General features: G+C 40.1%; 6 protein-coding genes and 2 pseudogenes across 6 annotated transcripts; 1 reads left to right on the top strand and 7 right to left on the bottom strand.

Moving 5' to 3' along the window:
* Nucleotides 1-12548: 12548 nt before the first annotated feature.
* On the bottom strand, nt 12549-13475 carry LOC116327793 (olfactory receptor 4D1-like). The gene has a single exon (XM_031749455.2). It carries the CDS (start codon nt 13473-13475, stop codon nt 12549-12551), a length of 927 nt encoding a protein of 308 aa, XP_031605315.1.
* Nucleotides 13476-17185: 3710 nt separating this feature from the next.
* LOC116327800 (putative gustatory receptor clone PTE01) lies at nt 17186-18112 on the bottom strand. Its single transcript, XM_039600344.1, has one exon. The coding sequence runs from the start codon at nt 18110-18112 to the stop codon at nt 17186-17188; it is 927 nt and encodes a 308-aa protein (XP_039456278.1).
* Nucleotides 18113-20934: 2822 nt separating this feature from the next.
* On the bottom strand, nt 20935-25561 carry LOC120433666 (annotated as a pseudogene).
* Nucleotides 25562-34304: 8743 nt separating this feature from the next.
* LOC116327792 (putative gustatory receptor clone PTE01) lies at nt 34305-35231 on the bottom strand. Its single transcript, XM_031749454.2, has one exon. The coding sequence runs from the start codon at nt 35229-35231 to the stop codon at nt 34305-34307; it is 927 nt and encodes a 308-aa protein (XP_031605314.2).
* An 8719-nt stretch (nt 35232-43950) lies between these two features.
* On the top strand, nt 43951-47834 carry LOC116327799 (annotated as a pseudogene).
* A 1047-nt stretch (nt 47835-48881) lies between these two features.
* Nucleotides 48882-49808, bottom strand: LOC116327790 (putative gustatory receptor clone PTE01). The gene has a single exon (XM_031749452.1). It carries the CDS (start codon nt 49806-49808, stop codon nt 48882-48884), a length of 927 nt encoding a protein of 308 aa, XP_031605312.1.
* Nucleotides 49809-64588: 14780 nt separating this feature from the next.
* On the bottom strand, nt 64589-65545 carry LOC116327798 (olfactory receptor 4D1-like). Its single transcript, XM_031749458.2, has one exon. The coding sequence runs from the start codon at nt 65543-65545 to the stop codon at nt 64589-64591; it is 957 nt and encodes a 318-aa protein (XP_031605318.1).
* A 2507-nt stretch (nt 65546-68052) lies between these two features.
* LOC116327797 (putative gustatory receptor clone PTE01) lies at nt 68053-69009 on the bottom strand. Its single transcript, XM_031749457.1, has one exon. The coding sequence runs from the start codon at nt 69007-69009 to the stop codon at nt 68053-68055; it is 957 nt and encodes a 318-aa protein (XP_031605317.1).
* Between the last annotated feature and the right edge of the window lie 3080 nt (nt 69010-72089).

Here is a 72089-nt window from a genome sequence, read left to right as displayed (position 1 = left end):
GGAGGATGGACTGGGTGATGGCCTGTTGCCTGGGTGAATTCGAGGAAAATAAATGGATGCTTGGAGCAAACAATGATAATTGAGGTTGTGTGGGATTGACCGCTATCACTGATGTTGCAGATCCTGCTTTGTATTCCAAGTACCTACAAAACAGGGAAATAGTAATCCGTAAGACAGTTTCTATTCAACCACAACAAACTACTGTATCTTACAAGCACAGTAATTTTAAATCTATCAATGAGGGCTAAGAGCCGTGCTTAGAGAGTGCTTTGTAGTGAATCGCTCACACCGAACGTGATAGATGCAAACATGTTTACATGTAAAACAAGAGCGTCAGGTTTACATGTAAAGTCAATGGGAAAGCGTGATGACACGCGATTGCGGGTCCCGCGAACATTCGGAAGGAGATTTGCATCGCGAAAACGCGTGAAATGCGCGTCAGTGTACCGCGTCTGGCGCGTTTGATTCGCGAATAAAACCACGCACGTCAGTTTTTGTGTTGCATTTTGTGCATACACGCGTATCGCGTCAACCGCTCGAGGTGGAAAAATCTGAACTCCAGCGTCAATTTGCGCTGTGACAACCAATCAGGAGCCTGGTGAAGGGGCAGATCCAGCCAAAGCCCTTCATTCTTCATTCAGCATGGAGGAAAGGCTTATCAGTGCGATGGCTAACCATCCAGAGCTGTATGATGCTAGCTGCTACTTCTACCGAGACAGGAATAAAAAGGACCTAGCTTGGAGGCACATAAGTGAGGAAATCAGGCAACCTGGTAAGTTCATTCATTCTTCTTTTGAATTTTCAGACTCGCCCAATGAAGCCGCACAAAAGCTAGCAAGCCCGCCTACTGTCCCGCTATTTTCCCACTGATGTACAAATACCTTTCCGCTAACAAGATAATGTGTTTATTCAGAGGACATCTGCAGGAGAAAGTGGAAGAGCCTCAGGGACACGTATAATAAGGAGAAGAGGACAGAGAAGGAGAAGAGGAGTGGGTCTGCAGCAGGATCAGGGAAGAGATGGAAGTTCTTTGCGGTCATGGGGTTTCTGGACCCCTTCCTCACCCCGCGGGAGACAACTGGCAATATGGTGCGGACCGTGGAGAACTTCCCCCCCGAGGACCAGGGACAGCCCGGAGAGGCAGCAGGGGAGTGTCAGTCAGAAGGTATGTTTACAATGAATTAATGTAGGCAGTTAATTTATGCGTGTTGTCATATAGGAATATATTTTGTTTATTAATAAACAGTATACAGTGGTCCCGCTGTTCATCCGTCACTACTTCGCCTTTTCGCTGTTTTTTTTATTGCACCGTACAGCTTTCAACAATGCACATTGCATTCTGCAGCCTGATTGACAAATCTCCTCCGTGTCGTGTCTCCTGCGCTTTCCAAACTTATCATGTTTGGTTTTGATAACCATCATGTCCAATAGAAAAAACAGCACAGAAACACTCATAACTATGACCCTCATTCGGAAATACACACCTGCACCGCGAGGGAAAAAGGCGCACAAAAGTGGCGCCGCAGACGGAGAAAAAGCGCGGCATAATAATACTTTTACGTTTTAAAATCGACAAAGGTTTGCACTTTGAGAATCAACTTGTGAGAACTGTGACTACTGTTCATGTGCTGCAATACATGAGGGACCACTGTATATAATTTCTCTATGACTATTGTTTTCAACCTGTTAACATTTAATATTGTCTTGATAGAGCCAACTGATTCTGCAGCAGAGCCATCCCCTGTTGCTTCTCCTGGCTCCCCAGTCCCTGGTCCCTCCACTCCTGCTGCTGCACCCACAGGTATGTACAGCAAGCACTGATAGCTTTTTACTCACTTGGATTCCCTTGTGATTACCTTTACTAAATATCTACAACCAATGTTTATATCCTGTTTTTTTTTTTTTCAATTTTGAAAGTGAAAATCTAGTAGCAGCCTTCTCATTACTTTGTGTTGTTTTGTGCTGTGTTTTACAGGCCCACAGATGAGGACAGTTCAAAGGCGGACGAGGGGCGGGTCCCAGGACGGTCCAACAGCGGTGAAGCTGGCCATCCTGGAGTCCCTGAAGAGGCCACGCCAGTCTCCAACGGAGCATTTCCTCCTCGCCCTTGTTCCTGCTCTGGAGAGCATGCCGCCTCAGACATGAGAATTCGTGAAATTTCAAATGTATGAATTAGTTTTTGAAAACACCACAGCTGTGTTAAATTTGGAAACATTAGACCCTAGCGATCAGTAGTTTTCTGATGAGGCAGCAGGCTCTCCAGGGCAGAAACAATGTTGTTATTTTTCCCCTCCTTCTCCCTGAGGCTCTTCCACTCCAAGCTGGGTCCTTTTTATTCCTTTATCTCTGTAAATAGTTAAATTTTATATATTTATGTTCAATGTTTTTGTTAGTGAATTTTAATATTTTTTCCAATAAACATTTGTAATGACTAATGTCTCTGTTCTACTACACAGCAAATATTGGCACCCAACTTGACACATGTAGAATTGATTTCATATTATACTAATGACAAAATATACTAATACAGTGGGTTGCAAAAGTTTGGGCAACCTTGTTAAAAGTCATTATTTTCCTGTACAAATCGTTGGTTGTTACAATAAAAAATGTCAGTTAAATATATCATATAGGAGACACACACAGTGATATTTGAGAAGTGAAATGAAGTTCACTGGATTTACAGAAAGTGTGCAATAATTGTTTAAACAAAATGAAGCAGGTGCATAAATTGGCAACACACAAAAAAAAGAAATTAAATAAATATTTACTTTATATCAATGTGTGTGTCTCCTATATGATATATGTAACTGACATGTTTTATTGTAACAGCGATTCATACAGGAAAATAATGACTATTAATAAGGTTGCCCAAACTTTTGCATCCCACTGTATATAGGAACATAGTGAAGACAAGTTATTTAAGAGAATAAAGAGAGGTTAGTTTATTTTGGAGTAGAGCTCCATTTATTAAGAAAATTTTAAAAAGGCAGGAACACTCTTTAGAGGTTTGTGGGTGGCTCTTAAAAGAGCCGTTGTGGGGAAGTCACTCGGACTACAAACAAGCTATTCCTTTGGTTGCCAAGACACTGCTCCCTCCGCCAAGAAGTGGGCCATGAACTTCTCCCTCACCAGGGCAGCCTCTCTGGAGGAGTTGTTTGCTGCTACACGACCCAGGCCTTGCAACGGCTCTACCACAGCAGGTGCCACACCCCTCACAGCAGGTGCCCCTCTCTCGTCCAAACAGTGCAGAACATTTTGGAGAACACACGTTGCCTTCACACACTTCTCCGCAATTTCAGGACGGAGCTCCATGGAGCGCCGATACAACTTCCACTGTGAGGAGTGGATACCGAAGGCACCCTCCACTATCAGCCAGACCCTGGAAAGGCGATAGTTAAAGATCCTCTTCTCTAATGGGACGAGGCGTCCAGGGAAAGGCCTCATGAGCTCCCGCCGTAGCGGGAACGCTTCATCAGCCACAAAGACATGGGGCTGGGCTCCACGGTGTTCTCCACCAGGTAGAGGCTGGTCAGGAGGCAGATGGAGAGTCCCAGCCCGAAGAGGCTGACCAAAGGTGGAGTTGGCCAGAATACCACCATCGCTGGTCCTCCCATACCCCCCAACATCAATAACACGGAAGCGATACCTTGCATCCACAACCGCAAGGAGAACAATGGAAAAAGGTCCCTTGTAGTTGTGGAACATGGATCCTGAGTTGGGGGGTGCCTTCGTCTAGACGTGCTTCCCATCCAGAGCTCCACAGCAGAGAGGGAAGTTCCAGCGCTCCTGGAATCCCTCTGCAATGGACCACCAGTCTGCAGTTGAAGGCACAGCCATGAAATCATCCACTAGACAGTCCCAGATGGCCGTTGCTACCTGCGGGATGATCTGGCTCACCGTGGACACACCAACTCGAAAACTGAATGCGATGGTCCTGAAGGAGTCCCCGGTGGCAAGGAACCTGGACAAAATTGTTTAAAATTAGTATTATATGTACTGCAGTTACAAAATACATTATTCAAATTCCAAAACACTTTTGTGATGTCAGATTTAAATTACAAAACATAAATCTTACATAAAACATTTTGTAATTATAAGGATAATTACATAATATATATTAGATATGACAGTCTGCGGGGATTATATACAAATATTCAACTATACCAGAATTAAACCAGGTCTAAATAAAAAAAGGAGTGAGTATCACAACAAAGATTAACCCACATGGTCCTCATACCACAGTTTGATATCAGCAAACACAGAGAGCATACACTGATATGACACCACAGCCATGCTATCATTGCAAACTCTGATAACAGCATAAATCGAATTAAATCGGGACTTGATGAGACCTTTTGAGTATCACTAGAAATATTATAAACAGTCGTCTCCATCCCACAGTTTGCTATCAGTAAACATCGACAGCATTCACTGTTAGCATATCACATACATGTTAGCAGTGTATAAACGGATAGTTTAGCATATATTAGCACAGGTATCAATAAACGACTACCGTATTAAACACTTTTACTAACCTCAGGCAGATGGACAGGCACTCTGCAGGTGGGATTGAGCGCCTGTAGTTGGTGTCCAGGCGGGCGATTCTGGGACCGACGCAGGACAGCAGGTCCTCAAACTGGGCGAGGGAAAGATGGTGGTATCGCTGAAATCGGCCGTCATCCAGCCGCAGCTCCTGGAGCAAATGGTGAAACTCACCAAACTGCTCACGCCTCTGGAGGACCTGATGGACCCAGGTACGGTGAGGACGTCTTTTACGCCGCTGCTCTGCTCTCCACAGTAAATACAGAAGGGAGACTCTCTCTTCAAGTGCTAGCTCGACAGCTGCCATCTTGCAAAGATACCATCTGGCACAACTTCCTCCCACATTTCCGGTTCACGCGCGTCAAAATTGCATATTTTGACGCACGATTGATTTGTGTTGGACACACGTCGAGGTGCGAATGTGCATGCGTCAAATTAGGGGCGTCTGGTGCGTTTTCGTTCACGTCTATCGCGTTCGGTGTGAACACACCGTTAGAGCTAAAGCTTTGGTGCATGACATATTATCGAACGTTACGTTGTGTGTCATGGACACTGTTGACTCCAAATCTCCTGACCACTATGTTGATCTGAGACAGCAAGACCGAGACAACGAGACCAAGACAAGACCAAGACCAAAGTCTGTAGAGACCAAGACAAGACCAAGACCAAAGTCCGTCGAGACCAAGACAAGGCCAAGACCAAGACCGGTCTCGAGACATCCAACTCTACCCTCACTATACATCTGTGCCCCTCTGCACTTCAGTCATCTTTTGAACATCTTTGATTTTATTTTGGCCAAAATGCTGGACAATCCTGTGCTATCGAATACACTGATTTGTGCCAACCCAGGTGTATAATTTTGCAGGATTTCATTGGAAAAAAAAAATCTAGAGACCAGGAGATTATGGATTTGTACCTTGCCAAGGTGGGGTCATTTTTTGCCGGGGAGAGCAAAACATGACTATCATCGAAGTACATTTATACCTAGAGTGGATATTTGATCAAAGTTTCAATTTTGTCATTTTTGATTAAGGTGTTGCTGTGTGTCTGTTTCATGACATTGTCAAAAAAATTATGAGAAATGTTCAAATTGTAATAATGCAAAGGTGAGCCAAAATGTTGTCAACATGTATTCGAAAAACATTTTAATCGAAGGTATCAGTATTCCCTTCCGTTAGCTTTACCATTAATAATGTTAAGTATGGCGATCCTGGCCTGGCTGGGCCTCTCTGGTGGCTGATGAGAGAGGAGGATCGGTTGCTGGATGCCAGTGTGCTGGAGCATTTTTTGGCATTACTTCCTGGTGAGACAGCAGAATGGTTATGCTGCCATCAGGTAGCAATGTAGTGATACTTTAAATTAAGTATAAGGGCAAAACACAGACTAAAAGCTGTGGTTAGTTTCTGTTTGATGCCAACCTTTATTCTAGGGAGACATGCCCAGGTTGAGTAGATTAATGAAGCATGTGTGAGGATGCATTAATGACCAGTGCATGTAGTGTCTGCACTGCATTCAGTGGCCTCACCAGTGTAGGGGGGAGTAACAGAATACATGTACCGCTGTTATGTATTTAAAATACAAAATATGAGTAACTGTATTCCATTGCAGTTACCATTTTAAAAGGTGGTATTCAGAATACAGTTACTTTGTTCAAATAAACGGATCATTCCACGCCGGTGAAACCCCAAACTGTTGTTAGAATTTATTTAATATTACTTTCTACGCCAGGATCCTTTTCTATTTAGCTGACGGCTGGTAACTGTGCTGGGGCGAGTCTAGCAAAGTTATGCCAGGGGGCTAGATAGGGCATTAACAGGGAAAGGGGGGCACAAAGACATACTTTTCTTTCTTAATCTCATTTAAAATGTCTAGCTTTTAATAAATAATTATCTGAATCTTACACCCAAAGTTTTAATCTGATGTAAAATGTATTGAAGTCCGCTACTGTATAGTAACTATTAAGTCTAATATACCCTAGTAAGCAGTGGTCTCTAATAATAACCACTGCAGCCAAAAAGAGTGCCCGACTAGCCCACTTGTGTGTAAGCTATTAATACTCGACTGTACACTGTGTTCGTGTTTTCCTCCAAAGCAATAAGTTCCGTTGAAGCAGCCTTTCAACACCTCTCTCTGTCTCTCGCCAGCAAAGTTGACCCAGACAACAAAGTAAAGCTAGTTTTCGGTTACGAACCCTACATGGAACCTGACGTATTAGCCAGATGTCCCTTTTGTCAGGGTCTTACGGTTCCCCCGACTGGTGTATTGCACTAAGCCTGGTAGTATTTGCGGACCGTTCATGTTGAAAAGTGTTGCCTGCCTCTCTCTCCAACTGTGACAGAATACTCCAGCCAGCCATGGACCCAGCGGACTCAAACTGTGTCCACCGTGCACTCTCAGTTCAGGTGACGGTTTTGGAACGCCACAAAAAGATAATGAGACATTTTGTTAAGGAACAGACGGCATTACGACAGGTGGTATCGGACCTTCAAGGTATGTTACTCACTGCACCCGGTACTTCTGCTAAGGCTCCACCGTCTAATCCGTCGCTAAATGCGGCCGCTGCCTGTGGCCGCTGCCTGCCCGTTACCTCCCTCGCCACCATCACCTAGGCAAGAACACACGTTGCCAGTCCCAGAGAAGTTTGACAGAGATCTGGCTAAGAGCAGAGGGTTTTTGATGCAATGTTCTTTAATTTTCAGGCAGCAGACACAAGCTTATGGCTCTGATTGCTCAAAAATTACTCTTATGTTGGAATTAATGACTGGTCGGGCGCTGCAGTGGACACAAGCAGTTTTGAATGTTCAGCCTAACATCTCTTATCAAGATTTTCTGAGCAAGTTCCAAAGTGTTTTTGACAAGGGGTAAAACATGGACAGTGCGGCTAATTGTTTGTTTACCTTGAAGCAGGGGCGTAAGAGTGAGGCAGATCCGTGAATTTCTGGATCCTGGCCAAGGAGACTGGATGGCCGGAGAACGCGTTCCGGGGAGCCTTTCTGAACTGTTTGAATGAGAACATTAAATGTGAGTTGGCAACAAGAGAGCTCCCCAAGACATTAAATGCTTTGAACAATATGTGTATTCAGCTAGATGACCATATGGGAGAATTTGGGAAATGGTCAGGAGAAGGGAGGCTGCCGATAGGAATGGAATGTCTTCTGCTGAATAGAACGAAGAAGATGAGGAACTAACAGAGGAGAAGGAGCAGCCAATGCAACCGGGACGAGCCTGGTTTAGTGCCACTAATCGGAGAAGAAGACTGCGCACCGGTGAGTATTTTGTGGGACATTTTGACGATACATGCCCAAAGCGGGTAAAAGAGTCTGCCCATCAGTAGCGGTGGGAATACTGGACAGGTGCCACTGCTAACACTACCCCCACCTCAGTTGTCCAGCCAAGGTGATTTTTCGGTCCCTCACTCACCCGTGTAGCGTGCTAAGTGATCCTGGGGCTGAGCAGAGTTTTCTGGATGAATCGCTAGCCCATGCATTGGGTCTACCCATTGTCTCCCTCTCTGAAGCTCTCCAAGTTTCTGCTCTTGATGGCAGCCCTCTAACTACTGTTACTCATCGCACTCAGAAAATTACGCCCACTCGGAGCTATTAAATTCAGTTCTTTGCATTCTTTTGGCGGCGAAGAAAGACACAAGCTCAAAGTGGTCTAACTCAAAAAATGATCTTTATTTTACATTTTCCGGAAAATGGAGACTGAGCACAGAGACACCAGCTCAAGTCTGAAACAGCAGCAGGCAGCCTGATTATTTATATACTTCCTCTAGACATCACGCACACTTTAAGTTTCGATCAAACACTCTACTTAGTTTCACTTTCTGCTTGCACCTCATATGCTCTGCAAAAGCATGCAGTTTCTTGTCAGCCTGCGACCTAGTTTACACTCAAAGCTGGCCCTCTCTTATACATATAACAATATAATCAGCAAATAAGCACTAAGAATATATATTAAATACATGACAGAGCGTATTAAGCTTTTTCTCTTTAAATCACCTGATACACCCTTGGTGCTAGGCTATTCTTGGCTTCAACTACACAACCCCCAGATCGACTGGGCTAGGAAGAGCATTACCAGGTGGAGCAGTCATTGCCATGGACCGCGTTTGCGCTCCGCCACTCCGAGTACGGCTGTCACCAGCATTGCAGAGTCTGTTGCCCCCCCGATTTGTCAGCAATCCTGCCCGAGTATCATGATTTGGCTCAGGTATTCAGCAAAGAGAAAGCCTCCTCTCTCCCGCCCCACCAGCCATACGACTGAGTGATTGATCTGATCCCCAGCGCCCTCCTTACCCACTAATCGGCTTTACAACATTTCCAAGCCTGAGCGGGAATCCATGGAATGTTACATTACTGATTTGCTGGCGGCCGGTATAATTCGACCCTCCACGTTGCCCTTGGGTGTGGGGTTCTTCTTTGTCAAGAGGAAGGAAGGATAAGATGCTTCAGCCTTGCATTGATTTTCAGGGGCTGAATAAGATCACTATAAAGAACAAATATCTCTTACCCTTGCTTGTGTCTGCCTTTGAACTCCTCCAGGGTGCCACGATCTTTTCTAAGCTTGACCTCCATAATGCTTACCACCTGGTGCAGATCCACGAGGGTGAGGAATGGAAGACGGCGTTTAACACCCATCTTGGGCATTTTGAATATCTCGTGACCCTTTGGTCTCACCAATGCCCCTGCCGTTTTCCAAGCCTTGATTAATGATGTATTGTGGGACCTCATTAACCACTGTGCTTTTGTTTACTTAAATGACATCCTCGTTTTCTCACGGAACCGGGCGGAACATGAGAAGCATGTGAGGCTTGTGCTGATGTGCCTGCTGGAGAATCCCCGTTTGTTAAGGTAGAGAAGTGTGAGTTTCATGTACCAACTGTTTCGTTCCTTGGGCTCATTGTCGAGCAGTGCACGGCATCTACAATCACGCCTCACCGGCTTTGGTGTTATTGTTTTTGGTGGTGATGTGTACGGCTGGCAGCAGAAGAGCTGCAGCCATTGAATGTATGTGTTTGAACAAATTATGCTTCGAAGTATGAAAATGCCATCGGGTTCTGCCGTGGTGGTTTAGTTATCAACTTTTTAAAAAATTATTTATTTATATATATATATTTTTTAGAAATATCTTAAAGTTCACGCAAACCAGTAAGCAAATTAAAATGGAACAAGTACTGTTGAGAAACTATAATACAAAAATTACAATTAAAATTCTCAACAACAAAAACAATTAGTGAAAATATAAATAAAATGTTAACAACTTAACAACCCCCAAAACATCTAAATCACGTCATGTGACACAGCGCAACAAGAGGGGGGAGGGGGAGCAAAGTGTGCCTGCTCTGTACTGACACAAGAGTGGCGAGTCCAGCGACCTGGCTGTTTCGTCTTCACCGAAGCACAGCATTGCAGACAAGAGGGGAACATCAAGTAAAGAATCTATCTCACCAGGCTAGTATCAATCTGATACCGATGCTGACTTGGTATCGATACAATGGATATTTGGATCGATCCGCCCACCACTAATAAAAAAACTAAAAGGCAGGAACTAACCAAGACAAAACTGGGAAAACTAAGTACTAAACTAAACACACGAACCCTGGAAACAACAAACATGGAAAAGTGAAGACCTAGAAACATGGCGGCTTGGAAACATGGCATGAACACAACAGATGACCTGACAAAGAGTGAATGACAACAAACCTCACAAGTACACACGAGGGTGATGAGAGAAGGGGGAACATATGGGAAACACAGCTGGTACAATTGAACATGACACCAAAGGGGAAGCAGAACTAAAGACACTGAACATGAAACATGAGACTGTCAAAATGAAACAGGAAGCACAGACGCAGACCTAAGACTCACGGGCAAGACACAACAGCAGGGATAAACAGGGAGGCAAACTGGCAAATGAGATGAACTACAAGAAGAGCAACATGGGAACAGGTAAGGGTACCCACGGGAGGAGAAACACAGAGGACACGATAAACTCACATGGGCATGGAGGGGGAGGGGGGAGGAGGGACCTCAGGGAATAAATCATGACAAAGGGAAACCAAAAAACATTTTAACTGAGAAAATGCTTGTTTTACTCCCTTCATCTAGCTCAAAGTTTCTTGATTATCTGTACTCTTGGATGAAGAGAGTAGCTGAACTGTCACCTGATCACCACCTGGCAGTGATTAGGATCAGGTAAAGGGAGAGGATGCTGGAAAGACCTGGTGCACCTAAACATAGTGAGGTTGTGCTGGGAACACCTGGCAGAAGAACCAGTCCGTGACAGCTTCGACTTCCAACTCCAGCAGAACTTCAACAGTTTTCCAAGGAAAGCTGACGACATTGAGTCACAGTGGACCATATTCTACTCATCCAGTGTTCAAGTAGCTGCACAAAATTGTGGCTGCAAGGTAGTTTCTGCCTGTAGTGGTGTTAATCTCTGAACCAGATGTGGACACTGAATCGAGCATGTTAGACTTCTGAGGCAGCAGAATGTTTCTGGCAGGCCAAGCAGTGTGCAGTTCTAACATGAGCTAAATCAAAAACGTAGGGCTGGGAGGAGTTTGGTGTGGCCATGGAAGAAGACTTTGGTTTCAACTGGGCTCAAATTAGTATTACACACCTCCATTGTTGAAGCTACAGCTTCCATCTGTGGCTGTAAGGTTGTTGCTGGTTGGTGTCTGTTGTGCTATAAACAGGTCATCGTTTGTGTCAGCTCGACACAATCTCACATTTCCTAAAATGGCAAAGAAAGGAATTACCTTCATTATCCCCTACCAGTATAATTTCACTGATCAGGTAACACCACGAATAAAGCATATATGACAAGACATAGTTTTTGACATTTTTTTTCTTTGGGGGATTGTCAGGTTCTATTGTCCAGTTCACTACTTTCTGTGTAAGAGCCACTCGTAAAATTTGGAGATCAAGAAAAGTGTTGGCTGAACAGTCGGTCCACTGTTTGATGATGTGCTGTCTGCAGGTTGGTCAAATCCTCTTCGTATGGCCAGAATTGAGTGACACAGTGGAGCAGATTTGCCCACAAGTCAGTGGATCCATTCCACTGTATCACAGTGTCTGTTGCTATCTTGGTATCTTAATTTAAAGTAAGTGGCACCCGACCAGCACCATACTCTATGTGAGTAGAGAACTGTTTTCTTCTCCTGAGTCAACTTAAGTTTTGCAACAATTACACCCATTAGGCCCTATGTCCTATTCCATGGCCTCCCACACCTGAGTCTTTGCTTTAGCTGATTTTATAACTGCACTATGCTTGTCCTACCAAAACTAATCTAAACATATAGAGAAATTTAGTGTCTACTATCTCATTCAGGGATTACCATTACTACAGGCAGCAACCACTTTGGAACTGGAGTCTCATGCAGCTGCCACATTATAGCTGGTATGGAACTTGCACTAGGCAAAGAAATCCAGTTCTTTGATTTTCTTGTTACAAAATAACTGGGGTTCTGTTTGTGTGTGTGTTCATGCATGAGTTAGTCTATATTATGATTGTAGGCCTATGTGTTCCTGTGTTCTGTGTGGAACTTCATGAAAAGGGGTTGAATATCACATCTCTCTTCTTTGGCCTTTGGAGTAACATTACATCCAGTGAAAAGATCTTGTGTGCATTTGCTGTACATTGGTATAAGTTCATGAGCATGATCTGTCTGCATATATATTCCATCTCTCACTGTTCTGGGGTGACAATGTTAAGGACAGTGTAACAACTAAAAATTTTGTTTCCTGGTTAAGAGCAATACAATACTATAGAGGGTTACATTGTGACCTGAGCCTGGTAGTTTATTTAAAATAAATTCAAAAAAAGACACAATTTTGGATTGTTTAATAAATTGCTTAGTTTAGAATTACATGTTGCAAAGTAGCTTTTGGAATTTTTTTTTAAAGTATTGCATATTTTTTAAAATTCAAATATATCTGCTGAATGTTATTCTCCTACAGAGCAAAGATGCTGTAAAAGAGCCTCATTTTAAACAAAGATATTTATTTTCTCTCAAACAGAAACCTTTGATATGATTGCCTTATCTTTGGCAAATTAAATCCATACATAAATGGGGTGAGCATAGGTTGAAAAATGAGGACATACATAGGCAAAATTATACGAACTTCATCTGGTACCTGAGAAACTAAAAATCTGAAGTCAATAAAGTAACAAATGCACCCGACACACAGGTTTGACACAGAGACGATCTGAGGGGTGCAAGTAGTCACGGCTTTCTGTTTGTTTTCTTTTGATGTTTTTCGACAAACTCTCAAAATCTTCAGGTAAGAAACTAAAATGAGACTGAAGGGTATGAAAACACTCACAATGGCGAAGGATATGTCAGAAATAAAGCTTTGGATTGGAACAGAACATGAAAGTCTAATTATTAATTGGTGGTCACAATATGCGTTGTGAATTATATTTCCACAAAACTTCAAACTGAAGATGAATGAATATGAGAAAATAAAACTAAGAAATGAATACAGCCACACAAGCAGAATCATCAAAAACACTCTCTCTGTGTTCATAATCACATTATAGGTGAATGGATTACATATTGAGATATATCTGTCATAGGCCATGGCTGCTAAACTACAAAGCTCAACAGAAGCACTTGTGTACAAACAACACATCTGCAGAAAACACCACGACACAGTCACCTCATGACTGTCTGAAAACATCTGTGAGAGCAAAAGAGGATACAGTGATGTGCTGCCATTTATTTCACTCAAACATAAATTACAAAGTAGTATATACATTGGCTCATGTAGTCTTCTGTCCACACGTATGATCACAATAAGAACTGTGTTGGCCACACATATAGAGAAATACCAGACCAGTATTATAATAAAATAAAGGTGTTTTAACTCTCCCACATTTCCATAAGCAGCCAGCACAAATGATACAGTCTCACTTGAGTTTCCCATTTTCTCCATAATATGACAGAGTGAATAAGATAGTCAGTAATAATTATATGTTATATTCATTAGATATATAGAATAGAAATACCAGACATCAATATAGCTGAGCAACGTTTCTATGATACTGTTCAAATGCTGTTTTACACAGACACGTTACCTGATTAAGGCACGTTCCTTCTCAGCAGCTGTTGCACCTGTTGTACAATGTCCACATTAGCAATCAAAAACAAACAGCAAGTAGTTTTATACTTTAAAAGATTTAAGATTCAGTTACATAGATTCTTACATATTAGGAACACATAACATTAAACTCAGCTGCTTCCTTCCAGGTTGAACAAGACAAAAATAAGCTTCTGCTAATATTTATAGCTGCAACACAGAGGAGGGGGAGATCCAATTAACGGCATTCTTTTCTTTTGAAAGTTATTTCTCAATCTTTTGTTTTCAATAAGATACATTGTAAAATTATTACATCAAAGAAATGAAGATACCTTTTTCTTGTTCTTAGGGGAAATTTAAAATTTCACCATTAATTCTTTTTGAACAGTCCAACAGTCTAATTTTACAGGGAGTGCAGAATTATTAGGCAAGTTGTATTTTTGAGGAATAATTTTATTATTGAACAACAACCATGTTCTCAATGAACCCAAAAAACTCATTAATATCAAAGCTGAATGTTTTTGGAAGTAGTTTTTAGTTTGTTTTTAGGGGGATATCTGTGTGTGCAGGTGACTATTACTGTGCATAATTATTAGGCAATTTAACAAAAAACAAATATATACCCATTTCAATTATTTATTTTTACCAGTGAAACCAATATAACACCTCCACATTCACAAATATACATTTCTGACATTCAAAACAAAACAAAACAAATCAGCAACCAATATAGCCACCTTTCTTTGCAAGGACACTCAAAAGCCTGCCATCCATGGATTCTGTCAGTGTTTTGATCTGTTCACCATCAACATTGCGTGCAGCAGCAACCACAGCCTCCCAGACACTGTTCAGAGAGGTGTACTGTTTTCCCTCCTTGTAAATCTCACATTTGATGATGGACCACAGGTTCTCAATGGGGTTCAGATCAGGTGAACAAGGAGGCCATGTCATTAGTTTTTCTTCTTTTATACCCTTTCTTGCCAGCCACGCTGTGGAGTACTTGGACGCGTGTGATGGAGCATTGTCCTGCATGAAAATCATGTTTTTCTTGAAGGATGCAGACTTCTTCCTGTACCACTGCTTGAAGAAGGTGTCTTCCAGAAACTGGCAGTAGGACTGGGAGTTGAGCTTGACTCCATCCTCAACCCGAAAAGGCCCCACAAGCTCATCTTTGATGATACCAGCCCAAACCAGTACTCCACCTCCACCTTGCTGGCGTCTGAGTCGGACTGGAGCTCTCTGCCCTTTACCAATCCAGCCACGGGCCCATCCATCTGGCCCATCAAGACTCACTCTCATTTCATCAGTCCATAAAACCTTAGAAAAATCAGTCTTGAGATATTTCTTGGCCCAGTCTTGACGTTTCAGCTTGTGTGTCTTGTTCAGTGGTGGTCGTCTTTCAGCCTTTCTTACCTTGGCCATGTCTCTGAGTATCGCACACCTTGTGCTTTTGGGCACTCCAGTGATGTTGCAGCTCTGAAATATGGCCAAACTGGTGGCAAGTGGCATCTTGGCAGCTGCACGCTTGACTTTTCTCAGTTCATGGGCAGTTATTTTGCGCCTTGGTTTTTCTACACGCTTCTTGCGACCCTGTTGACTATTTTGAATGAAACGCTTGATTGTTCGATGATCATGCTTCAGAAGCTTTGCAATTTTAAGACTGCTGCATCCCTCTGCAAGATATCTCACTATTTTTGACTTTTCTGAGCCTGTCAAGTCCTTCTTTTGACCCATTTTGCCAAAGGAAAGGAAGTTGCCTAATAATTATGCACACCTGATATAGGGTGTTGATGTCATTAGACCACACCCCTTCTGATTACAGAGATGCACATCACCTAATATGCTTAATTGGTAGTAGGCTTTCGAGCCTATACAGCTTGGAGTAAGACAACATGCATGAAGAGGATGATGTGGACAAAATACTCATTTACCTAATAATTCTGCACTCCCTGTACGTTGTACTATGGCCCACTGAACTCAACTGTCAAATATACAAGCCAACAAAACCATATCATTTAAGTTGAGATCCTGACACCATCAAAGTCGAATTGAAGATCTCAAAGGTTGGGGCCTTTACTAGACACTTCCAGTGCACCCTCACTATACAGTACATCTGTGCCCCTCTGCATTCCAGTTGTCTTTAAAACATGTTTGAGTTTAATTTAGGTAAAAATGCTGGACAGTTCTGGAGCTATCAAATACACTTATTTTTGCCAACCCAGGTGTATAATTTTGCATGATTTTATTAGAAAAAGAAAATCCAGAGATTTGTACCTTCTCAAAGTAGAGTCATTCTTTGCCATAGTTGGGGAGAGCAAAACTGACAATCATCACAGTACACCTATGCTTACAGTGTATATTTCATCCAAGTTTCAATTTACTTTGTCATTTTTGATTAAGTTTTTGCTGTGTGTTTAAAAAACACGTTTTATGACATTGTCAAAAAATTATAATAAATGTAGAAATTGTAAATTGCTAAAGCGAGCCAAAATGTTGTCAACATGTAGTAGAAAAACACTTATCAAAAGATAACAGTAGTCCCCTCTGTTAATCACTGGGGGGACCCCTATAAGCACAACATCAAGAGAACAGTTTAACCTGCCCAGGATAGAGTTACCAGGGCCCCTCACTGGAACCTGGCCTGGGGAGGGTGCCTTAGCCTTAGCTCTGTCACCAGGTGTAGCCCGAAGAAGGACATGGGATCACCCTCCTGTAGGCCCACCACCACGATGCACCATAGGTATCAGTTGTTCTGCATGCCAGGTGGCAGCTAAGGATAGCTGGGTTTGTTCCCTGTGCCTTTGAACTGTCATTCAGGTTGGGGACAACCTGTTCCTTGACACAGAGTACCTGGCCTTCTTTGAGTCCCTGGGTGAAGTCCTTGAGTGCGCTTCACCTGGTAAATCTGTTGTCCAACTGGGAGATTTCAATGTTCATATCGGCAAAGACAGTGTGACTTTGGAAGGGTGTGACTGGGAGAAACAGCCTGCCCGACCTGAACCTGAACTGTGTTCTGCTCATGGACTTATGTGCAAACCACCATTTGTCCATAGGGTGTATGTGGCACCAGGACACCCTAGTATACTGTTGAGGAAGTGGGCCCGTGTAGTTAAAGGGGTATAAGTAGACAGTGCTCCTGATTTAGTGGTCCCCTCAAAATTTAGAGAGCTTGTGTTGAGCATGTCACATAGTGGCATTGCTGCCATGTTGTCCATTGCCAAAGAGCAAAGCTGAGAATAATTGCAAGCTGAATGTAATGTGCTACTTACTATATTGCAGCATTTCCCTTGTCCTCAATTAAAACTTAGTGATGAAATCTCTTACCACTTTCACATCACATCTGGTGTTCCAAAGGTAATGTACACTGACCAATGAAATAATTTCATGTCACAGATTTTTGCCAAGTTAGTAAAGCAGCCTGGGGCCGAACATCAGTTGTTAAGTGTGTGTGTGTGTGTGTGTGTGTGTGTGTGTGTGTGTGTGTGAAGACACTGAAATCAGTTGCTTTATGTTTTTGCACCAGACAACAGAGACTGTATTTTACTGAACAAAGACATTTATTTTCTCAGAAACAGAAAACTTTTACATGATTGCCGTATTTTTGGCAAATTAAATCCATACAGAAATGGGGTGAGCATTGGTTGACAAATGAGGAGATATATAGCCAAGATTGTACGGACTTCATCTGGTACCAGAGAAACTAAAAACCTGAAGTCAATAGAGTAACAAATACACCCGACAAACAGGTTTGACAGAGAGACGATCTGAGGGGTGCAAGTAGTCACAGCTTTCTGCTTGTTTTCTTTTGATGTTTTTCGACAAACTCTCAAAATTTTCACATAAGAGACTGAAATGAGACTGAAAGGTATGAAAAAACTCATTATTACAAAGAATATGATAGATACAGAGCCTTGGACTGAAGCTGAACATGAAAGTTTAATTATTAATTTGTGGTCACAATACACATTGTCAACAATATTTCCACAAAACTTCAAACTGAAGATGAATGAAAATGAGAGTATGAAAATCAGAAATGAAAAAACCCACACAAGCAGAATGATCTTAAGCACTCTCTCTGTGTTCATAATGACATTATAATGTAATGGATGACAGATTGAGACATATCTGTCATAGGCCATGGCTGCTAAACTCCAAAACTCAGCAGGTGCACCTGTGTACAAACAACACATCTGCAGAAAACACCACGGCAGGGTCACTTCATGGCTGTCTGAAAACATCTGTGAGAGCAAAAGAGGATACAACGATGTGCTGGCATTTATTTCATTCACGCATAAATTGCTGAGCAGTATATACATTGGCTCATGTAGCCTTCTGTCCACATGTATGACCACAATAAGAACTGTGTTGGCCACACATATAGAGAGGTACCAAAACAATATTATGATAAAATACAGGTATTTAAAAGCTCCAACATTTCCATAAGCAGACAGCACAAATGACACAATCTCACTTGAGTTTCCCATTTTCTGCTTAATTTCAGACAATGAACAAAATAAATAATAATGATATTAGTGGTTCTTTAAGATATAAATCCAAGTATAAGATCCCATTCCTTAAGCAAAGTCTCTATTATATTATTTAACTGCTATTTTACAAACAATTATGTCATTATGACATATTCGTTCTCAGCAGCACCTGTGACAAAATGTGCACATGAGAAGTGAAATGATAAGCAATAAACAGATTTATATAACGTTCAAGACTCAATCCGAGAAATTAATTTGAACTGAAGAACAAATGACATTATAAGATAACATTATACTCATTATACTCCCTCCCAGCTCAATGAGATAAAAGCCTCTGCGAACATTTATAGCACCAGGACAGAGGAGAAGAAATGGAGTGGGTGGGTCAAGGTTGGAGGCAATGGCAGACGTTCCTTTGTTCTTTCTTTGTCTGTTTCTGACATTTTTGTTTGTTTTCAGTATGCTGCGTTATAAAATTACAACATCAACAAATAGTTTTCATCAGTTAACATAGTTTTCCAGAACTGTAGAGGAAAATAACTTTTGTGTGGTTGTGAACGGAAAGTCAAATGTCTCTACATGTCTCTACCCCAAATGTTTGTTATGTGGTTCAAAATGGAATTTGAATCTACAGATACTTACTTCTGGAGTGGTAAAATATATCATATTCATCGTTTGTATAAAAATTAAAATCAATGTTTTTGAAGTTCAAACACATTGCAAAATGTAAAGAAAAAAGCAGAATATAATCATTTGCAAATCTCATGAACTCAAGTTACTTCATTACGTATTCAGGTTGTGTATCATGTTTTTTAAAAAGTTATTTAGTAACTAATTACCCTTGAAAATAAGTAATCAGTAAAGTAACGGGATTACTTTTTTGGAGAAGTAAACAGTAATTTTTCAAGTAACTTGACCGATACTGGTAGCATCCCTTTTTACTTTTAACAACAGTCTCTAAATGTCTGGAAGCTGATGAGACTAACTGCTGGATTTTTGGGAGAGGAATGTTGTCCCATCCTTGTCTGATTTAGGATTTTAGCTGCTCAACATCCCTGGCCTTCCCTGAAAATGACATCATCCTTATGGGACATTTCATTGTTCTAAAAGCTTTATCATTAATAATGTTAATGAAGCAATGTGTGGCGATGCATTAAAAACCAGTGCATGACATGTAGTGTCTGCGCTGCATTCACACTCTGTTCTCCCGTTGAGTTGCTGTTCAACAGGATGCCACTGAGTTGTTGGTCCTAATTAAAGGAAACTGGGAGGAAGATCCAACCCAGAGGAAGAACAAAATTCAATACATTCTGGACCTGAGAGCAAAGCTACACATGTTGGGTGGTTTATCATAAGAGAATTTGCTCCAGACCCAGAAACGTCAGCACTGCATGTTGTCACAATCTGAAATTTCAGATCGTGTGGAGAGAGGAAGAACCAAATGCAGATACTTCAATCATGGGCGAAGTGGAACAGAAGGTGAGCTGTTTATTACAGTCTGATAATCGACATACAAACCAAAAGGCAGGAACTAACTAAGACAAAACTGGGGAAAAACTGGGGGGACAAAACACACATCAGGAACCCCAGGGAATAAATCATGACAAAGGCAGCTGCACAAAATTGTGGATGCAAGGTAGTTTCTGCCTGTAGTGGTGGTAATCTCCAAATCAGATGGTGGACACTGAATTGAGTCTGTTAGACTCCTGAGGCAGCTGACAGTTTCTGGCAGGGGGAATACGCTACACCCAGTGCTCTCACTCTATTGGGGTGAATTTGCCCTCAAGCCAGAGATCCATCCCAAAGTATCACAGATTCTTTTGCTATCTTGGTATCTTAAATTAAAGTAAGTGGCACCTTTTGTGAGTAGAGGACTGCATTTTTCTCCTGAGTAAATGGAAGATTTGCAGTAATTGTACCTAGTTAGATGGAATATTTTGTTCCATGGCCTCACTAAACTTCTTCCACACTAGATTTTTTTGCCTTGCCTGATGTTATAACTGGACTATGCTTGCCCTACCAGAACTAAGCTGAACATATTGTGAAATTTAGTGCCCACCATCTCATTCGGGGATTACCACCACTACATGCAGCAACCCCTTTGAAACTACAGCTTCATGCAGTTGCCTCGTTATATCAGGTGTCCAATTTGGTCCATTTGGCTCAATATCCTCACCCTCTCTTGGAATAATCTCAAACTTCCTCTATTGTACCTTCTGTCAGTGGTGGTCCTCAGGTGCTAAGGCCTGTCAATTAACGGTTCTCCTTCAAGTTTTTTTCTAGAACGGGCACTAGGCAAAGTAAAACGGTTCTGTTTGTGGTGTGTATTCATGCATGAGTTAGTCTGTATTTGTGATTGTAGCCTATGTTTTTCTCTGTCCTGTTAGGAACTTCATGAAAAAGAGTTCAATATCACATCTCTGTTGTTTGGCCTTGGGAGTACCATCCAGTGCGCGTATTTGCTGAATTAAGTTGCTTGGAGCAGAGGAACACTTCAACATATAAAACAATAATTTTTAAGGACAGTGTAACAACCAACAAGTTGGTGTCCTTTGTTAAGACCAATACAATACAGTTGAGTTTTACACTGTGAGATGAGCCTGGTAGTTTATTTTAAATACATTTTGATTAAGACAATTTTGATGTGTTGAAAAAATTGCTTTGTTTAGAGTTCATAGAGGATTAGATGTTGAAAAGTTGCCTTATCAAAAGTATTAAAAAAAAGAAAAAAGAATGGCATGAGTCTTTTGTGAATTCAAACATATCTCTGAAGTGTAATATGAATGCTGAATGTTATTCTCCTACAGAGCAAAGATGCGCTAAGACAGCCTCATTTTGAACAAGGATATTTGTTTTCTCTTAAACAGTAACCTTTGATGTGATTGCCTTATCTTTGGTAAATTAAATCCATATATAAATGGGGTGAGCATAGGTTGACAAATGAGGAGATATATAGGCAAAATTATAGGAACTTCATCTGGTACGTGAGAAACTACTAACCTGAAGCCTTTGTCAAACCTGACAAAAAGGTTTGACAGAGAGATGATCTGAGGGGTGCAAGTAGTCACAGCTTTCTGCTTGTTTTCTTTTGATGTTTTTCGACAAACTCTCAAATTCTTAATGTAAGAAACTGAAATGAGATTGAATGGTATGAAAATACTCATTATTACAAAGAATATGATAGATAGGGAGCCTTAGATCGGAACTGAACATGAATATCTAATTGTTAATTGGTGGTTACAATTAGAGATGGACCGATCCGATATTACGTATCGGTATCGGTCCGATACTGACCTAAATTACTGGATCGGATATCGGCGAAAAATAAAAAATGTAATCCGATCCATTAAATATCAAAAAAGCACCTCACAAAACTTGCAACACAGCGTAACTCGGCTCATAACCGTAGCACGTTGCAGCAGTATGCGTCATGTGATAGAGCGGCTGTGTGTATTTGTAGCCTCACTACCAAACCAGCATTTCATCTCCGAGGAAGTTATCCCAGAGAGAAGTAAAGCAAGTGTGTAAGTTCATCTCTGAATGTTTGTAAAGCGTTCCCATGTTAAGCTTAGCAACCGATATATGGAGCGACTGCCTCTCTCTCTCCCTCTCCTGCCGCTACTTCAATCGTGAAACTGCTTAATGATCAGCTGATCGGCTTTTCTGTCGCGAGTCCGTCTCTCTTCTTTATTTTTGGTCCACTTTGCACCAGAAAGAGGAAACCAGCGGCTGAACAACAGCAGCATGTTTAAGCTTGATAAGCTGTTGTTAGAATGTATTTAATATTACTTTCTACACCAGGATCCTTTTCTACGTAGCTGAAGGCTGGTAACTGTGCAGGGGCGGATCTAGCAAAGTTTAGCCAGGGGGGCCGATAGGGCATGAACAGGGAAAAGGGGGCACAAAGACATACTTTTCTTTCTTATTCTCATTTAAAATATCTAGCTTTTAATAAATAATTATCTGAATCTTAGACCCAAAGTTTTAATCTGATGTAAAATGTATAGAAGTCCATTACTATATATAGTAACTCTTAAGTCTATATACCCTAGTAAGCTATAGTACTTTTTCCTTTGGGAAGGTACCGTCTGTGAATTCTGCAATTCTGTTGAAGAAAGATGTTGAATCTATTTAATTATTCTTGAAAAAATAATTTCTTTCTGTGCATTTTTTTTCACCCTGCATCAAATTAAAGTTGATTACATTGATTAAGCATCATGAGGTGGAGGGTGGGGGGTGGTTCCCTATTTTTTTTTTTTTTTGCTGGGAGTTTGCAACCCTATTAGTTAGGTTGCTTAATATTTCTGCTAAGTACTCTTTAAAATACCAGAATAGGGAGGATGGAGTAGGTTTAAGTTTATTAGATTGATCAGTGTTGCTGAACTATGAAATATTTTTGGTGCAGTGTATTTTTTACACACAGGTATAACAGAATAGCTTTAGTGTTGTTGTTTATTTAAACTTGAGTATGAACTTATACAAAATGCAGCAAGATATTAAAAAAACAGTTTTATTGATTAAAAAACACACAATATCGGATTCATATCGGTATCGGCAGATATCCAAATTTATGATATCGGTATCGGACATAAAAAAGTGGTATCGTGCCATCTCTAGTTACAATATACATTATCAATAATATTTCCACAAAACCTTAAACCAAAGATGAACGAAAATGAGAGTAAAAAACTAATGAATGAAAAAATTCACACAAGCAGAATCAACATACCCACTCTCTCTGTGTTCATAATGACATTATAGCTGACTGGATGACAGATTGAGATATATCTGTCATAGGCCATGGCTGCTAAACTGCAAAATTCGGCAGATACACTTGTGTACAAACTGCCGATAACACCACGGCACAGCCACTTCATGGCTATCTGAAAACATCTGTGAGAGCAAAAGAGGATACAGTGATGTGCTGCCATTTATTTCAGTCACACATAAATTACAAAGCAGTATATACATTGGCTCATGCAGTCTTCTGTCCACACGTATGATCACAATAAGAACTGTGTTGGCCACACATATCAAGAGGTACCAGAGCAATATTATTACAAAATACATGTATTTTAAAGCTCCAACATTTTCCAAGCAGCCAGCACAAATGAAAAAATCTAACTTGATTTTCCCATTTTCTGCTTAATATCATACAGTGAATGAGATGGATCAGTAATACACACACACACACACACACACACATATATATATAAAACACCCAGCACGCGCCTGCGGGCGGTTTGTCCTTCAAGCTCGGGTCCTCTACCAGAGGCCTGGGAGCTTGAGGGTCCTGCGCAGTATCTTAGCTGTTCCCAGGACTGCGCTCTTCTGGACAGAGATGTCCGATGTTGTTCCCGGGATCTGCTGGAGCCACTCACCTAGCTTGGGAGTCACTGCACCTAGTGCTCCGATTACCACGGGGACCACCGTTACCTTCACCCTCCACATCCTCTCGAGCTCTTCTCTGAGCCCTTGGTATTTCCCCAGCTTCTCGTGTTCCTTCTTCCTGATGTTGCTGTCATTCGGAACCGCTACATCGATCACTACGGCCGTCTTCTTCTGTTTGTCTACCACCACTATGTCCGGTTGGTTAGCCACCACCATTTTGTCCGTCTGTATCTGGAAGTCCCACAGGATCTTAGCTCGGTCATTCTCCACCACCCTTGGGGGCATCTCCCATTTTGACCTTGGGACTTCCAGGTTATACTCGGCACAGATGTTCCTGTACACTATGCCGGCCACTTGGTTATGACGTTCCATGTATGCCTTGCCTGCTAGCATCTTGCACCCTGCTGTTATGTGCTGGATTGTCTCAGGGGCATCTTTACACAGCCTGCACCTGGGGTCTTGCCTGGTGTGATAGACCCCAGCCTCTATGGATCTTGTACTCAGAGCTTGTTCTTGTGCTGCCATGATTAGTGCCTCTGTGCTGTCATTCAGTCCAGCTTTGTCCAGCCACTGGTAGGATTTCTGGATATCAGCCACCTCCTCTATCTGCCGGTGGTACATACCGTGCAGGGGCCTGTCCTTCCATGATGGTTCCTCGTCTCCCTCCTCTTTCTTGGGTTTCTGCTGCCTGAGGTATTCACTGAGCACTTGGTCAGTTGGGGCCATCTTCCCAATGTATTCTTGGATGTTTCTTGTCTCATCCTGGACTGTGGTGCTGACACTCACCAGTCCCCGGCCCCCTTCCTTCCGCTTAGCGTACAGCCTCAGGGTGCTGGACTTGGGGTGAAACCCTCCATGCATGGTAAGGAGCTTTCTTGTCTTTATGTCAGTGGCTTCTAGCTCCTCCTTTGGCCAGCCTATTACCCCAGCAGGGTACCTGATCACGGGCAGGGCGTAGGTGTTGATGGCCCGGATCTTGTTCTTACCCTTCAGCTGACTCCTCAGGACTTGCCTGACCCTCTGCAGGTATTTGGTGGTTGCAGCCTTTCTAGCAGCCTCTTCACGATTCCCATTCGCCTGCGGGATCCCCAGGTACTTGTAACTGTCCTCTATGTCTTCTGGTAGTTCAATCCCCTCAGTTCTGACTACCTTCCCTCTCTTTGTTACCATCCGACTACACTTCTCCAGTCCGAACGACATTCCAATGTCATTGCTGTATAGCCTGGTAGTGTGGATCAGTGAATCAATGTCTCGTTCACTCTTGGCATACAGCTTGATGTCATCCATGTACAGGAGGTGGCTGACAACTGCTCCGTTCCGTAGTCGGTATCCGTAGCCAGTCTTGTTAATGATCTCACTGAGGGGGTTCAGGCCTATGCAGAACAGCAGTGGGGACAGAGCATCTCCTTGGTAGATCCCGCACTTGATGGTGACTTGTGCTATGGGGTTGGAGTTGGCCTCTAGTGTTGTGCGCCACATCCCCACTGAGTTCCTGATGAAGGCTCTTAGGGTGCTGTTGATCTTGTACAATTCTAGGCATTCCAGTATCCAGCTGTGGGGCATTGAGTCATAGGCCTTCTTGTAATCAATCCAGGCAGTGCACAGGTTGGTCAGTCTGGTCTTGCAGTCTCGGCTGACTGTTCTGTCTACCAGTGTTTTGCGCCTCTGGTATTCTTGCCAATCCCTTTCTGTGCCCCACTCATGTATTGACCCATGTGCCTGTTCATCTTAGCCGATATGATGCCTGACAGGAGCTTCCATGTAGTACTGAGGCAGGTAATTGGTCGGTAGTTGGATGGGACCGGTCCCTTCTTGGGGTCCTTGGGGATCAGTCTGCCTGAGCCAAACCAATGTGCTACTCAGCTCCAGTCAGAGTCAAACCTGCCAGAGGTCCCCGCACCTGCTGGTTCTGCCTTGTCCCGGCCAGAGGCCTGCGCACCTGCTGGTTCTGTTTTGTCTCCGCCAGAGGCCCGCGCACCTGCTGGTACTGTTCTGTCCCTGCCAGGGGTCCCCTAAACCTGCTGGTTCTGTTTTGTGTCTGCCAGAGGCCTCCATGGCTGCTGGCCCTGTGTCTGCCTTCGCTGGAGGGTCCATGGGGCTCGTTCAGCAGCCTGCTTCTGCTGGAGGGTCCGAGGAGCCCGTCCAGCCATCACCGTTGCCTGCAGTGCCACCAACTGCTCCATCACCTACGGTTTCCTCATCGTCACCTGCAGTTCTTCCGCCAACTGCTACAACACCCTTGCCTTCAGTGCCAACGCCTGCTCCATCGCCTGCAGCTTTCACACCATCACCTGCAGTGTCACCATCCACAGCTGCCACTCCGCCGTCTGGTTCCGTAGCTGCCACGCCGCTGTCTGGTCCAGCACCATCCTCGCCTGGTCCAGCCTCCGCCTCGCCTGGTCCAGCCTCTGCCACCTCTACACCGCTATCCGATCCAGCTTGGCCTGAACCACCAATGACTACTTTTGATTTTCCCTCTACATTTCACCTTTAAAAACTATTTACTTTGCCTAGTTTGGTATCATTCTTTTCAGCACAACCTCACGTGTCTGAATTTACATTTATGTTTTCAGTTTGACATACTGTATTAGCACAACTGATCTAAAATCAGAGAAAAACATAAACTCAGAATAGAAAAAGTTATACTTTTTACTCTAACAACTACAAACATGTTTAATGAATCATATTTCATAACTTTAAATGTAAATATAAACTGTAAATTTTAAAATCCTATGCACAATTTTTGCAAACAAAGTTATTTGCAGCCATTTACCTTTTACCTTTTTAAAAAAAAAAAAATCATTTCAAACTATTTACATAACAATCAGGTGTTCTTCGTTAAATAAGATGCCACACAATATACTATAAAGGAGAACATCCCAAGCCTGATACCTGCAGGTCTCTTGTTAGTAAAGGTAACAGCGTTGTAACGATAGAAATAGTAATTAGTTAGATTACTCATTACTGAAGTAACGAGTAATATTAATGGATTGCATTTATAAAGCACTTTTCTAGGCACCCAAAGCGCTTTACAATTCCACTATTCATTCACTCTCACACACTGGTGCAGGCAAACCATAGTTGTAGCCACAGCTGCCCTGGGGCAGACTGACAGAAGCGAGGCTGCCATTTCGCGCCATCAGCCCCTCTGGCTAATACCAGTAGGCGGTAGGGTAAAGTGTCTTGCCCAAGGGCACAACGACCAGGACAGAGAGAGCTGGGGATCAAACCGGCAACCTTCCGGTTACAGATGAGCTTCCCAACCCCCTGAACCACGGTCACCCCAGTAATGTAATTGTTACATGGGGTGGTGGTTGCCATCTTCAATATAAGGTACCAGAGGGATGGTTCAACTATAAGGGTATTACACTCCTCAGCCTCCCCGGAAAAGTCTACCACAGAGTGCTGGCAAAGAGATTCTGTACAGGAGGAACAATGCAGTTTCCTCCTGATCATGGAACACTGGACCAACTTTTTACTTCTCAACCCTATCTAGGGAAGAATGTTTCAAATGAACTCAGTATTTCATGCTGCACCTGTTTGATAACTAGATGGCCATTTGAATCAAGTCTGTTTTAAACGAGGAGAACACCTAAAACAATTTAAAATACAATATAATAAACAAAATTGTGGAATCATCTCAGGAGTTCAGAGGAAATTAGAGGTTGCAAGTTTCATGTCCAATCTGAAATGTTGCATGTTTAATCCCCTGAGTATTAATAACAATGATAATATCAAGAATAAATGACCACATTTATGTACATTTTTGTCTGTCAGAGCCCTGACTTCAGTTAAAGATGTAAACTAAAGTAAATGTCATGCATGACTGATTTGTGTGTATATGTTGAAATAAAACAAACAACTTTTCTGGAGACCTTTCTTTCACAACAACTCCATGCACATGTGATTAGCATGTTATTTCTAACAGAAGATAAAAATATACTAAAAGATTATCAAGTAAACATGATGATTAAGCCTCAGGGTCATTAGTCCAGGGCACTCCTTTATCCCCAGGACATTAATTGTGTGTGTGATGCTCAGGGAGCAGCAGTCTCCAGGCTGATGTAACTGTGGGCTAAACTCTCTGCTCGAAGTCCACTAACATCAGGCACTAAGGAACAAAGAAAAATATTTTCTGTGGGAATTTGTTATTTTTAAATATATTTGTATTCAAATAAACCTCAGGTTGATGTGTACAACACTCATCTTTACTTAAAATAACAGTCAAAACTAATGTATAATAGAGCTTATTTCATAAATGAAATTATTCCCACCTTGTAAACAGCCAGTAACATTGAAATAGACAAATATTTGTCACTGACTAATTAGAAAACCTTAAGATGCTTACATGTGAGGACCCAAGTGAGAGATAATAGTCTATAATGGAGAAATATCTCCTTACCGGAGATATTTAATGAAAAAAGTTCCCCAATCTTATGTAACTTTTACAGAATAAAGTACACCAAAAAGCAAAGAAATGACTGATAATTGATTGATAAAACAACTACAAAACTAAAGAGCATCATAAAATATAGTTATTATAAGGGTTTTTTGAGTTAATGCAAAATCAACACAAAAAAAGTTCTGACTAGGTGGGTAACCTCTAGTTGTCTACTTGCCACCATCCCAGTCACACAGAATGGACTCAGACTGCACACACAGTCCCATTGTTAAAGAATCATGCACTCAAATGCATAACCTGCTCTTTAGCCCTGAATACAACATAATAAATTAATCTTCTAAATATTAGTTTTAATTTTAAATGAGGTTTTGTGTTTTACTGTTATTAGGGCGACTGTGGTTCAGCGGGTTGAGAAGCTCATCTTGTAACCGGAAGGTTGCCGGTTCAATCCCCAGCTCTGTCTGTCCTGGTCGTTGTGCCCTTGGGCAAGACACTTCACCTACCGCCTACTGGTGATGGCCAGAGGGGCCAATGCCGCGATATGGCAGCCTCACTTCTGTCAGTCTGCAACAGGGCAGCTGTGGCTGCAACTGTACCTTGCCTCCACCAGTGTGTGAATGAATAGTGGAATTGTAAAGTGCTTTGAGTGTCTTGAAAAGCACTATATAAATGCAATCCATTATTATTATATGAGAGAGAGGCCAGCATAGAGTGAAACATCAAATGGGCAACTTTAGCACTACACTTTAGTTTTACCAGCTGTCTTTTTGGAACCACAGACATGGAGAGAGAAGGAGTGGTGGAGAGAGTCAGCTGCTTCAGATTCCTAGGCATCAACATAAGCGAGGTGTTATCACAAAAGCAAGATGTTTTCTACGGCGCCTGAGAAGACTCAGAATGAACTCCAGAATACTCAAACGTCTACTGTTGCACCATTGAAAGTATTCTGAAAGTATTCTGTATCACCACCTGGTATGGCAGCTGTAACGCTCTGGACCGCAAAGCTCTGCAGAGGGTGGTGAGATCAGCTCAGTGGATCGCCAGGACTGAACGACCAGCCATGCAGGATCTCTATAGACAGCAATGCATGAGGAAGATGCAGCAGATTCTCTCTGATCCCAGCCACCCCAGCCCCAGACTTTTCACACTCCTGCCATCCGGCAGTCAGTTCAGGAGCATTCAGACACACACTAGCAGACATAGAGACAGTTTCTACACACAAGCCATCAGGCTTGCTGACATTCTGCACACACCATTACACACTCACTACAACTGCTGGACTCTACACACTGTCACTTCAAACCACTTAAATCCTCACTGCACAGTTTTACACAAACTGTAAATACTAAATTATTTGTTTTAAATTCTCTTAACATTTTAACACTTATAATAGTATTAAAAATGCAATAAAATAATAAAAGTATTATTATTATTGTTAGGGCTGGGCTATATCGTACTGTTCACGGTAATACCGGTGTAATGTTGGGATACGATAGGAAAACGAAATATCGCGATAGAATATGGGTAAAACGCGCATGCGCAGTGCCTTTGTTTACATACGAACATGGCGGCGATGCAGAATGAGAAGAGCGAAAGGGGATCATTAAATGAAATGGATGAACCAGAATTGGTTTGTAAAAATGCTGCAACTTCAGTGGTGTGGAACTGGTTTGGCTTTCGTCCGTCAGATACACAAAACACTATTTTTGGTAGAGCATGCCAGCGGGCCGTCGTTATTACCGGGTTTTTTGGAAAATACGGCACACTTAAAATCAATCCTTTGATGTTTCTGAAAATCGACAGTGCCCCTTATAATCCCGTGCGCCTTATGCATGAATTCTGGTTGTGTTTACTAACCTCGAAACGATTTTATGTGGTAGACGGTGCTCGAAAATCTGTCAAATGTTTCAGTACGACTTTGCTAAGCTACGAACCCGCACCGCTTGATGGATTGTCGGAGCATTACGGCTATCGTGAGGCAGGAGCCTCATGGGATGATACGTACTGTGCTTCAACATAATATTACCGTATTGTGTGTATATAACCTCTTTTTAAGTTTTGTGGATATTATACACAGTTATGCTGAGGATATGTCGGCCAATTTCCACTGGAAATGCCTTTTGGTTAAACTGTCAGCAAGGAATTTGCATTTGCACTGTTAATTTTTTATATAACTTTAATGCACTTAAAAAAGCTGCTTGTTTAAGTGAAAATACATTGATGGGGTTTTTTTTTTGCACTAATAAAGTTGAGAAGTTGTAAAGTATTTTGTCTAGTGTCAGTTATATCGTCAGTTATATCGTTATCGCAGATTTTCAAATGTATATCGTGAGAAATATTTTTGGTCATATCGCCCTGCTCTAATTATTATTATTATTATTATTATTATTATTATTATTATTATTATTATTATTATTGTTGTTGTTGTTGTTGTTGTTGTTGTTGTTGTTTTTAAATATACCTGTAAACTATATGTGGTTGGGGAACACAAGTCTAAGAACTTCATTACGGGTAAATGTTGCTACAATATTTTCTGTATATGACAATAAACCTGACCTTGACCTTGACATCACCTCGGGCCATTTAAAAGAATACAGGTTTAAGGCACTTCGCTTTCAGACCCAGAAGCTGTCCAGCTTTTACATGAAGTCTGTGGGGCAGCAGTGGGGAGGTTGCACAGGGAATGTTTGGCAGCATCTTCATTTTTCAGCAAAACAAGGATCCCAAATACACTGCTAAAGTAGTAAAAGCATTTTATCATTTGAAATAATTTTTCAAAGGGACATTTTTTAAACAAAAATGCAACAAACTCTTGTTATAAAATTAATGTAACATATTTATCAAACTGTTGTCTAATTTCCTCATGTAAGAATCCATCCCTTAATGAACAATTATTAAAATGGCACACTTTTTGCATTTTTAAAAAAGACAGACTTTTTATTCCCGATAAATGTTGTTAATTTTCTTTCTTAGAGAGAAACATTAAGTTGGTCCTTTCAAAAGTATTGTAGGCTAAAGATAGGATAAGATTGCTTTCCTTTGATTGTGGTAGAAAATATAGAAATAGAAATATAGAATTCCTAAACCTAAATATAGAATTTTAAAACCTTTGAACTGTCAGCTAGTGACACGGCAGCAATATACAGGGTGGGCCATTTATATGGATACACCGTAATAAAATGGGAATGGTTGGTGTTATAAGTCCTGTTTGTGGCACATTAGTATATGTGAGGGGGCAAACTCCTCAAGATGGGTGGTGACCGTGGTGGCCATTTAGAAGTCGGCCATCTTGGATACAAATTTTGTTTTTTCAATAGGAAGAGGGCCATGTGACACATCGAACTTATTGGTAATGTCACAAGAAAAACAATGGTGTGGTTGGTTTCAACGTAACTTTATTCTTTCATGAGTTATTTACAAGTTTCTGACCACTTATAAAATGTGTTCAATGTGCTGCCCATTGTGTTGGATTGTCAATGCAACCCTCTTCTCCCACTCTTCACACACTGATAGCAACACCGCAGGAGAAATGCCAGCACAGGCATCCAGTATCCGTAGTTTCAGGCGCTGGACATCTCGTATCTTCACACCATAGACAATTGCCTTCAGATGACCCCAAAGATAAAAGTCTAAAGGAGTCAGATCGGGAGACCTTGGGAGCCATTCAACTGGCCCATGATGACCAATCCACTTTCCAGGAAACTGTTCATCTAGGAATGCTTGGACCTGGCACCCATAATGTGGTGGTGCACCATTTTGCTGGAAAAACTCAGGGAACGTGCCAGCTTCAGTGCATAAAGAGGGAAACACATCATCATGTAGCAATTTCAAATATCCAGTGGCCTTGAGGTTTCCATTGATGAAGAATGGACCCACTATCGTTGTACCCCATATACCACACCAAACCATCACTTTTGTTGGTTCAACAGTCTTGGAGGGATCCATCCAATGTGGGTTAGTGTCAGACCAATAGAGGTGGTTTTGTTTGTTAACTTCACCATTCACATAAAAGTTTGCCTCATCACTGAACAAAATCTTCTGCGTGAACTGAGGGTCCTGTTCCAATTTTCGTTTTGCCCATTCTGCAAATTCTGTGCGCCGATCTGGGTCATCCTCGTTGAGATGCTGCAGTAGCTGGAGTTTGTAAGGGTGCCATTTGTGAGTAGCTAATATCCGCCGAAGGGATGTTCGACTAATGCCACTCTCCAGTGACATGTGGTGAGTGCTACGCAGTGAAGCTAGGACAGCCCATCTCCCATGCTACAGTTAGCAAAGTGCAGCATGAGAGATGGGTGGTCTCGTAGGGTGCCTTGAATTGAAATCTACTGCAATGACCCGGTTACTGCGTTCACCAGATATCAACACAATTTCGATCTGCTCCTCACGTGTTAACCTCTTCGATATGTCAATGGCTGTGAACAAAGAGAAACTTGTACATAACTCATGAAAGAATAAAGTTACGTTGAAACCAACCACACCATTGTTTTTCTTGTGACATTACCAATAGGTTTGATGTGTCACATGGCCCTCTTCCTATTGAAAAAACAAAATTTGTATCCAAGATGGCCGACTTCTAAATGGCCACCATGGTCACCACCCATCTCGAGGAGTTTGCCCCCTCACATATACTAATGTGCCACAAACAGGACTTTAATATCACCAACCATTCCCATTTTATTACGGTATATCCATATAAATGGCCCACCCTGTAGAAGGAGGGGTCTTCTCCAACATCCTGCCTTAAATTTTGCATCTCTCTAAAACAAGTGAACTTACAGTAAAGGTGCCAATAAAATAGTTAATGATGTTTTTACATATGAAGATAGCAAAATGAATACGTCTAGTATAGTTTTCCTTTCTCTGTCTGGCTTCAGTACATCAGTGAACTACAGAGCCAAACTTTTCTCTCTCACATTGCTGTGTTATTACTTCATTTTGATGGTAAACACTCTTATTTTAACTATAAGGTCAAAACCTACATGAACCCATGTATGTATTTTTGTGTTCTTGGTGTATTAACTCTATGCGACTGCTGGGTCACTCTGTGCTGGCTTGTTCCTCACTGCTTTGAGACTCTCATTATAAGCTTAGCATCACTTAAATTATTTGGATCCAACATAAACAAGCTTTACTGTGTGAACTTATCAATTGTCAAACTTGCTTGTGGTTCAACAAAAGTGAATGCATTGCATGTTCATAGCAAGCAGGAAAAAGTTTAGACAGACTTTTGTGTCACATTTATTTTGTCTGCTTAATGTCTCGACGCTTTGCTTTTTGATCTCATGTACTCAAGGTTTGGATCAGCATCTCTGCCACAGCATTTAAAGAACTTCATGGCCATTAAATTCCTCATCATCCCTCCTATTTTAAATCCAGTTTGTTATGGTTTGATCCTGACTAAAGCCTACACAAAAATATCAAAGTCTAATATTTGTAATTTCATTTGACCAATTTTGATGTTTAGTGTTTTACTGTGGTTTCAGAATATATTTTCTTATTTAAGTACTTTACTTTTGAAAGAACTAATTTGACCATTTTTACTATAGTAAATGTAGCCGAAATGTCTACGCAAGTGTATGTTTTGATGAATAAGTGTGCTAACTCCTTTGGTAGTTTGTCAAATTTCATTGTGCATTTCTAAATTGTTCCGGTTCAGTTGTTAGTTCAGTAGGGACAAACGAAATATTAAACAACAGTAAAAAAAATGAATAAAATTAAATAAAAAGTTAAATAAAATAATTTCTTATAACCCTGAATCAGATAAGAGGTGGTCTGTGATGTAAATTGTAAATGTAGTTTCCTGGCCTCTCTCCTCCTCACCAGTGTATTGATTAAATATGTATCAAAGAGCCTAACTGCCATTTTTCTGATGGTGTTGATGACTGTGGCAAAATCTTCTTTGAGGGGAAAGTCATTGTATCTTAGGTCAGTCTGGTTAAATTAACTAATGTCTCGAAGATAGAATTTTTAACTTTTAACTTACTGGAATGGATATGACATGAGCCCAAGAATCTTGCTTTGCAACGAGATCGTACTTGCCACCAATTGTGGATCAGTTGACAGGTTAGGTCAACTGTGGTTTCCAGCTTGAAAATAATGTAGATATAACTTTGTATATTTAATAAATTGCTTTGCTTGCCAGACTAATACTATTAGCACTGAAAGCTAAGACTCTGGAGCCCTGGAGTTTAGAGGAAATTAGATGTTGCAAGGTAGCTTTAGCAAAATAAAGAAAATAATTTGAATAACATAGGTCTTTTGTAAATTCAAATGCATTACTTAAGCAGATTTTATTTTCTTTATATCTCCAAATTATAGGAAAATTGCTGAATGTTACTTTCCTACACGGCAGAGATGCTGTCAACAGAGAGATAGAGTCTCTTACTGAACAAAGATTTATTTTCTCTTAAACAGAAGCATTTTACAGGATTGCCTTATCTTTGGCAAATTAAATCCATACATAAATGGGGTGAGCATTGGTTGACAAATGAGAAGATATATAGGCAAAATTATATGGACTTCATCAGGTACCTGAGAAACTAAAAACCTGAAGTCAATAGAGTAACAAATACACCCGACAAAAAGGTTTGACACAGAGACAATCTGAGGGGTGCAAGTAGTCACAGCTTTCTGCTTGTTTTCTGTGGATGTTTTTCGACAAACTCTCAAAATCTTCACATAAGAGGCTGAAATGAGACTGAAGGGTATGAAAATACTCATTATAACAAAGAATATGATAGATATAGAGCTGTGAATTGAAACTGAACATGAAAGTCGAATTATTAATTGGTGGTCACAATATACATTATCAATAATATTTCCACAAAACCTTAAACCAAAGATGAACGAAAATGAGAGTAAAAAACTAACAAATGAAAAAATCCACACAAGCAGAATCAACATAAACACTCTCTCTGTGTTCATAATGACATTATAGCTAAATGGATGACAGATTGCGATATATCTGTCATAGGCCATGGCTGCTAAACTGCAAAACTCAACAGAAGCAGTTGTGTACATACAACACATCTGCAGAAAACACAACGGCACAGTCACCTCATGGCTGTCTGAGAACATCTGTGAGAGCAAAAGAGGATAGAGTGATGTGCTGCTGTTTATTTCATTCACACATAAATTACAAAGCAGTATATACATTGGCTCATGCAGCCTTCTGTCCACACGTATGACCACAATAAGGATTGTGTTGGCCACACATATAAAGAGGTACCAGAACAATATTGTTACAAAATACATGTATTTTAAAGCTCCAACATTTCCATAAGCAGCCAGCACAAATGACACAATCTCACTGGAGTTTCCCATTTTCTGATTTTAATATCAGAAAATGTACCATTTATATACCATTTATAATCATATGAATGGTCCTTTTAGATATAAGAGTACTAGATCCCAATGGCTGAGCAAAGTTTGTATTATATTGTTCAAATGCTGTTTACATTACCTCATTATGATATGTTCCTTCTCAACAGCTTTTACACCTGTGATACAATGTGCACATTAGCAATCATAAAACAAACACCAAGCAGTTTTACATTGTACTTGATTCAGGAGATTCATCACGTTAGGAACACATAACAATAAGTTCAGCTTCTTCCCTCCCAGCTGAAACAAACCTGCTAACATTTATAACTGCAGCACAGAGAAGGAGAAATAAGGTGGGCGGGGCTGGACTTAAGGTTCAAAGCTAGAGACAATGACATTCTTTTCCTTTAACAGACATTTCTCACATTTCTATTTCTTTTAAGTGCGATACATTGTTAAATTATAACTTAAAAAAAATTGGTTTCCAGTATTGTAGATAAAGAAGATAACCCTTTTTTTGGTCATTCTTAAGGGAAATTCAACTTCCTCTGTTTTTAGGTGATCCAAAGCCTAATTTGAATGTACACATTCAAATTAGTTTGTCTTTTGTCATGTATTTGATTCTATGACCCACTGAAGTCAATTGAAATGTGAAATGTACAAGCCAACAAAACCACCTAATTTGAGATGAGATACTAATATCACCAAAGTGGAACCCTTCTGCACTTGAATCTGGAAAGAAATACTGTCCATAAAAATTATGAACATAAACAATGGCAAAGGAGAGCCCTGGGGAAGTCCCACTAGGAACAAGTCTGACTTCTTGCTAGCAATGTGAACCAAGCTCTCATTGCAGTTTTAAGTGGATCAAATGTTGTTGTACATCACATGGCATAAAGAGGTCTTCCAACATTCCACGACCAGGACAAAAACGGCTTTGTTCCTCCTCAATCTGACATTTGACTTACAGATAGACTCTAGTACCCTTACAGGATGGCTGAGTAGCATAATCCATCTATAGAGCACACTATTCAGCCTGCTTTCTTAAAGATGGGAATCAATCTGTTAATCCAGAGTTACTACCCCATATTTCCATGGAATGTTGCAGAGGCGTATCAACCAAGACGGCCCCAACATCCATGGCCTCGAGAGTCTAGTACTACTCTCACCTCCTGAGTCACCTGCTGGTTTGCCAGAATTGATCCCAGGTGGACAGGAAGTTTTGATCCATGGCCTCAACAAACTACGCACACAACTACATTTTTGCTTTAACACTATCAAAACCACACTCCACTTGGCCTTCTAGAACCTGTAAGCTGACTATGAAGTCCCACAGGCTACTCAAGCCTGATAGGACTACTGCTTCAGCCTGATGGTTCCCTTCACCTCGGGTGTCCACATCTGACTCAGGTACTTCTAACCAGAGGTGGGACCAAGTCATTGTTTTGCAAGTCTCAAGTAAGTCCCAAGTCTTTATCCTCAAGTCACAAGTCAAGTCTCAAGTAAAGTCAAGCAAGTCAGAGTCAAGTCGCAAGTCAAGACAGAAGACTTTCAAGTCAAGTCCCAAGTCCGAAACTTTGAATTTCAAGTCCTTTCAAGTCTTTTTTTTTAACCCTCTGGGGTCCCGGGTATAATTGCCCGTTCTTGACTACTTTTGATTTTACTTCTATATTTCACTTTTAAAATATGTTTTTCTTGCCTTGTTTGGTATCATTATTTACAGCACAACCTCAAATATCTGAAATTTGAGTTATTTTTTCATTTTGGTATACTATATTAGCACAGTTGATCTAAATTCAGACAAAAATTCAGAATCAGAGTAGAAAAAAGTTATATTTTTTACATGTTTAACGAATCATTTTCATAACTTGAAATGCAAATAGAAATTGTACATTTCTAAAAATTATGCACAAGTTTTGCAAACAACAAAGTTATATGGTACTATTTACCTAAAAATGCAGCCAAGGCCTCAGGCGTTTTTATATAACCATTTAAATCTATTTACAGAACAATCAGGTGTGCTTCATCAAATAAGAAGGCACACAAATTATTTGTGCCAGTCCAAAAATGTAGTTTGTGTTCAGTATAAGACAGAGAGAACACCACAGGCCTAAACCCTGCAGGTCTGACAACTGGAGGTGCAACAGTCCAGTTTTCTATGTGGAGACAGCGTTTACACTGGAATCTGCCTTTGACAGCTTTTTAGATCAAATATGAAATTCAGCAGTCTAACCGACACACAATACAAAACAATAACTACACAACAAACTAACTATAGCCTCCAAACACGCTAAACGTCACTAATGTCTCACATATGAAAACTCTCCCTCTCTCTCTTTCTTTCGCCGCCCGCTTTCCGTCGCGGGTGTCACTCCTAAAACTTCCCTTCTCCCTAAACAACCAAATGTCACATGTTGCCTTATCATTTTTTTGATTGGCTGACATGGTAAACTCTAACACCAATAGGGAAGGGGTGTTTTTCTTTTTCACTCGCAAGTGGAGAGCGTATGCTAGGCTGTCTGTAGAAAACGCCGTTTTTGTCTAGCATCCCTGTTGAGAATAACCTTTGCAAATAAACAACAGCTAATAATATAAGATCAAAGTATTTTATTTGATGTATTGACATAAATGACAGAAGAAAAAGGCCATGTATAGCAGGACTACTCAATTACACACTAAGGTGGGCCCGATTTTCTAACCCCCAAAAAATTTTTTCCCTGACTCAGACATGCAAAAGTTAAACACGACCATACACTGATTGCAAATTAAACACAGTGATTTTGAATTGTGATGTGATGGTAAAATAAATATTTGTCAGTCTAAACTGGGTTAAATCTACGGGGTTAATGATGGGGAGGAGACGGAGAGAGACTGAGTACAGCTACAGAACCCACTTTCTGAAATGGACCCTGCTCACCATTCACCGACAATTCTGAGCTAACAAGTTGCATGTTATTCTTGGATGCGCTTGCAGGACCGGATTTAAAATAGCATGACAAACATATCATACCTGTTAAAGCCAAGCAGTATCATCAACGTAGCCCGAAGAACATTTGCTAATAAGATGAAGTTAGCTAAGTCAGCTACTTCATCGGAGCAAAAAAAAAAAAAAAAAAAAAGCACCACCTACCGTTCTTTATGCAACTTCAAATGTCGGACAAAGTTGGAAGTTGTTCCATCTCCGTCTGTGATTCTCTTCTTGCATGTTTTGCATATTGCATTTCGTTTTTTGTTGACTACTTCGTAGTTTATGTACCCGAAAGAAATTACTCTTGGAAGCATTTTTGGCTCCAGCGTTTTTGTTCTTGTTTTTTTCAAATCTGGTTAATTTGATTGGCTGTGCTACAGCCCACGCTCACATACATACGGAGTGTGGTAAGAATGAATGAATGAATAAAGTGAATTAATGGTCCGCACTTTTTATATAATATGTATGTTAAATTTTAGATTTGGGTAAAATATCAAGTCTTTTCAAGTAAACAGGTTCAAATCCAATTCAAGTCCCAAGTCACTGGTGTAAAAGTCCAAGTCAAGTCACAAGTCTTACAACCTTTTTTCAAGTCAAGTCTAAAGTCATAAAATTAATGACTCGAGTCCAAGTCATGTGACTCGAGTCCAGGGGCGGATCTAGAGAAAAAATTTTGGGGTGGCATGAGGGTGGCATGGAGATCAGATAGGGTGGCAAAGTCGAAGCCATTTCTTTACACATTTGCAGGTGCTACATTTTCTAATACATGCCATATATAGTGTCAAAATACATCAATTTTTGTTTAAAATAACGTAGTCTAACATTCTTTTTGGCATTAGCCGAAATAACTAAATATTTCAGTAAATTAAAAAATATTTTGGATTTTATGTACTGTATAGCCTATACAACAAATAAGCATATATCCCAATTAGTACAAAATCCAGAAACCTACACAATACAAGGTGGATTAAGTTGGACTTGTATTTTTAATTAAGTTTCACACTCTTTTTATGTTGGAAATACATTCAAAAGTGTATTACATCCTTACATTTACAGCAAAAGGTCAGAAATCTGCACTTTACAAAAAACACTGAACAAAATAATATGAAAAAAACATTTTTCACCATCAGGATTCACTAGTCAAGTACTTAAAGTTTATTTTTCATTACATTAGGCCACGTTGAAGAATATTGTGTCTACAACAGCTGAATGCGGCGATTTCCATGTTGATGAGCAAACCGTCTGACAAACTCATCCAAATCCAATGCTTTTGTGCGTTTGGACTCAATACTGAGTATAGACAGATTGGACAGTCTTTCCTCTGTCATAGTTGATCGTAAATAGTTTTTAATCATCCTCAAAGCAGAAAAGGTCCTTTCACAAGATGCACTGCTGACAGGCAACACTACAGCTATTTTGCACAGCCGAACAGTTCAAAAACACATCATTATACGACTCCAAGAAACTCACAAATTGTAGGAGAGTGGTAGGAACTGTTTCATCACTCTTTGCAAGTCTTTCTAAGACTCGCCTAATCTGAGGTACTTCATGCTTCAGATCATCAGTATTTGAGTCATAAGCACGGGCAAGAAGTAGTACATCCTCCTCTCTCAAAAATGTGCCACTTGATGGATTTAATGCCTGAACACCTTTCATAATATTACAGTTCAGCCTAGAAAAGCGTCTTTCCACTTCTCCCATCATACAATCTATAACTGGATAGAATACTTGGATTCTGAACATTTGTTTGCTGTCTGGGTCTGCATGCTGTCCAAGGGTAGAAGTAACAAGAGAATCATGAAGTTTTCTTGCTTTCTGTATTGATCGTTTAGGGATGTGTTGGGTTGAAATGCCACTTTTTTTCACATGTTTCTACAATATCAGTCCACAGGTCATCAAAAAGGATTCAGTTCGGTAATAAACCATTGTCTCCTTAAGCGATTCAACTAGGTTTATAGCCTTAGACAGGTCAACAGTTTTGGACTGAAGCATTTCTGATAACATATTAGAATCACTCAATACTTTTCTGAAGAGTGCAAGGCATCCAACAAAATTCAGATCCATTTGAACCAGAATGCCCTTTGCTTCTACAGCTCTTTGTGCATTGTTCTCTGATGAGATCTCTTCTAGTACACACAAAATTGCAGGCAACCTGTCCATGATATTGCGACATGCTATATGTCTAGAAGACCAACGTGTATCACTAAGGCGCTGCAGTTCTCTTGGTACCCCATGAAACATTTCCTGCTGCACTGTCAGCCATTTCTGATGGACGTAAGATCCAGATATGAATGTGTATAATCGTTCTAGCAAAGAAAAGAAATTTCCTGCATCAGGCACACTTTGGACTGCATCTACTATGACAAGGTTTAAGCAGTGGGCACTACAGTGAATGTAGAAAGCATACTTTGCCACCTCCTTTATCCTAGCTTGTACACCAGAATGTGACCCACTCATCACAGATGCTCCATCATACCCTTGGCCAACAAGGTTCTGTCTGTAGTCCAGCCCATGTTTTTCTAAACAGCCAATAATCTTGCTGGTCAGCCCAGCAGCATCCAGTCTGTCTGCCTCTTGAAACCCTAAGAAACTCTCGTGTATTGCACCATTATAGTAGTATCTAACTATAAAAGAAATTTGTTCTGATTTACTGACATCTTTAGTCTCATCTACAATGACTGAAAATTGTGCACTGTCTTTAACTTCTCGCATGATCTCCTCAGCAACCATTGCAGCCAAACATGAAACAATTTCATTCTGGATGGTTTTACTGGTGTACAAAGCATTTTTGGCTTGTTGTTCCAGTCTCCTTTTAACCATAGGATCATGATTGCCTACCATGTTCAACATTTCTAGGAAAATGCCCCTTTTATTTGAGTCTGCAGACTCCCTGTGTCCACGTTGAGCTATATTTTCTGTAGCAGTCAAGATTAGAATTTCTGCTATAGTTTTAATGTAAGTCTGGTTTTCAAGCACTTGTTTCTGGCGATGGTCATCCATTGCAGTCATCAGAGTTTCATTTTTTTTCACTCATTTTTTATTCTCTGCCCAAGCAATCATTGCTGTTTTATGACTCTGAGACTTTGCATGACAACAGAACCCACTGTCTTTAAACATTGCTTTCTTCCAATTACGATATCCAACACCTGAAGTAAACACACTTTTGGGAGCATCAGGAAGAGAGAAATGCCGGCAAGCAAAGCAATAACAAGAGTCTCTACTCTGGGAATATTCCAACCAAGGGTGTATTTTGTACCATTCTGGGTGGAAGCTCCTCCTGCTGCATCCTTGATAAGTCTTAGGAAAACTCAGATGTGGCTGTGTTGGGTTGTCACTTCTGGCTTTGGATATGTCTAAAAATCACATACAAAACACAAAATATTGCATGAGCTTCAACTGTGTTTTGAAAAACCTATTTGCTCAAATAATCTGATATGCACGAATTAATTAATTAGATTTGTATTGCAAAATAGTGCTAATGCATATTTAATATGATTAAACCATTGCTGTAATTTAGTTTTACATGTTAGTTATATATTTTATTTTTCTACATTTATGCAAATTCAGATAGACATCTTACCATGGGGATCGCTTTGAATAAACACAGAGAACTCAGGCTGTCTCTCTTTCCCTCTGCTGTCTGACCCCATCACCTTCTCTGCTTTGGACCATATTTCTTCTTCCTCTGCTGCTGCTTGCCCTGGTTCAGCTTCTTGCCCTGGTTCAGCTTCTTGCCCTGGCTCAGCTTCTTGCCCTGGTTCAGCTTCTTGCCCTGGTTCAGCTTCTTGCCCTGGCTCAGCTTCTTGACCTGGCTCAGCTTCTTGACCTGGCTCAGCTTCTAGCCCTTTGTCTCCCTGATCTCTCCTCTTTGTGTGGAAGAAACTAGTGATGTCACCCTTTCTCTTCATACCTCTCAGTAGTGTCTGAAATTATGCAAATGCAGATTTAATACGAAGGCCCTTTCACAAAATCAATGCGAATATTTAATGCATTAAAATTATTTTTCAGACCCGCCTGCTGGCGAGGCGTTCCGCCCGACCGTGTTATTTCACTGGACCTAATTTGCGCATATAATTCAAACCGATTTTTCAGATGTTTCGGATCCGAATACACAAATCAGACCAATCAGATCAATGCATTTGGCAACAATGCATTAGGAAGCCGTGATACAGCTTCAACACCAGGATCAAACGATAATATTATCCCTGCTGTTGTCTTTTCTGAGAAACGGATGAACCACAATCTTCATTCCCCACTTTTCTCGTTTACAAAGATTAGCACCAGCTCATCAAGGCTTCATATCAACTTCATTTTTCTATTTTTTTAGACAGTTTTATGAGGATAAATTATCCGCAAAAGCGCAACACGTTCGATGTGCATATATAGGTTATACATCAACTTTTCAAGTTGATGATAATCGCACTCAGACTTACTGCCGTTTTTACGCAACGCGTTCGATGTAATGGCCTTTACCGTTAATATTAAAACTAAAATGCACTTGATTACCCAAATTAAAGTTTATCTTACGATTTGTGCACTTTTTTTCATGATAACCGCAGCTTTCATGGTATGCAATAGCACAAAACAACATTAAATAATAAACATTAAGTACAGGAAAACTATCAGTGAATGTACAGAAATATAAACCTTGTTTTTCATGATTAATAACACTTACCTTTTATGACATTCTCTGAGAATGCAAATCAACAGTCTGAGTTGAAATCTGAATGCTGCGCGCGGTGTTCATTCAAAATGTCCCCTTGCACCAATCAGAGCATAGCATTGGTAGCTATTGACAACACGTTGGAGGAGCTGTGGGCTGAACCATTTTCTTAGGAGGCAATGGGGGATTGTGAAATCAGTTCAGTTAGTTTTAAACTTCATGCTCAGTACAAATTGAAGCTAGCTTGATCGAAGCATTAATGCTATCGTATTTTAATAAACAACATTGCCATATGCAAAACTAGGGTGGCAGTTGGGGTGGCAAGGGCTTAGTTTAGGGTGGCAGTTGCCACCCCATGCCACCCTTCTAGATCCGCCCCTGCTCGAGTCCACACCTCTGCTTCTAACACACAGGCCACATCTATCTAGCTACAGATGCATGCCTCAATAGTGAAATACCCCCTGATCCAACTCAACACCAGGTGGTGATCATTTGATAACTCATTCTTCTCGCCACCCTAGAATATACAGCCACAAATCTGATGATACTATTACAAAGTCAATCATCAGCCTGTGCTGCTCTCTGGCAGAGAACACCATGCCCTCCCGTGTTTTAAATACACTTTAGAACAACACACAGCAACACTACTCATGAGCCGGAGGAGGTAGGTATGGGGTCTTTAGACACCCCCGCTCTCTGTTAGCCATTGGGGCGGAGGGGCTGGGCGGAGGTGTTGGCCATCCGATTGGGATCTGGGTTGGGGGGCCTCCCTGCTGTTGCGGGGCCAGAGGTGGTCCGCTTGCCTCCACCCCGGAGGGAAGGGCAACATCTCCTGGGTCTAGGCGCAATTTCCTCCTCTGGGGGCGAGAGTACCTGGACTTGGGGTATAGAGTATGTTTGGGGAGTGTGTTTGTATGTACAATGTCCATTTTTGTCTGTCTTTACTTTGGTTGAGTGCTGAGTATTTGTATATGTGTGCATGAGGGTAGGAATGTACGTTTGTGTCTGCGTGTTTGTCTATGTATATATATCAGGTCGGATCTCAGACTCCACCTCTCTGAGAACATCTCAGGCCCTCCAAAGTGTGGATGCCTATCTCCCCTCACTACACTTCCTGCCGGTGGCTGATGCCCTCAGGTGTCGGTGCGTTGGAGGTTCTTGGTGTTCGGGGCTGGGCACTCAGCCCGAACACAGCGGCTGCATGGCGAGGCCTGCCGCCCGTGGCTCAGTCGGGCCTCTTCCGGGGTGTGGGGGCCCTCAGGCCTCTGACCTCTGGGCCTGTGACTCGGTTCACTCTGGCACAGCTGGCTGCTGGCAGGGACCGCAGGCGGCCCCCTCTGACGTCTGCTCCGTGGCTGCTGGGTGACCCCTCATCTGGGGGTCTCCTCAGCTCTTCCCATGAGGGTGGCACGGATGCCCCTCCGGTGGTCCTCCTTGAGCTCTCGCACTCTGGGGCCTCTGGATATCTGAGGTGTGAATCTCCTCCATGCCTGCTTCATGCCCTGGGGGACGGGGCTATGGCTCTCCATATCCTCTAGCAGATCGTTACGTGGAGAAACCTTGCACTGATCCACACAGGTGTGCACACAGTTGTACACACGGGTGTTCACAGACACTTGTTTGCACTCGTTATCTTAGGGTCTTTAATGCTAGATTGCAAGCAAACAATACATTTCTCCTAAATGACTTCTTTACCTCATGTGAGTTTGATTTTATATTTCTGATGGAAAAATTGAAAGTTTACCTGTTTCTCTGAATTTCATCTCTTTAAAGAAAAGCACACAAAGTATGAGATACCACCAAACAATTTGAAGATGAAAGTTATCATGGTAGATGCAGGAGCAACATCATAAATGACATGTGTCCCACCCACCTGCTCTGTGTTCACTGCTATGTGTAGGTGTAGTCAATAGGGGTGGGATTTGATTATCGATTCATTGATTAAAATCGATTCTAGCTTGGATAACATGATATCGATTCATTAAAATCCTGAATCGATTTTTTAATATAAATTTATTTTGCCCGAAATGCCAGAATCTCAGGTTAAACCTCACAAATTTTCAACAACCACCAAACAGCTAAAACAGTAAATGAGAGCAGGTACACATTCTGCACAAAGACGTAAACACAAAGCGTGGACCCGCCTATGGATCAGAATCAGTGAGATATCACCTTTTTCACCCGATGGCACGGACACAGTCGAGGCTGACTGATTCTGGTGTTTCGGGTCTGCGCTTTGTGTTCACATCCTTTTTGTGCTAGATTCTGAAGCTGCAGGTTTTATCTCTCTCCAAACAATATTGACTGAACCAGCAGCAAAAGAAGATCCAAACTACGCTTCACATAAAAATCATCATGAATTCCGTCTTACTTTTGCTATTTTGCTTCCACCACGATAAAAATCACACTTCATGCACAGCTCTCTCTCTCTCTCTCACTCAGTATACTTCAAGAACATTTTCCCGTCAAAAAATCTGTTTTCTGCATTATTCGCTTGCTTGTTACGCACAAGTCTGCCGCTGCTTACAGCGCTGTCGGCTGCTGTTTTTTTCCTTTTACTTACTTCCGAAAAAGAAAGCCTCGTTTCTGCTGTTCAATACTGAACAAATGTAAACTTTTTAAAATTATGCAAAATTGCAAAACGCTTAGCTGTGTCTCTAATAAAACGTCTGTAACTTTGCTCTGTTTCACTTCAGCAGCATCAGGTAATGTTGATATGTTGATTAATGGTTTTCTTTTGTTTTTGATCTACTGCAGAATATTTTTATAAAATCCCAGGCCAGGAAAATTGCCTTCATGTTTTTCTGTGTTTTATCCTCAGTTACTTTGACACAAAGGCATCTGCTGTGATGCTTACACCTTTGATAAAGTCTTGCAAGCGTCAGTTTTCTTTTTATAGATATAAGAATATGGAAATGTACTGATGCATGATCTGAATTATAATATTTCTGAGTGTCTGAGGCAAAATGTCCCTGATTCGAATCGAATCGAATTGAATCGAATCGTGGATTGAATCGATTTGGGACCTTGTGAATCGGAATCGAATCGATTCTAGAAATCAGTGACGATACTCAAGGACTAGTACTCAAGGGCTGGCAGGAAAAAAAGAGTGCTGTGCTGCAAGATTTGTTCCCTGAGAGACTGAGGTTTTTGAGTTGAAAAAGTATTGGATATAAGTTTGCAACAAACTCTGCTACACTTATTGCAGTAATGCATAGTTTGTATAAGAGAGATGTTTTATTTTTGCAAATTTGAGCATTTTAATTACAAATTGATGTCAAATATGATGTCAACAAAATTCTAAGTTGTGAATTATAGCTAGCACAGCATAATTAATATTTGAATTACTCTTCTGATCCTGTCTGTTGATAGGTCAGGCTTTTTTTGTATGCTGGATTGTTGCTGAGGTGGATTCCTCCAGTGAATTAAATGGCGAGCCTTTCCACCTGGACTTACAGAGACTGAGAATCCCTTTTTTGAGAATCTGATTTCCTCATGTAAGAATCCATCACATAATGAACAATGATTAAAATGGTACACTTTCCCATTTTTTAAAAAGACAGACTTTTTGTTCCCGATAAATGTTGTTAATTTTCTTTCTTAGAGAGAAACATTAAGTTGGTCCCTGCAAAAGTATTGTAGGCTAAAGACAGGATAAGATTGCTTTCCTTTGATTGCGGTAGAAAATATAGTAATAGAAATGAGAGGGGTGTCCAAATTCATAGGCTGCATCCTCCTGAGGCCGCTTTTGTAGGCTGATTACGTCACAGCGACACGACAAAGGCTGTCCAAATTCGTAGACTCCTCCGACAAAATGTGCCCTCCTTTTTCCCGAATTTGAAGGATGGGTTGGGTGTGTCCTTCGTGGCCCACCATATCCCAGAATTCATAGTGCGGCTCAGCCAATTCCAGTTTTCAACAATGGCGGCCGCTACTAAGTTTATAATATTACTCTTATTACTCTTTCTGGGTCACAAAATAAACTTTTAACAAATTTTCAGGCGAGAATGTAGCTGTGTAAACTTCAAATATCTGTTTCGGAGACGTCTGTTATCCACCAGATCAATAGCTAGCCGGGAGCTCGAGGGTCACTAGAGCCGCCGAGAATGGCAAACCCCCGGCACATCATTTTCAGATCACCGCAGTCTTTCGCTACTCAGGTTAAACGTAATATACAAGTCACTTAGATAACCTAAAAATATTATTGTTTGGCTTTTTTCAGTGTTTTATTTGTTCCTAAGTAAATTGGTTTGGCTGAGATTAAAGTTTTTAGATTAGATTAGATAAAGTAAGACTTTATTAATCCCTCGGGTGGTTTTCACACAGCTGAATAAACGTCAAACAGAAAACTGATTAAACAGAAGTGTAAGATGGTTTTTTCCCCCCCAGATTTTGCCTTTGATCTGTTGTCTGACACTCATCTAATTTTATATCATCATCATGTTTGATGCCTTTTTCTAGATTTTTTTTTATATTTAAACACAAAAGCAGACTATTTTAGTCCTAATGTCTTATGAAAGATCTGTGACCATATGTAGACCACTGGAGTATCATTCTGTAATCTCTGTACAAAGGACTGCTGTGTTATTCACTCTGTCCTGGCTTGTTCCTCTCTGCTTTGAGATTCTCATCATAAGCTTTACATGACTTAAATTATTTGGATCCAGCATAAACAAGCTTTACTGTGTGAACTTGTCAATTGTCAAACTTGCTTGTGGTTCAACAAAAGTGAATGCATTGCATGTTCATAGCAAGCAGGAAAAAGTTCAGACAGACTTTTGTGTCACATTTATTTTGTCTGCTTAATATCTATGTCTCGACTGCTTTGCTTTTTGATCTCATGTACTCGAGGTTTGGATCAGCATCTCTGCCACAGCATTTAAAGAACTTCATGGCCATTGAATTCCTCATCATCCCTCCTATCTTAAATCGAGTTTGTTACGGTTTGAGCCTGACTAAAATTCAAAGATGAATGCTTTTTAATATTGCATATGCCACCCTACACAAAAATATCAAAGTCTAATATTTGTAATTTCATTTGACCAATTTTGATGTTTAGTGTTTTACTGTGGTTTCAGAATAAATCTGTCAAGTTACTGTCAAAGAAAGAAAAACACTTTATAAATTTATTAAAAGAGCAATAGAAAAAGGGAACATGACAGAATACTCATTTATCAAGTGCAAATCAAGGGAATAAAAAAATTAACTAAATCACACAGCTTTCTATTAAGAAAGTGCCCCGGTTTTAAAAATAAGTAAAAGCAATTTTTGGATTTGCCATGAAGTTTTTCTAACACTGAGATAAGATTGTTTAAAAAATATTATTTGGGGAAATCACAAAAAAAAGAAAAGAAAACTGAAGGAAACTCGTTAAATGTTAAAGGTCCATTGAAGCAACCACTACATGATGAAGAAGAAAGTGCTTTTATCCCAGATTCACACTGAACTCTCCTCTGAACTCAGACATCCTATACATTAGAAACAAATCTAGTGCCAGACAATTTAGTGCACAAGTTTCACAGTTTTCTTCCTTTTAAAAGTCTTTTTTATTAGACAAAGGTTTCAATGCCATGTTGCTAATGGTGTTGATTGTGATGAAATCTTCTTTGTTGTAAAAGTTATGGTATCTTAGGTCAGTCTGATCAAATTAACTACATTTTTCAAAGATAAAACTTTTAAATTGGTCAGATATGACTGGAACAAAACATGAGGCCAAGAATCCGGCTTTACCACGTGATCGTACTTGCCACCAGGTGTGGATCAGTTGACAGATTAGGTCAACTGTGGTTCTTGCTTGAAAAACATCTTGATGAAAGCTGAGATTCATACCTGGAGTTCAGAGGAAATTAGATGTTGTTGAAGTAGCTTTAGTAAAGAAATACAATTACATAAAATGAATAACAAAGGTGTTTGAAAATTTGAATACATAGCATAAGCAGATTTTATTTGAAATGATTGCCGAATGTTACTTTCCTACATGGAGGAGATGCTCTAAGACAGTTTCTTGCTGAACAAATATTTATTTTCTCTTAAACAGAAGCATTTTACAGGATTGCCTTATCTTTGGCAAATTAAATCCATACATAAATGGGGTGAGTATTGGTTGACAAATGAGGAGATATATAGCCAAAATTATACGGACTTCATCTGGTACCTGAGCAACTAAAAACCTGAAGTCAATAGAGTAACAAATGCACCCAATAAACAGGTTTGACACAGAGACGATCTGAGGGGTGCAAGTAGTCACGGCTTTCTGCTTGTTTTCTGTGGATGTTTTACGGCAAACTGCCAAAATCTTCAGGTAAGAAACTGAAATGAGAGTGAATGGTAATAAAATACTCATTATGACAAAGAATATGATAGATAGAGAGCTTTGGATTGAAACTGAACATGAAAGTCTAATTATTAATTGGTGGTCACAATATACATTATCAATAATATCTCCACAAAACTTCAAACTGTAGATGAATGAATATGAGAGTAAAAAACTAACGAATGAAAAAATCCACACAAGCAGAATCAACAAAAACACTCTCTCTGTGTTCATAATGACATTATAGCTAAATGGATGACAGATTGCAATATATCTGTCATAGGCCATGGCTGCTAAACTGCAAAACTCAACAGAAGCACTTGTGTACATACAAGACATCTGCAGAAAACACCAAGTCAGGGTTATTCCATGGATGTCTGAGAACATCTGTGAGAGCAAAAGAGGATAGAGTGATGTGCTGCTGTTTATTTCATTCACACATAAATTACAAAGCAGTATATACATTGGCTCATGCAGCCTTCTGTCCACACGTATGACCACAATGAGGACTGTGTTGGCCACACATATAAAGAGGTACCAGAACAATATCATTACAAAATACATGTATTTTAAAGCTCCAACATTTCCATAAGCAGCCAGCACAAATGAAAAACTCTCACTGGAGTTTCCCATTTTCTGATTAATTTCACCCAGTGAATGAGATGGATCAGCAATAATATAAATTGTAGTTATCAGATCCAATGGCTGAGCAAAGTTTGTATTATATTGTTGAGATGTTGTTTTACATATACATGTTACCTCATTATGTTATATTTCTTCTCATCACCTGTGATACAATGTGCACATTAGCAATCATAAAACAAACAGAAAGCCGTTTTAGACTATACAAGATTCAAGATTCAAATCCAGAGATTCATCACATGTTAAGAACACATAAGTTCAGCTTCAGCTCCCTCCCAGCTGAACAAGACAAAAGCACCTGCTAACATTTATAACTGCAGCACAGAGAAGGAGGGGGCGGGGCTGGACTTGAGGTTTATAGCTAGAGACAATGGCATTCTTTTCCTTTAACAGACATTTCTCAAATTTTTGTTTCTTTTAAGTATGATACATTGTTAAATTACAACTTCAACAAATTGGTTTTCAGTGTTGTAGAGGAAGAATACGATAAGATAAGATAAGATAAGATAACCTTTATTAGTCCCACACGTGGGAAGATCCAAAGCCTAATTTGAATGTACACATTCAAATTAGTTTGTATTTTGTCATGTATTTGATTCTATGACCCACTGAAGTCAATTGAAATGTGAAATGTACAAGCCAACAAAACCACCTAATTTGAGATGAGATCCTGATATCACCAAAGTGGAACCCTTCTGCACTTGAATCTAGAAAGACATTCTGTCCATAAAAATTATGAACATAAAGAATGGCAAAGGAGAGCCCTGGGGAAGTCCCACTAGGAACAAGTCAGACTTCTTGCTAGCAATGTGAACCAAGCTCTCATTGCAGTTTTAAGTGGATCAAATGTTGTTGTACATCACATGTTGGTTGTTGGGATAACTTCCCATGCACTTCAAATATCCTAGTTGGCATAAAGAGGTGGTTGAACATTCCAGAACCAGGACAAAAACTGCTTTATTCCTCCTCAATCTGAGATTTGACTTACAGATAGACTCTTTTCTCTAGTACCCTTGCATTTACATTCTCAGGAAGGCTGAGAAGTGTAATCCATCTATAGAGGACACTATTCAGTCTGCTTTCTTAAAGATGTGAATCAATCTGCTAATCCAGAGGCACTGCCCCATATTTCCATGGAATGTTGCAGAGGCGTGCCAATCAAGACGGCCCCAACATCTATGGCCTCGAGAATCTAGTACTACTTTCGCCTCCTAAGTCACCTGCTGGTTTGCCAGAATTGGTTCCAGGTGGACAGGAAGTCTTGTTCCATGGCCTCAACAAACTACCCACACAACTGCATTTTTGCTTTAACTACTACCGAAGCCACACTCCGCCTGGCCTTCTAGAACCTGTGAGCTGCCTCTGAAGTCCCACAGGCTACTCAAGCCTGATAGGACTACTGCTTCAGCCTGATGGTTCCCTTCACCTCGGGTGTCCACATCTGACTCAGGTACTTCTAACAAACAGGCCACATTTACCTAGCTACAGATGCATGCCTCAATAGTGAAATGCCCCCTGATCCAATTAAAACCAGGTGGTGATCAGTTCATCTTAGGGTCTTTAATGCTGGATTGGAAGCAAAGAATAAATTTCGCCTAAATGACTTGTTTACCTCACATGAGTGTGATTTTATATTTCTGATGGAAAGATGGAAAATGTACCCGTTTCTCTGAAATGTATCTCTTTAAAACAAAGAACACAAAGTATGAGATACCACCAAACAATTTGAAGATGAAAGTTATCATGGTAGATGCAGGAGCAACATCATACATCATAAATGACATAAAAAAAATTCAAGAGCTTTGACAACTCATTCCAACCCGAGACCTGCTCAATGGAGTTAACTGGCAGGACCAAGTGCAGCGGGATAGCACATCAGAGAGGAACGGCAGTGATCGGTCTGCTAGACAGTGTTGGATGACACCAAAGAGCACATCTATGGGGAGGCACTGTACGTGCCTTCATATCCACATGACATCTTCGTAGTGGCCAAAGCAGTGAACAGAGGAGCAACAATCACCTTCAGCTGTTGAAATTTGTATTACTTACGAATGTGTAACCCACATAAAATGAGGGTATCACTTTAACAAGTGATAGCGATGAGAAAAGACAGCCTGCCCAACCAATCAGAATACACAGGTTCCAGTATGTTTTAACCAATGGGAAAGCAGCCTGCCACAAGAGCACCTGGCTGCTGTGTGTCCCCCCCCACCTATTCTGTGTCCTCTGCTCTGTGTGGGTTAATGATGGGATTTCCGGCTCTTTTTAGAGTACCGGCTCTTTCGGCTCGGCTCATTAGAAAGAGCCGGCTCTTTCGGCTTGTTTTGTTGCTTTAATTAATTTATTATTAACAACAATATAAAATTATGCACAAAAGGAATTACTAATGTAAAAAAAAGTGGTTTTATTTATATATGTTTATATATAAATATATACGGTGGCCCCTAGAGACAAAGCATGTACAAACTCCAAAGCACATTTCTAGTATTAACTGAACTTCCAAAACAGAGCTACCTAGATCACTTAAATCACACAATTGAAAGCATATGTGTATTGTTTGTGTATTTATACACAAGCACTCATATATATTCTAATAATTCAAAAAAAAGTTCATTTAGCTGTTACTACCACACACCAAATCCGGTCGTTGGTACTTCCTGGCTTGTGTAGCCACTAGGTAACAAAAGCTCAACACTGCATCCTGGAGCACTTCTGTTGTGTTTTGTATGTGTTTTGGAGTTTGTACGTGCTTCAGGGTTTGTACGTGTTTTGGAGTTTGTATGTGCTTCTGAGTTTTTACATGTTTTGGAGTTTTTACGTGTTTTGGAGTTTGTACGTGCTTCGGGGTTTGTACGCGCTTCGGAGTTTGTACGTAATATGGAGTTTTTACGTGTTTTGGAGTTTGTACGTGTCTCTAGTCGCCACCGTAAATATACTTTTACTTATTCGCTCCACATAAAATGTAATAAATAAATCATATAATACAAAAACCAACTATTTACATCAACTTTTAACTATTTAAATTTTCAGCTTTTTCCTTTTAAACAAATTTAAAGTGAAACAACACAAAACACTGCAAACCCCAACACAATTAAATATAAATTAAAATATGAAAACAAAAAGAAGATGCACATTCTCTGTCATATAGGCCTGCATGAATAAACTTTCTGAATCCTTTATCATCCGCAACTGAAAATAGTTGTGGATGATTACTATACCTTTGTAATGTGACGTTGTTGTCCCTGGCTCTCTTTCTCTCTCTCTCCCTCCTGCTCTGTTCCGGTGCTACTGCGAGTGTAACTACCGCCCCTCCCCCCTCTTCCCAGCGCAAAGCACAAGGCTCGCGTGCGGAGTGAAGCGGAAAAAAGTGCGAGAGAGAGGGTGAGAGAAAGAAAAAAAACAAAAACCCACGGCTCCCAATAAGGAGTCGGCTCGCGTCGTTCACTTCAAAGAGGCGGCTCTAAGAGCCGTTTCGTTCGCGACCGACACGTCACTAGTGTGGGTGTAGTCGTGCAGGCTGGCAGGAGAAAAAGAGTGCTGTGCTGCAGGATTATGTTCCCTGATAGACTTAAGTTTTTGAGTTAAAAAAGTATTAGATATAAGTTTGCAAAAAACTCTGCTGCAAATAACGTAGCTGGCTATCAGCTATCATCCATGTTGAAGGAAGTCGCAGTGAGTAAACAGGTGGATGCTGCAGTTTTCTGGTGACTTTAAAAAGTACAGTGTGGAGCTAAACTGTTAGCCTTCGTTAGCTCTAGTTGTTATCAACTGCCTGAAAGTTCATCTCAGTCTGCTTCCAGAAGTAAGGTAACACTTGAAGCACAACTTATGTTTGTTTTTATTCATGTTGAGACCTCATATTACTATCATTAAAGAGTAAAAACAAACAAAAAAAACCCAAAACATGCCCTATAATGTTAGAGCCCCTAATGTTCCGACTGAGAGACACCATACCATTGTCTTCGGCCATGATGCACTGAGATCGGGGAGCGCAAATTGTATGTCTCAGTTAGTCTCAGTCTGTTTTGCCCTTTATTGTTGTAAAATTGAATTCATCTGAATTGTCTGATTAATAATTGTCACATATGGAATAACTTTACTTTGTTTGATTGTAAGTTTTTTCATGTTGTATTTGGAAAAGTGTTTGTTTTGCAATTTACAAAAAGAGTTTTGACAATATATTGCAGTAATGCATAGTTTGTATAAGAGAGATGTTTTATTTTTGCAAATTTGAGTACTTTAATTACAAATTGATGTCAAATATGATGTCAACAAAATTCTAAGTTGTGAATTATAGCTAGCACAGCATAATTAATATTTGAATTACTCTTCTGATCCTGTCTGTTGAAAGGTCAGGGTTTTTTTGTATGCTGGATTGTTGCTGAGGTGGATTCCTCCAGTGAATTAGATGGCGAGCCTTTCCCACCTGGACTTGCAGAGAGTGAGAATCCCATTTTTTCCACGATTATCTGCTACACCTTGTGGTGTTGTAGGACTGTATCACTCACACTTTTACATACAGTTGGTTATATATAAGACCACTGACTGACATTTTCTCATGCCTATTTTCTTTCACACCCTGGGAATTTTTTGGACTATACTCCTTGGACGTGTTTTATTTGGGACTGTGAATAATAAGCTGTTGTGTAGAACATTCTCCACATGTGAGAGGTGTGTGAGATTTTAATTTGAAAGGACATTGTGTGTGAATGGGCGAATGACTGAATGTAGTGTAAAGCGCTTTGGGGTCCTTAGGGACTGAGTAAAGTGCTATACAAATGCAGGCCATTTACCATTTACATTGAATTTGTGTAATCAGTTTTGTAAAACAGTTAAGGATTCAGGTTACTAGGGTGCACCCAACATTGAAGACCAAAAGTTAACACTTGGCCAAGTTACTATATTAGTAGTTTATGTGTTTTACTTTTCTTTTATTTCTTATGTTTCCTTTTCCACAGTTGTAAAGTGCCTTTAACCTTTGTTTGTCAAACTTACGGTTTATTTCACTAAAGCCAGCTAATTCTTTCCAGTAACATTCTTGTTTCTGTGTCTCATTTAAACACACCCCTGTGCTTCTATAGTCGAACCTACTGGCCCATTGATATATTCTTTTCAACAATTCCCCTTACTGTGTTACAAACTGTTGAGGAGGATGTTGACAAATTCAAAGAGTGTCATGACATAAAAACCTGGCATGAAATCTTGGGTCATTGTAATTATGAAGGTCCAAAAGTTACAGGGTGTTGTAAAAGGGATGGAGATATGCAAATGTAGACATACCATCTCATTTATGCAAAGTCATTAATGCACAGGGAAAGTTTACCCAGCTAAGAAATAGGGAGCCAGACAGGAAAGCTAAAGAGCCACTGCAGCTAGTTTACACTGATTTGTGGATCAGCTTTTGGTCCTATGAAAATCAAAAGCATAAAAGGATATAGATATGTACAGTCTTTCACAGGTAACTGCTCCGGTACCATGTTTGTGTACATTCTAAAAACAAAAAGTGATGCAGTACAAGCCACTGGAAATGCTTTGACAGATATAGCACCTTATGGAGAAGTCCATTCAGGTAACAGTGCAGAATTCACAAGCTGGGACTTCCAAACATTTTTGCTACGTTTGGAAGTTGCTGTTTTTGCAAAGTTCTAAGCACGCTGACATTAAGTACCATCTTATTAGAAAAACTGTGGAATGGAAAGGTATTTTTTGAGTTCTGTCCTACTGAGAAAATGCTTGCAGATGTAATGACCAAACCAGCCACTAAACTAAAGTTGAAAAGGTTTGCATAAGACATGTTTGGCACTTGATAGTGTGTGGGGCGTGTTCAAACTACTAAGAGCCTAAACCTTATGGTGTTTAATGTTCTTTAAAGTAACCCAATGAGCTGGTCCGAGTGGTGATGTTAAGTGAAATGATTATATCTGTTGACGCCCTTACTCATATATTATGGTAGAGAGAGATGGTCTAAGACAGTCAACTTGGTGAACAAAGATTTATTCTCTCTTAAACAGAAGCATTTTACATGATTACCTCATCTTTGGGAAATTCAATCCACACAATGACCTGTGAGCAAGGTGTGAAAAAAGCATCACACCAAAGCTATCAGAAAATTTCAGTGTTATTGAAACAATGTTACAAATGTCTGTGAGAACTGCCAACACAGGAGCTGTTCCTGTGAAAGAGAGGCTGTACAAAATGGTGGCCAGGGAATCCAAAGTGTGAGTGTGTATGTGTGTATATGTGTGCACTTGTGCTTGAATATACATGCATGCTTGCATATGTGCATCTGACAACTGGGGATGTACCTGAAAATAACTCAGTTATTTACACTAACTGTTTTCTGCTGCATATATTTCTGTTGTACAGTCATTTTTGACTGGGAACAACAAGAGTGGGAACAAAAATGTTGAATAAAACATATGCATTTCTATGCAAACTGATACAATTCAATTTGTGGGTTGAAATCTTTTTTGTGGGCAAAGTCATGATATTTTAGGACAGTCTGATCAAATGAACTACATTTCTCAGAGAGAAAATTGGTCAGATTTGACCAGAACAAAACATGAGGGCTAGAATCCTGCTTTGCCACCCGATCCTACTCACCACCAGGTGGTAATCAGTTGACAGGTTAGGTGCTCTCTTTGCCAAAGCGTCCAGAAGATGGTGCCCAAGATCAGCCTTTGACTGCTGCCCAACATTATTTGAACCCAACCCCTATGGTACCTCCTGTCATTGGTGTGCCAACAGGAAGGTTGGCCTGTGTCTCCTCTTCAGTCTATGCCTTGCTGGGCATTGTATCTGTGATTGTAGGCCCGAGTTTCTGTGTTCTATGTGGAACTTAAGGAAAAAGCATTCCATTTCGCATTTCTTTTGACATTTAGAGTACCATCGACTTCAGTAAACAGTTCTTGAGCCCATTTTCTGTAAGATGGTGTAAGTTCATATTAGTGCATGATCTGACTGCTTATATATCACTGCTCAGTTTTTAGGTTTTAGTTTAGTTTTAGGTTTTCAGTATTATAGAGGAAGAAGATAACCATTTTGTCATTCTTAAGGGAAATTCAAACTTTTCTACAAATATTTTTAAGTGGTCCAAAACGCTCTTCTTTAACCTTTCTTTGCAAAATGTAGCAGCGCACTTTGGCACCAAGATTGCAACTTCTCTGTCATCTATCATTTGCCAAAAAAACCCCCAAAAACAATACTAATATTGGAAACGGGTTGCCAATTTATTGCTCTACTGCCCCTTCTTTGCAATTTGCAGTAGTGAACTTTTCTGGCACCGGGATGCCAGTTTCTCTATCCCTATCTGTCCCTCTTTTGCAAATGTAGCAGCAAACTTTTCTCTGGGATTCCAGTTTCTCTGCATCTATCCATCTTTCACAAAATATAACAATCCTGACACTGCATTGCCAGTTTTCTTCTCCAATATTGGTCATTTGCAAACACGGCAGTAAACATCCAATACACCAGGATGCTATGTCTGTGAAGGTTCTCAGTCATCCAGGTCATCGTAGTCTAAAGGAGCTTAGAAAGAAAAGCGTCTGGACTTCTTTCAGTTGCTTGAAGACGTTTCACCTCTAATCTGAGAAGCTTCTTCAGTTCTAAGGGTCAAATGGTGGAGAGTCCCAGATTTAAACCCAGTGGGAGTTTCCCCCCAAAGAGGGACAAAGGACCCCCTGATGATCCTCTACCTAATCACATGAGCCAAGGTGTGAAAGCGGGTGTGGGTCCCAATCAGCCAGGGTTTCGGGTGAGCTCACTGTGAAACCTGGCCCCACCCTATCATGTGATTTCCTGAGGTCAGATGGCCCAGGATGTGAGTGGGCATTAAGGCATCTGGGAAGGGATCTCAAAACTGGATTTAGATGGCAGACAGTTGGTATCGTAAACCACCGCCTCTGTTCAAAGATGGTCGCTCACAGTGGACGTAAATGGCTTCTTTCACTCCTCTTTCAAACCATCTGCCCTCTCTGTCCAAAATGTGAACATTGGCATCCTCGAAAGAGTGACCTTTGTCCTTTAGATGCAAATGGACAGCTGAGTCTTGTCCCGTGGAGGTGGCTCTTCTATGTTGTGCCATGCGCTTGTGAAGTGGCTGTTTGGTCTCTCCAATGTAGAGGTCTGGGCATTCCTCGCTGCACTGTACCGCATACATGTTAAGTTTGTGTTTAGGAGTTTTGTCTTTCGGGTGAACCAGTTTTGTCTGAGTGTGTTGCTGGGTCTGAAGTACACTGGGATGTCGTGCTTGGAGAGAACCCTCCTGAGTTTCTCTGATACACTGGCTACATAGGGGATCACAGTGTTGTTGCGTCTGTCTTTCTTATCCCCCACAGCGGCCAGGGAGGCAGAAGGACAGCACATCAAGAAGGCCCTGAGTAAATGTGGTTATCCCAGTTGGAAAGACACCTAAAGAAAGCTCCAACCGATCCAGGGGAGAAGGACAACTGCTGCCCAAGCGAAAACCTGTAGTGATTCCATATGTGTCAGGAGTATCGGAGCAGTTGAGACGCATTTTTTCTAAACACCGAGTCTCTGTGGCTTTTAAACCCCAAAACACGCTGCGCCAAAAACTGGTCCACCCCAAGGATTGGGTCCCCCGACACAAACAGAGTAACATAGTGTACGCTGTTAAGTGCCAGGAGGATTGCCAGGATTTATACATCGGGGAAACCAAACAACCTCTGGCGAAGTGGATGGCACGACACAGAAGAGCTACCTCGTCAGGCCAGGACTCTGCAGTCTATTCACACCTACAGGCCAGTGGACACTCTTTCAAGGATGAGGATGTACACATCTTGGACAGGGAGGAACGCTGGTTTGAGCGCGGAGTCAAGGAGGCCATTTATGTGAAAAGGGGAGGACCATCTCTGAATCGAGGAGGGGGCCTAAGGGTACATCTTTCACCATCTTACAATGCTGTGATTGCAGCCATTCCCCAACTCTCTGTGAATGGTACTCATAGCCATTGATCAGTGGTCTTTGATCAGTGGGTTTTGGTCAGTGATTGTTGATCAATGGTCATGGGAATTTGCATAATTAGATTAAGGAACTGACCTCCCAGCCCATTGTTCCTGTTCGTACTGTTTATAAGATTGGGGAAACCTGCAGTCAGCTGAGACTGAAGAAGTCACTTGGATGAGTCACGAAACGTTTCTCCCACAAAACGCTACGTCCAGATGAACAGATTCAACTTTTTGGAAATCTTAATGATAATAATAATAATAATTTAGTTCAGGGTGTAGTATCGGGGAGGCTGGTTTGGCACAGCCAGTGAGCATCTTCTTATCATGCCTTCCCTATTTCAGTAGTGGCCGGGCCAGAGAGAGCAGAGCTGCTGCTAGACAAAAGTACCAGAGCCAGGAGAGTCGGCACTGGAAAGTGCCACGAATGACAAACTTTTTCCGTGTAAAAGAAATTAAAACCCACAACACAAAAAGATTGGGTTGGGTCTTTTGTGAATTCCAATATTATTTTATTTTAGTGTATTCGATTGTTTCTGTTGTTCCTTAACATTGCTTCATTGCTGGCTGAATGTGTAAAGCACTTTGGTCAACTATATTTATTTTAAATATACAATATACATTAAGTTGAAGAAGAAGAAGTTGGAGGGCAAAACAGTACAGGGTCCCTCTTCCCTCCGGCCATCCTTTGAAATTTTTTTAGTTTAGTTTAGCCAAATTGCCAGATAACTCCTGTGCTATCAGACGCACTAACTGGTGTCAAATTTGGTGTGTAATTTTATATGATTTCATCAGAAAAAGCAAATCCAGAGAGCAGGAGATTGTTATGTTTGTGCCAATTGCCCTCCGCAGGTAGGTCCAATCACAGCAGGTCAATCTGCTCTGCGAAAGAGCTGTGTAGCTATGTTTAACTGACCCAGTGTAATGATTGATGTATATGTAGCCACCACCTCAAATCAGATAGAGTCAAGTAAAATGAGTCAAGTAAATGCCTCAGTCATTAATACTCAAATTCAGCAATAGTCAAATCAGGTATGAAGGCTTTTTATTTACTATCTGGTAAGGGAGATTAAAATATTGTAATTCTTTTCTTTCTAATTTAACCTTTTCTCTCATTACATTTCTGTGATTTAACTTTGAAGTACCATTTTATCCTTGTGCTTTACTTCTCCCTTCATAAAGTCCTCTCTGAGTTCCTGACACACACAGACCCACACATGTACAGTCATCATCATTTATATCCACATACTATTGCTTACCCAAATGTGTCAAATATATATGACCTTTAACTGCCTTATTTAAATGATCTAGTCACCTTGATCATCACCTTTCACCTGTCTGATCATAATTAGTTATGATCACCTAACAAAGTTTTGCTGTAGCAGAGAAGCACCTACACTGTAAAAACGATAACTAGTAATTGTTGATTTGAGTAAAGTTTTCAAATTAAACTGACTTAGAAATAAAACTTTCCATTTACAACCTAAAATAGCTTGTCTGCCCAACAAATTTCTTCCATTGTTGTCCTAACTAAGATTTTCTAGCGAGCATAACAAAGATTATCAACTTTTGAGTAGATTTTTTGAGTCGAGCTGGGAACCGGTGGGAAACCCCGTAGGTGACTGGCACACGTCGTGGTCTGAATAAGTTTGAACTAGACCAAACGAGTCTGAGCAGACTGTGTGATAGTGGTTTGTCGATGTGTTCTGAACTGAAAACCTGCTAAGAAACTTTGAACAAACGTGGCCAAAATTGGATGAAAATTACAATTTTTCGACCATTACAGATTTTACCTGGTCTGAAGTTGGAGTGTATTATTTGACCATTTTTTGGACAGGTGCGGGAGCTGCCGCCATTTGCCCTAGCAGGTAAGCTAACGACATCTGTTATTAGGATTTTCTACAAGCGCTAGGCTGCATCCTCCTGAGGACCCAGGAGGGTGGAACGAGTAAAGCACTGAAAAAAAAGCCAAACAATAACATATTTAAGTCATCTAAGGGACTTATATATCATGTTTAAGCTAGCGAAGGACCGCGGGGGTTGAAAATGATATGCCAGGAGTTCGCTGTTCTCGCTGCTCTAGCGAGCCTTGAATCCCAGCTAGCTATCGAAGCTGGTGGTAACAGACGTCTCCAAAACGTAGAAGCATTTTTGCAAAAATGTGTTGTCTTAATAAACTGAGCAGATATTTGAAATTTACACAGCTACATTCTCGCCTGAAAATACCTTAAAAGTTTACTTTGTGACCCAGAAAGAGTAATAAGAGTAATATTAAAACTAAGTGGCTGCCGCCATTGTTTGAAACTAGAATCGGCTGGGCAGCTATGAATTCTGGCATAGGGTGGGCCACGAAGGATACACCTGACCCATCCTTCAAAGCTGTGGAAAGTATTGTATTGTTTTGAGAGCCTTTTGTTGGTGGAGTTAAGTATTGATTTTATGTACAATTCCACGGGTAGACGCGATCTGTACGGTCCGACTTTGCATCGTGCGCAGTAAGGATCGTGGAGTCCGATCCGTAACTTTTTTTCTCGTTTTTTTTTCTACATTATATTGAAATGTTTCATTATTGCAAACATTTTCTCTCAGGCGGAGAGAGGTCGTGGAGTGTCAGCCTATGGTATCTGAGGTCCAGGAGAGATGACCTGCGCTGTTTTCCTCTGAGGAGGTAAGACTGTCCTAATTTATTTATAATTTAATTATTATTCAAATTGGGCATGATTTATACTTATATTGAAGCAGTACGGTATTTGCTGGGGTAATGCATTGGCCAACTTTATTATCTTGTGCTACCACTCCAGTCAAGGCCCTTGCCAGTGTTATATTGAAATCCTTACCCTGAACATTTCTGCCAGTACAAGAGTCCCCATGCTAAATCGAAATTGTGAAACAGAAAGGCAATCTCATAATTTTGACTTAGCATGTATTTTTTTTTTTTGTGCTAGAAATAGGACTTCTATAGTCTGAGATTGTTAGGGAAAGAATACTAAGGCAGGTCACAGAATCTGATTGGTCACAGATTTTGGTGCAACTTAGAACATAATATGTATTTTCATATTGATACTGGGTTTTGTGGGAGGTGTTTCTATTCCAGTGCAAAAGACGTATTCATGAGAGATTTTTTTAGTAGGTAGGTTTTGCTGTTGATGACACAGTCAGGCATATAACATGGTGCAGACTGTCCAAGACAGCTACCCAGGAATTTTCTGTGCTGAGTAAATGACAATATTTTGGTGAATGTATTGTTTAGATATCTGAACATTTCATCGGATCACAAGCAAAGACCTCCTGGGGACCTTCAATGCATCCCTTGACAAAGTTGTGCCTGGCCTGCTGAAACTGTACTGGTCTAAGAAGGAGCTCTTGGTGAGGAGATGGAAGACCTCCTGGATAAACTTGATGAACAGGTGAGTGAAGTGCTCCTTTATCTGACATTTGCAGAAGAGAGTATACTTTTCTCTTAACAGAAACTGAAAAAGATGTTGGCTTCAAATAAAACACATCAGTGGATATGTCCGTAAAATGAATGTCATGAGTCATTGCTTTGTTCTTATTTGGCAGTATTTTATTTAATTTGTAAAAAGAAAGTAAAATTGTTAACATGGTGGTGTTGTTGTTTTTTGGGGCGGGGGGGTTGTATGCGTTTTGCGTGTTGCTGGGTCTGACCTGTGCTTTACTCTCATTACTATGAGAGTTCTGATTTTGCATTGTGTATAGTACACCATGTTACTTCACTAATTGAAATTTTTGTTTTCCACTGAACACTCTTTAGACATCCAACACTGTGTCCAACGGGCACTGAGAGGCCTGCCCATTTTCCTCAAGACAAGATGCAACAGAGGTTTTCCTGAAGTGCTTAGTAAGTACAAAAAACTAATGCAAGTAAAACTAATTGCTATGAGATGTTTTTAAAGGATGAGTTTATCCAAAATGGAAATGTACACTTTCTCAGTGCAGTCCAGATAATTTTATAGTGGGGATTGCAGTTGTCATAACTCTCACTCCTTTTTTTCTGCTGAGCAGCTGCTGGGCATTGTTAGTGGTTGTTCCATAGCAGAAAATATTTTTGTACAAAACTCACAAGGTGGCATTAATTAAAAAAAAAATAAGCTTTTTTCTTAAAACCTCCATGGGTCAAACGACCAGCATGGTATAGAGGTTAAAGTTAAAATCTTTAGAAATTTGTTTTGTCTTTAGTTTTTCTTAGCTTTCAATAATTCTTATTTTACTTTTCTTCAGGACACTGACATTTTGGAACCAGTGTTGAACGGTGCATCAGTTGCCATCCTCACCATCCTACAAGATGACGATGCTGATACGTCTGTGCGAGAACATCCAGTTGTGTTGGAAGGGGACATTGTGCTACATAACATTCCAGATCTCTCTACTGCCCTGGCACACCTCTTTGGCCTTCTGTATGCCCTCAACATTGATTACCCAAAGCAGATGAGTTTTACCTTTGAAGCAATTCAGGCCATCTTATTTTGGCCTGGTCGGACAATATGAAGGTGAAGTGGATAAATCATTATTCGAAATGTAAATTTTAGTCAGATGAATCTGTATTGTTGAGAATATATGGTGAAAATTTGTCTTGTAGTATTTTAAAAGATTTGTTATAGTGTTAGTTTCCTCTTCATTGATGGTAACATTTCTAATACCTTTTAACTTCCATAGTTCATCATAGTAAGCCTGTGTAAAATGTCAATGTCTGGGTGCATAGGCAATCGTTTGTGGCACTACCCTATTTAATGTGCAATAGTTATGTTCAGCTTTACAAGACGGTCAGGGTGTGTGTGTGTGTGTGTGTGTGCATGAATTATTAAGTTGCTGGACACTTTTCTTTTTTGGTTCTGGACTCTGGAATTTTAACGTTCTCTGCTGGGGTGCTCAAAGCACCCAAAAGAAACTGGCAACACGTTTTTGTTTGTTTGTTATTTCTTTTCTTTCTTTCTTTTGTTTTTTTAACAGAAATTCACCCTACTACCCATGACATTCTGAAATGTACTGAAAAGACTGTTGAACAAAATAAATAAGCTTTTAGATAACATTGAATTGTGCTTTGTTTTATTCTATATCTATTTATTAAGTGTTTTTCAAGTATAATAACAACATACATTTTCCTTTGTTTATATAGGTAAATTTTCAACTCACTGGAGTAAGAATTGTATGATTACTCAACAAGAATATCTGTGTTTGGTGAAGGCAGAAATACATGGCATTGAAACCAGAATTTCTTCGTTAGACTTCCAGGATTATCCTAATTAGGTGAACAAGAAGATCCAAGTTGGCAGAACTTGTAAATCTTAGTTGAGTCAACAACAGTTGGCAAAAGTTGAGAAAACTCAAAAATCTCTTGCATCATGTTGCCTTGAAATTTTAAGTTTTCTCAACATTTTCTTTTTTACAGTGTAAAAACATACAACAACAATTTTAGGGACAGTGTAATAAACAAAAATGTTGTTCCCTGTCTAAGGGCAAAACCCTGCAATAGATGGTTAAGCTGCCATGAACCTGAAGGTTTATTCAAACTGCCTTTTTATTTTAAAACGATCATTGTCATCATACTCAAATATTTAATATTTTTTTCCCGAGCTATTACCATTAACCTTTCACTTAGAGCTCAGGAGAAAAAAGAAAATATGAGGTTCCAGAGTAGCTTTTGCAAAACAAATTAAAATAAATAAATACATTTTAAAAAATGGATTAATGAGCATTTTATAAACATAAATACATGACATGACATTTTCTTCATGTCTACAAAACAGAAGAAGATTGCTGACTTTTATTCTGCAACAGAGCACAGATGCTCTAAAGCACTCTCTTGCCAAACAAAGATATCGATTTTCTCTTAAACAGAAGCATTGTACATGATTGCCTTATCTTTGGCAAATTAAATCCATACATAAATGGGGTGAGCATTGGTTGGCAAATGAGGAGATATATAGATAAAATTACACGGACTTCACCTGGCACCTGAGCAGCTAAAAGGCTGAAATCAATAGAGTGAAAAATACACCCGACAAACAGGTTTGACACAGAGACGATCTGAGGGGTGCAAGTAGTCACAGCTTTCTGCTTGTTTTCTGTGGATGTTTTTCGACAAACTGCCAAAATCTTCATGTAAGAAACTAAAATGAGAGTGAATGGTAAATAAATACTCAATAACACAAAGAATATGTCAGATATAAAGCTGTGGACTAAAATTGAACATGAAAGTCGAATTATTAATTTGTGGTCACAATACACATTGTTTACAATATTTCCACAAAACTTCAAACTGAAGATGAATGAAAATGAGAATATAAAACTAAGAAATGAATACATCCACACAAGCAGAATTAAAATAAACACTCTCTCTGTGTTCATAATCACATTATAGCGTAATGGATGACAGATTGAGATATATCTGTCATAGGCCATGGCTGCTAAACTGCAAAATTCAGCAGAAGCACTTGTGTACATACAACACATCTGGAGAAAACACCACGGCAGGGTCACTTCATGACTGTCTGAAAACATCTGTGAGAGCAGAAAAGGATAAAGTGCTGTGCTGGCGTTTATTTCATTCAGACATAAGTTGCTAAGCAGTATATACATTGGCTCATGCAGCCTTCTGTCCACATTTATGACCACAATAAGGACTGTGTTGGCCACACATATAGAGACATACCAGAACAATATTATACTAAAATACATGTATTTTAAAGCTCCAACATTTCCATAAGCAGCCAGCACAAATGATACAGTCTCACTTGAGTTTCCCATTTTTTGTGTAATGTCACACAATGAACAAGACAAACTAATAATAATCAAACATCAGGAATCACAAAACAAAAAGCAAGCAGGTTTATACTTTACAAGATTCAATTCCAGAGATTCTTCACATGTTAAGAATACATAACAATAAGTTCAGCTTCTTCTCCCAACTCAACAAGACAAACTCTTTTGCTAGTATTTATAGCTGCAGCACCGAGGAGGATAATGAGGTGGGCGTGGCTAAACTTGAGGTCCAGATTTAGAGACAATGGCATTCTTCCTCTTTTTTGTTTGTTTTAACTACCATAAATTCCACAGGTTTTCAGAATTGTAGAGGATAATAACCTTTTTATTCTTCTCAAGGGAAATTCAAATGTTTCTTAAGTGGTCCAAAATTGGATTTGAATTTCCACATTCTCAACTTTTCATATAAAAAAAATCAACTACACTTTCCAAGTCGAAACAACATTCTGATATTGTTCATGTTGATCCTAGTGGTTTGGATAATTCCTGCCATATATCTTGATGTCATCCATGTAGAGGAGGTGACAGTTGCTCCATTCCGTCGTCGGTCTTGTTAATTATCTTGTATCATGTTGTTCTCCAGAGTATAGAACATCCAGCTGCAAATTTGGTGAAACTACTACAAAATCAATCATCAACCTATGGCCTAATGTGTCCTGGTGCAATGCTCATCTATGAATATCCTTATATTTAAGCATTGTGTTTGTTATAGACAAGCTGTAGTTTGCAAAGGAGTCCAAGAACAGAATACCCCTCAGGTTCAGATCAGCCAGACCTTTCTTCATAATCATACCCCAAGAAGCTGTCACTGATTGTGCCCATTTCAGCAATGAACTCTCCCAGTAGGACAATTCACAGTTTTCATATGACACCAGAGCTTCAGGGAAACATTCACCAAGTGGCCAAAATAGTTCCTCCCTGCCCTCCGGTCATCCTTTGAACATCTTTGAGTTTAATTTAGCCAAAATGCTGGACAATTCATGTGCTATCTGAGACACTAATTGGTATATGTAAATGACCATGGCAGACCTGATGACATTTTTCTGCTTTTCAGCATCTTTTATTTATACTCAGGGTTGCTGTTCATCCACACACAGCAGCAGTTTTCCCACTTTCATTTCATTTTTACACATTTCATTATAAAAAGAATATCCAGAGAGAAGGAGACTATGGATTTGTGCCAATTGCTCTCCCCAGGTGGGGCCACTGTTTGCCCTAGTTAGGGAGGGCAAAGAAGCACAGACATGGAAGTACACTTATGTTTACACTGAACATTTCGGAACAATTCTCTATGCTGTTGCATGATGGGGCAGAAGGTTGAGGGTTGCAGATACAACAGACTCAACAAACTGATTTGCAAAGCCAGTAATGTTGTGGAGGTGGAGCTGAACTCTCTAAAAGTCATGTTGGAGAGATGGATGTTGTAAAAGATAAGGACAATACTGGATAACAACTCCCACACACTCCTTGACGTGCTGGCCCAGTCAAAGCACATGTACACACTACGATAGTCGCACACCCTTAATATCACATCCTTTACAGAGAAAATTGCAAAGTCAGTATAGTAAGAGGGGCAACTCAGTGTCAACCACATATATGTAATTTTGTCTACTATCCCAGGATATTTATAATTAGCGCTGTTTGTATTTCTGGAGCTATTTTGTGACTTTGTTATTTTGTAACTTGTATTATATCGTATCATATCATTTCATTTAGTTTAGTTAGTTACTGTTCGTATTCTCTCGGAGCAACTGTGACCGCCTAAATTCTCCTGAGATTAAGAAAGTGTTCTGATTCTGATGAACTGAACCAGTGTAATGATTTCTGTATACAGTCCCCATCAGCAATCAGATACAAATGAATCCACTAAATGTCTCACTCATTATTTCTCAGATTCAACAATACTCAGATTAACATGAGTATTAGATAGGAATTAAGAAGTGCACTTCTTAATTCCTATCTAATGAGTGAGCTTAAAATGATGTAGTTATTTTCTTCCTGATTTGATCTTCTCTCTGGTTACATTTCTGAGGGGATGACCCAAACAGTACAATCACACTCTTTCCTCCAGTAAGAAATTCTTCTACCCATTTCCTGTAAATTGGTATAATTTTATGGTAGCGCATGGGGTCAACACAGATTCACTGATTCAAATGAGCAACTCAGCATTTACTGCTGCAACTTCCTGATAACTATATGATTGGGGTTTTTTTTGTTGTAGCAGAGAAGCACCTAAAACTATTCTAAGGACAATGTAATAAACAAAATTTTGATTTCCTGTCTGAGGGTAACATCATGCATTGCAGATTATGTCAGGAATTCAGTGGAAATTAGAGGTTGCACAGTAGCTTTTACAAAACAATTTTAAAAAATGAACTGAATTAATGAAATGGGCCTTTTCTAAAGGTAAATACCTGACATAATCAGATTTTATTTTCTTCACGTGTACAAACCATAATATGTTTGATGAATGCTATTCCACCACAGATGCTCTAAAACACTCTCTTGCCAAACAAAGATATTGATTTTTTCTTAAACAGAAGCATTGTACATGATTGCCTTATCTTTGGCAAATTAAATCCATACATAAATGGGGTGAGCATTGGTTGACAAATAAGGAGGTATATGGATAAAATTACACGGACTTCGCCTGGCACCTGAGCAACTAAAACACTGGAATCGATAGCGTGAAAAATGCACCCGACAAACAGGTTTGACACAGAGACGATCTGAGGGGTGCAAGTAGTCACAGCTTTCTGCTTGTTTTCTGTGGATGTTTTTCGACAAACTGCCAAAATCTTCATGTAAGAAACTGAAATGAGAGTGAATGGTATGAAAATACTCAGTAACAGAAAGAATATGTCAGATATAAAGCTGTGGACTGAAACTGAACATGAAAGTCTAATTATTAATTGGTGGTCACAATACACATTATTAACAACATTTCCACAAAACTTCAAACTGAAGATGAATGAAAATGAGAATATAAAAATAAGAAATGAATACATCCATACAAGTAGAATTAGAATAAACACTCTCTCTGTCTTCATAATCACATTATAGTGTAATGGATGACAGATTGAGATATATCTGTCATAGGCCATGGCTGCTAAACTGCAAAATTCAGCAGAAGCAGTTGTGTACATACAACACATCTGCAGAAAACACCACGGCAGGGTCACTTCATGACTGTCTGAAAACATCTGTGAGAGCAAAAGAGGATACATCGATGTGCTGCCATTTATTTCATTCAGACATAAGTTGCTAAGCAGTATATACATTGGCTCATGCAGCCTTCTGTCCACATGTATGACCACAATAAGAACTGTGTTGGCCACACATATAGAGACATACCAGAACAATATTATACTAAAATACATGTATTTTAAAGCTCCAACATTTCCATAAGCAGCCAGCACAAATGATACAGTCTCACTTGAGTTTCCCATTTTCTGTGTAATTTGCACAGTGAACAAGTTTGATCAGTAATAATGACACGAATGGTCCAATTTCCTTAGGGATTATGAAGTATTTTGATTCTGATTCTTTTCGATATGAATAAGAGCACCCAATCCCGATGGTTTAGCAATGTTTCTATTATTCTGTTCAAATCTGTTTTAGACATGCATACTACCTCATTATGACATGTTCCTTCTCAACAGCTGTTATACCTGTTACACAATGTGCACATCAGTAATCAAAGAACAAACAGTAGTTTTATACTTTACAAGACCAAAGCTCAGAAATCACCTCCTTTCCTCCCAACTGAATGAGACCAAAGAATGTGCTAACATTTATAGCTGCAGCACAGAGGAGGAGCGATAAAGTGGGAGTGTACTTGAGGGCCAATGACAATAATGGCAATGGAAACTGGCATTCTTCTTCTTTAACAGATATTTCTGACTTTTTTTAAAATCATGCATTCTAAATTCATAAAGTCAACACAACACAGTATAGCTTTAACAGGTTAAGCAGAAGAAAATGGATGGATGGATTGGTTGGTTTTCTGCAAAGAATCTTTTGAGTGGTATAATCTATACTGTGTTTAAAAATAAAGTTGGGATCCACTCTAAATTGTAAATTTAAAAAATGCAATAACATGCAAAATGATTTGGGCCCTTTGTTTAGTGGCTCTGTTGTGTAGTGGTTTACACATCTGCCTAATCAGTTTGACCCCAGCAGGAGACACAAATCTCTTGGAGTTTGCATCAGAAAAGACATCCAGCATCTGCTAAATCAAATATGTGGACCTACCACTGTGGGCAGGACACCTTTTCTTATCTCCCTTATGAAAAAGGGAGCAGACAAGCTGCTTAAATGTGTTAAGAGGAAGTCCTAGTGTCGTTTGTGTAAATATGTAATTTATGTTTTATAGCTTTATAAAAGGGGAACAATTTTGTGGTTTTTATAGGTTATTGAGAAATAAGAACTGATTCTGCTCACTTAAGATGGAATTATGTTGTATGTGGTCAATAATGTAAAATGACTCCTGGTTTAAATGAAAAGCGCTGTGGTGCTAGCAAATTTTGTTATCTAAAAGCCTGCACTAAGCTCACCCCAGTTCCACTTCAAACACTTGGATTACTTGGAATAATACTGATCATGAGAAAGACTTTATTGCCCAACGTCTCTTTTATAAGCCAGACCTGGTCAAGTTAGCAGCCATACAAAACATCTAAAAAATACTACAAGTATAAGTATAAAACCACCACAAACACAGTTTAAAAATACAAAACAAAACAAAAAACAATAATATAAAACAGCGGTCCCCAACTTTTTTTATTCCCAACAGACAAGTTTATCCACAACAATATTTTCACGGACCGGCCTTTAAGGTTTCACGGATAAATACAACAAAATAAAACCAGTCCCAGTACCAAAACGAGAAGATTTATTCATAACACATGGGAAAAGACCCAGAGACACAGAGTTAATGATAAAAACAATTTTAAAAAATAACACTAAAAACAGATTTAAAAACCCTGAAAACGATGAATTTCGCACTCGAGCCTCAACTCTCGCGGCACGGTACCAAACTCATGGACCGCTACCAGTCCATGGCCCGGGGGTTGGGACTGCTGATACAAAACATTAAAACACAGAGTGGCTTCTCAAAGGAAACATCAATAAGTCTCCTTCACTTTATTCCTTATTATGCTTTTAAATTTTTTAAAGCATAATAATTAAAGTCATTTTGGATTTTTCTCTATATTCCTTGTCTAAGGTGAATAGAATGTCTGACATATCTGTCAGAACTCTAGGTACATCAAGAAGCAACCCTTTCGAAGAGTATAGCTGGTAACGTTTGGTACTGGGACAGGGAAACTGTAAGATTACCTATAACAGCTTAATGAAGAAAAATACCAGTGCTGTTTTCTTCGAATGGTCAGTGATGGCTAACCCACCAAATTATAAAGAACGCAGTGGTAAGTCAGAGACATTATGATAAAACATAGTGATGCTTTGTAGACTCCTGAGAACTGAAGAGGAAACATACAGTGTGTCACCATAATCAATTACAGGCAAAAGGGTAAAAAGTAAATCAGGATTTATTTCTAAAGTAAAAAACAATTTTCCCTTTAATTTTCGTAATAAGACTAGCAATGTGTATATTAGAGAGAAACTTGTCATCGAACTTCTTACCCAAATATTTGTAGCCATGTACCATTTCAGTGGTTTTGCCAACATCTGTGCCAACGCTAAGACCATCAAACATCCGTGGGTGAGCTTGTGAGAACACGATAAATTCTGTTTTATGAACATTTAAAACCAATTTTAAATGCAGAAAAATGGATTGTAATAAGTGAAATGCATTCACTCCCTTCTCTAAAGAGGGTGCAAATGTGGATATGACAGTGTCATAAGCATAAAGATTTATTTTTTCTGGAAAGCTTTTACCCAAATCATGTATAAAACAGAAAATAAAGCAGACCCCAAAATGGAACCCTGTGGGACACCTTTTGCCCACTCAAGAAAAGCCCAGTTATTGTTGTTTATCTGGCTTGTTGCCAGAATTCTGAAGGGTTGCATGTTTAATCGGCTGAGAATCAATAATAATGACAATATCAGGAATAAATTAGCACATTTATTCACATTTTTGTGTGTCAGAGCCCTAATTCTATTCATGAGATGATGACTGAGGTGAAGTAGATGAGGAAGACATTTTATTAAGATGACTGTAGTGTGGCATCTTTCCTGCATGTTTTTGCTTCTTTGGTGAAGGGGAACCCTCCTCAAACATAGGTATGATCCTCCACATCTTAAGTCTGTAGGTGCAAACATGAAATAAAATCACCTCAGGAACCTATGACATCTGCTCCATCTTTAGTCTACTACATATGTGGTTGGTTTTTAGCCACATACATAAAATTTGATTTTGTGGCGAACTCCATCTGGCCATTTTGTGGCTTCCGCAAAACTCACTCCTATATATTTTTAATGTATCAATTCAGAGCTTATGAGAATCTATGAATGTTTTGGAAAATGCAGTTTCACACTAATATTCTTTTTTTCAGTGAAATTATGTCAA

Source organism: Oreochromis aureus, linkage group 16 (assembly GCF_013358895.1).
Source record: "Oreochromis aureus strain Israel breed Guangdong linkage group 16, ZZ_aureus, whole genome shotgun sequence".
In the NCBI taxonomy this organism is placed as follows: domain Eukaryota; kingdom Metazoa; phylum Chordata; class Actinopteri; order Cichliformes; family Cichlidae; genus Oreochromis; species Oreochromis aureus.
Note: the sequence above shows the minus strand (reverse complement) of the source record. Positions and strands in the feature narration are given on the sequence as shown.

What these genes read in the sequence shown, in the direction of transcription:
- LOC116327792 (XM_031749454.2), bottom strand. Translation starts at nt 35,231, where the DNA reads ATGGGAAACTCCAGTGAGATTGTGTCATTTGTGCTGGCTGCTTATGGA.
- LOC116327790 (XM_031749452.1), bottom strand. Translation starts at nt 49,808, where the DNA reads ATGGGAAACTCCAGTGAGAGTTTTTCATTTGTGCTGGCTGCTTATGGA.
- LOC116327793 (XM_031749455.2), bottom strand. Translation starts at nt 13,475, where the DNA reads ATGGGAAACTCAAGTGAGACTGTATCATTTGTGCTGGCTGCTTATGGA.
- LOC116327800 (XM_039600344.1), bottom strand. Translation starts at nt 18,112, where the DNA reads ATGGGAAACTCAAGTGAGATTGTGTCATTTGTGCTGTCTGCTTATGGA.
- LOC116327798 (XM_031749458.2), bottom strand. Translation starts at nt 65,545, where the DNA reads ATGGGAAACTCAAGTGAGACTGTATCATTTGTGCTGGCTGCTTATGGA.
- LOC116327797 (XM_031749457.1), bottom strand. Translation starts at nt 69,009, where the DNA reads ATGGGAAACTCAAGTGAGACTGTATCATTTGTGCTGGCTGCTTATGGA.